Here is a 72,089-nt window from a genome sequence, read left to right as displayed (position 1 = left end):
CTGTTAAGAATCTTTTATTCAGCTTGAGATATAAAGAAGATGATGGATTTTGCCCAAAAAATTCCATTGAAGCAAATGGGAGAGAATTAACATCAAATATATAGTTCCCCATTGAAAAGGAAACATCAGGAACACTAGACTCAATTGAATGGGAAATAGAGAGGAACAAGTATCTAAAGGAATGGATTTTCCCAAAGGAAAGGACTGGAACTATTGCCTGCACATTTACTCATTCCACTGTATAGGATTCCTGTTAAGAATCCTTTGATCAGCTTTAGATATAAAGAAGATGATGGATTTTGCCCAAAAAGTTCCATTGAGGCAAATGGGAGAGAATTAACATCAATTATATACTTACCTATTGAAAAGGAACCATCAGGAACACTAGACTAAATTGAAAGGGAAATAGAGAGGAACAAGTATCTAAAGGAATGGATTTTCCCAAAGGAAAGGACTGGAACTATAGCTTGCACATTTACTCATTCCATTGTATAGGATTCCTGTTAAGAATCCTTTGATCAGCTTTAGATATAAAGAAGATGATGGATTTTGCCCAAAAAGTTCCATTGAAGTAAAGGGGAGAGAATTAACATCAATTATATAGTTCCCTAATGAAAAGGAACCATCAGGAACACTAGACTAAATTGAATGGGAAATAGAGAGGAACAATATTCTAAAGGAATGGATTTTCCCAAAGGAAAGGACTGGAACTATTGCCTGCACATTTACTCATTCCACTGTACAGGGTTCCAGTTAAGAATCCTTTGATCAGCTTTAGATATAAAGAAGATGATGGATTTTGCCCAAAAAGTTCCATTGAGGCAAATGGGAGAGAATTAACATCAATTATATAGTTCCCTATTGAAAAGGAACCATCAGGAACACTAGACTAAATTGAAAGGGAAATAGAGAGGAACAAGTATCTAAAGGAATGGATTTTCCCAAAGGAAAGGACTGGAACTATAGCTTGCACATTTACTCATTCCACTGTATAGGATTCCTGTTAAGAATCCTTTGATCAGCTTTAGATATAAAGAAGATGATGGATTTTGCCCAAAAAGTTCCATTGAAGCAAAGGGGAGAGAATTAACATCAATTATATACTTACCTATTGAAAAGGAACCATCAGGAACACTAGACTAAATTGAAAGGGAAATAGAGAGGAACAAGTATCTAAAGGAATGGATTTTCCCAAAGGAAAGGACTGGAACTATAGCTTGCACATTTACTCATTCCATTGTATAGGATTCCTGTTAAGAATCCTTTGATCAGCTTTAGATATAAAGAAGATGATGGATTTTGCCCAAAAAGTTCCATTGAAGTAAAGGGGAGAGAATTAACATCAATTATATAGTTCCCTAATGAAAAGGAACCATCAGGAACACTAGACTAAATTGAATGGGAAATAGAGAGGAACAATATTCTAAAGGAATGGATTTTCCCAAAGGAAAGGACTGGAACTATTGCCTGCACATTTACTCATTCCACTGTACAGGGTTCCAGTTAAGAATCCTTTGATCAGCTTTAGATATAAAGAAGATGATGGATTTTGCCCAAAAAGTTCCATTGAGGCAAATGGGAGAGAATTAACATCAATTATATAGTTCCCTATTGAAAAGGAACCATCAGGAACACTAGACTAAATTGAAAGGGAAATAGAGAGGAACAAGTATCTAAAGGAATGGATTTTCCCAAAGGAAAGGACTGGAACTATTGCTTGGACATTTACTCATTCCACTGTATAGGATTCCTGTTAAGAATCCTTTGATCAGCTTTAGATATAAAGAAGATGATGAATTTTGCCGAAAAATTCCATTGAGGCAAATGGGAGAGAATTAACATCAATTATATAGTTACCTATTGAAAAGGAACCATCAGGAACACTAGACTAAATTGAATGGGAAATAGAGAGGAACAAGTATCTAAAGGAATGGATTTTCCCAAAGGAAAGGACTGGAACTATTGCCTGCACATTTACTCATTCCATTGTATAAGATTCCTGTTAAGAATCCTTGGATCAGCTTTATATATACAGAAGATGATGGATTTTGCCCAAAAATTTCCATTGAAGCAAATGGGAGAGAATTAACATCAATTATATAGTTCCCTATTGAAAAGGAACCATCAGGAACACTAGACTCAATTGAATGGGAAATAGAGAGGAAGAAGTATCTAAAGGAATGGATTTTCACAAAGGAAAGGACTGGAACTATTGCCTGCATATTTACTCATTCCACTGTATAGGATTCCTGTTAAGAATCCTTTGACCAGCTTTAGATATAAAGAAGAAGATATATTTTGCCCAAAATGTTCCATTGTTGCAAATAAGTGAGAATTATCATCAACTATAATGTTCTTAAATGCAAAGGAAACATCAGGAACACAGACTCAATAGAATGGGAAATAGAGAGGAACAAGTATCCAAAAGAATGGATTTTCCTCAAAGAAAGAACTGGAAATATTGCCTGCACATTGATTCATTCCACTGTATAGGATTCCTGTTAAGAATCTTTTATTCAGCTTGAGATATAAAGAAGATGATGGATTTTGCCCAAAAAATTCCATTGAAGCAAATGGGAGAGAATTAACATCAAATATATAGTTCCCCATTGAAAAGGAAACATCAGGAACACTAGACTCAATTGAATGGGAAATAGAGAGGAACAAGTATCTAAAGGAATGGATTTTCCCAAAGGAAAGGACTGGAACTATTGCCTGCACATTTACTCATTCCACTGTATAGGATTCCTGTTAAGAATCCTTTGATCAGCTTTAGATATAAAGAAGATGATGGATTTAGCCCAAAAAGTTCCATTGAGGCAAATGGGAGAGAATTAACATCAATTATATACTTACCTATTGAAAAGGAACCATCAGGAACACTAGACTAAATTGAAAGGGAAATAGAGAGGAACAAGTATCTAAAGGAATGGATTTTCTCAAAGGAAAGGACTGGAACTATAGCTTGCACATTTACTCATTCCATTGTATAGGATTCCTGTTAAGAATCCTTTGATCAGCTTTAGATATAAAGAAGATGATGGATTTTGCCCAAAAAGTTCCATTGAAGTAAAGGGGAGAGAATTAACATCAATTATATAGTTCCCTAATGAAAAGGAACCATCAGGAACACTAGACTAAATTGAATGGGAAATAGAGAGGAACAATATTCTAAAGGAATGGATTTTCCCAAAGGAATGGACTGGAACTATTGCCTGCACATTTACTCATTCCACTGTACAGGGTTCCAGTTAAGAATCCTTTGATCAGCTTTAGATATAAAGAAGATGATGGATTTTGCCCAAAAAGTTCCATTGAGGCAAATGGGAGAGAATTAACATCAATTATATAGTTCCCTATTGAAAAGGAACCATCAGGAACACTAGACTAAATTGAAAGGGAAATAGAGAGGAACAAGTATCTAAAGGAATGGATTTTCCCAAAGGAAAGGACTGGAACTATAGCTTGCACATTTACTCATTCCATTGTATAGGATTCCTGTTAAGAATCCTTTGATCAGCTTTAGATATAAAGAAGATGATGGATTTTGCCCAAAAAGTTCCATTGAAGCAAAGGGGAGAGAATTAACATCAATTATAGAGTTCCCTATTGAAAAGGAACCATCAGGAACACTAGACTCAATTGAATGGGAAATAGAGAGGAACAAGTATCTAAAGGAATGGATTTTCCCAAAGGAAAGAACTGGAAATATTGCCTGCACATTGATTCATTCCACTGTATAGGATTCCTGTTAAGAATCCTTTCATCAGCTTTAGATATAAAGAAGATGATGGATTTTGCCCAGAAAGTTCCATTGAAGCAAAGGGGAGAGAATTAACATCAATTATATAGTTCCCTATTGAAAAGGAACCATCAGGAACACTAGACTAAATTGAATGGGAAATAGAGAGGAACAAGTATCTAAAGGAATGGATTTTCCCAAAGGAAAGGACTGGAACTATTGCTTGGACATTTACTCATTCCACTGTATAGGATTCCTGTTAAGAATCCTTTGATCAGCTTTAGATATAAAGAAGATGATGAATTTTGCCGAAAAATTCCATTGAGGCAAATGGGAGAGAATTAACATCAATTATATAGTTACCTATTGAAAAGGAACCATCAGGAACACTAGACTAAATTGAATGGGAAATAGAGAGGAACAAGTATCTAAAGGAATGGATTTTCCCAAAGGAAAGGACTGGAACTATTGCCTGCACATTTACTCATTCCATTCTATAAGATTCCTGTTAAGAATCCTTGGATCAGCTTTATATATACAGAAGATGATGGATTTTGCCCAAAAATTTCCATTGAAGCAAATGGGAGAGAATTAACATCAATTATATAGTTCCCTATTGAAAAGGAACCATCAGGAACACTAGACTCAATTGAATGGGAAATAGAGAGGAAGAAGTATCTAAAGGAATGGATTTTCACAAAGGAAAGGACTGGAACTATTGCCTGCATATTTACTCATTCCACTGTATAGGATTCCTGTTAAGAATCCTTTGACCAGCTTTAGATATAAAGAAGAAGATATATTTTGCCCAAAATGTTCCATTGTTGCAAATAAGTGAGAATTATCATCAACTATAATGTTCTTAAATGCAAAGGAAACATCAGGAACACAGACTCAATAGAATGGGAAATAGAGAGGAACAAGTATCCAAAGGAATGGATTTTCCTCAAAGAAAGAACTGGAAATATTGCCTGCACATTGATTCATTCCACTGTATAGGATTCCTGTTAAGAATCTTTTATTCAGCTTGAGATATAAAGAAGATGATGGATTTTGCCCAAAAAATTCCATTGAAGCAAATGGGAGAGAATTAACATCAAATATATAGTTCCCCATTGTAAAGGAAACATCAGGAACACTAGACTCAATTGAATGGGAAATAGAGAGGAACAAGTATCTAAAGGAATGGATTTTCCCAAAGGAAAGGACTGGAACTATTGCCTGCACATTTACTCATTCCACTGTATAGGATTCCTGTTAAGAATCCTTTGATCAGCTTTAGATATAAAGAAGATGATGGATTTTGCCCAAAAAGTTCCATTGAGGCAAATGGGAGAGAATTAACATCAATTATATACTTACCTATTGAAAAGGAACCATCAGGAACACTAGACTAAATTGAAAGGGAAATAGAGAGGAACAAGTATCTAAAGGAATGGATTTTCCCAAAGGAAAGGACTGGAACTATAGCTTGCACATTTACTCATTCCATTGTATAGGATTCCTGTTAAGAATCCTTTGATCAGCTTTAGATATAAAGAAGATGATGGATTTTGCCCAAAAAGTTCCATTGAAGTAAAGGGGAGAGAATTAACATCAATTATATAGTTCCCTAATGAAAAGGAACCATCAGGAACACTAGACTAAATTGAATGGGAAATAGAGAGGAACAATATTCTAAAGGAATGGATTTTCCCAAAGGAAAGGACTGGAACTATTGCCTGCACATTTACTCATTCCACTGTACAGGGTTCCAGTTAAGAATCCTTTGTTCAGCTTTAGATATAAAGAAGATGATGGATTTTGCCCAAAAAGTTCCATTGAGGCAAATGGGAGAGAATTAACATCAATTATATAGTTCCCTATTGAAAAGGAACCATCAGGAACACTAGACTAAATTGAAAGGGAAATAGAGAGGAACAAGTATCTAAAGGAATGGATTTTCCCAAAGGAAAGGACTGGAACTATAGCTTGCACATTTACTCATTCCATTGTATAGGATTCCTGTTAAGAATCCTTTGATCAGCTTTAGATATAAAGAAGATGATGGATTTTGCCCAAAAAGTTCCATTGAAGCAAAGGGGAGAGAATTAACATCAATTATAGAGTTCCCTATTGAAAAGGAACCATCAGGAACACTAGACTCAATTGAATGGGAAATAGAGAGTAACAAGTATCTAAAGGAATGGATTTTCCCAAAGGAAAGGACTGGAACTATTGCCTGCACATTTACTCATTCCACTGTACAGGGTTCCAGTTAAGAATCCTTTCATCAGCTTTAGATATAAAGAAGATGATGGATTTTACCCAGAAAGTTCCATTGAAGCAAACGGGAGAGAATTAACATCAATTATATAGTTCCCAATTGAAAAGGAACCTCAGGAACACTAGAATCAATTGAAAGGCTAATAGAGAGGAACCAGTATCCAAAGGAATGGATTTTCCTCAAAGAAAGAACTGGAAATATTGCCTGCACATTGATTCATTCCACTGTATAGGATTCCTGTTAAGAATCCTTTGATCAGCTTTAGATATAAAGAAGATGATGGATTTTGCCCAGAAAGTTCCATTGAAGCAAAGGGGAGAGAATTAACATCAATTATATAGTTCCCTATTGAAAAGGAACCATCAGGAACACTAGACTAAATTGAATGGGAAATAGAGAGGAACAAGTATCTAAAGGAATGGATTTTCCCAAAGGAAAGGACTGGAACTATTGCTTGGACATTTACTCATTCCACTGTATAGGATTCCTGTTAAGAATCCTTTGATCAGCTTTAGATATAAAGAAGATGATGAATTTTGCCGAAAAATTCCATTGAGGCAAATGGGAGAGAATTAACATCAATTATATAGTTACCTATTGAAAAGGAACCATCAGGAACACTAGACTAAATTGAATGGGAAATAGAGAGGAACAAGTATCTAAAGGAATGGATTTTCCCAAAGGAAAGGACTGGAACTATTGCCTGCACATTTACTCATTCCATTGTATAAGATTCCTGTTAAGAATCCTTGGATCAGCTTTATATATACAGAAGATGATGGATTTTGCCCAAAAATTTCCATTGAAGCAAATGGGAGAGAATTAACATCAATTATATAGTTCCCTATTGAAAAGGAACCATCAGGAACACTAGACTCAATTGAAAGGGAAATAGAGAGGAACAAGAATCTAAAGGAATGGATTTTCACAAAGGAAAGGACTGGAACTATTGCCTGCATATTTACTCATTCCACTGTATAGGATTCCTGTTAAGAATCCTTTGACCAGCTTTAGATATAAAGAAGAAGATATATTTTGCCCAAAATGTTCCATTGTTGCAAATAAGTGAGAATTATCATCAACTATAATGTTCTTAAATGCAAAGGAAACATCAGGAACACAGACTCAATAGAATGGGAAATAGAGAGGAACAAGTATCCAAAGGAATGGATTTTCCTCAAAGAAAGTACTGGAAATATTGCCTGCACATTGATTCATTCCACTGTATAGGATTCCTGTTAAGAATCTTTTATTCAGCTTGAGATATAAAGAAGATGATGGATTTTGCCCAAAAAATTCCATTGAAGCAAATGGGAGAGAATTAACATCAAATATATAGTTCCCCATTGTAAAGGAAACATCAGGAACACTAGACTCAATTGAATGGGAAATAGAGAGGAACAAGTATCTAAAGGAATGGATTTTCCCAAAGGAAAGGACTGGAACTATTGCCTGCACATTTACTCATTCCACTGTATAGGATTCCTGTTAAGAATCCTTTGATCAGCTTTAGATATAAAGAAGATGATGGATTTTGCCCAAAAAGTTCCATTGAGGCAAATGGGAGAGAATTAACATCAATTATATACTTACCTATTGAAAAGGAACCATCAGGAACACTAGACTAAATTGAAAGGGAAATAGAGAGGAACAAGTATCTAAAGGAATGGATTTTCCCAAAGGAAAGGACTGGAACTATAGCTTGCACATTTACTCATTCCATTGTATAGGATTCCTGTTAAGAATCCTTTGATCAGCTTTAGATATAAAGAAGATGATGGATTTTTCCGAGAAAGTTCCATTGAAGCAAAGGGGAGAGAATTAACATCAATTATATAGTTCCCTATTGAAAAGGAACCATCAGGAACACTAGACTAAATTGAATGGGAAATAGAGAGGAACAATATTCTAAAGGAATGGATTTTCCCAAAGGAAAGGACTGGAACTATTGCCTGCACATTTACTCATTCCACTGTACAGGGTTCCAGTTAAGAATCCTTTGATCAGCTTTAGATATAAAGAAGAAGATATATTTTGCCCAAAATGTTCCATTGAAGCAAATAAGTGAGAATTATCATCAACTATAATGTTCTTAAATGCAAAGGAAACATCAGGAACACAGACTCAATAGAATGGGAAATAGAGAGGAACAAGTATCCAAAGGAATGGATTTTCCCAAAGGAAATAACTGGAACTATAGCCTGCACGTTCACTTATGCCACTGTATAGGATTCTTGTTAAGAAACCTTTGATCAGCTTTAGATATAAAGAAGATGATGGATTTTGCCCAGAAAGTTCCATTGAAGCAAAGGGGAGAGAATTAACCTCAATTATATAGTTACCTATTGAAAAGGAAACATCAGGGACACTAGACTCAATTGAATGGGAAATAGAGAGGAACAAGTATCTAAAGGAATGGATTTTCCCAAAGGAAAGGACTGGAACTATAGCTTGCACATTTACTCATTCCACTGTATAGGATTCCTGTTAAGAATCCTTTGATCAGCTTTATATATACAGAAGATGATGGATTTTGCCCAAAAAATTCCATTGAAGCAAATGGGAGAGAATTAACATCAAATATATAGTTCCCCATTGAAAAGGAAACATCAGGAACACTAGACTCAATTGAATGGGAAATAGAGAGGAACAAGTATCTAAAGGAATGGATTTTCCCAAAGGAAAGGACTGGAACTATTGCCTGCACATTTACTCATTCCACTGTATAGGATTCCTGTTAAGAATCCTTTGATCAGCTTTAGATATAAAGAAGATGATGGATTTTGCCCAAAAAGTTCCATTGAGGCAAATGGAAGAGAATTAACATCAATTATATACTTACCTATTGAAAAGGAACCATCAGGAACACTAGACTAAATTGAAAGGGAAATAGAGAGGAACAAGTATCTAAAGGAATGGATTTTCCCAAAGGAACGGACTGGAACTATAGCTTGCACATTTACTCATTCCATTGTATAAGATTCCTGTTAAGAATCCTTTGATCAGCTTTAGATATAAAGAAGATGATGGATTTTGCCCAAAAAGTTCCATTGAAGTAAAGAGGAGAGAATTAACATCAATTATATAGTTCCCTAATGAAAAGGAAACATCAGGAACACTAGACTCAATTGAATGCCTAATAGAGAGGAACCAGTATCTAAAGGAATGGATTTTCCCAAAGGAAAGGACTGGAACTATTGCCTGCACATTTACTCATTCCACTGTACAGGGTTCCAGTTAAGAATCCTTTGATCAGCTTTAGATATAAAGAAGAAGATATATTTTGCCCAAAATGTTCCATTGAAGCAAATAAGTGAGAATTATCATCAACTATAATGTTCTTAAATGCAAAGGAAACATCAGGAACACAGACTCAATAGAATGGGAAATAGAGAGGAACAAGTATCCAAAGGAATGGATTTTCCCAAAGGAAATAACTGGAACTATAGCCTGCACGTTCACTTATGCCACTGTATAGGATTCTTGTTAAGAAACCTTTGATCAGCTTTAGATATAAAGAAGATGATGGATTTTGCCCAGAAAGTTCCATTGAAGCAAAGGGGAGAGAATTAACCTCAATTATATAGTTACCTATTGAAAAGGAAACATCAGGGACACTAGACTCAATTGAATGGGAAATAGAGAGGAACAAGTATCTAAAGGAATGGATTTTCCCAAAGGAAAGGACTGGAACTATAGCTTGCACATTTACTCATTCCACTGTATAGGATTCCTGTTAAGAATCCTTTGATCAGCTTTATATATACAGAAGATGATGGATTTTGCCCAAAAAATTCCATTGAAGCAAATGGGAGAGAATTAACATCAAATATATAGTTCCCCATTGAAAAGGAAACATCAGGAACACTAGACTCAATTGAATGGGAAATAGAGAGGAACAAGTATCTAAAGGAATGGATTTTCCCAAAGGAAAGGACTGGAACTATTGCCTGCACATTTACTCATTCCACTGTATAGGATTCCTGTTAAGAATCCTTTGATCAGCTTTAGATATAAAGAAGATGATGGATTTTGCCCAAAAAGTTCCATTGAGGCAAATGGAAGAGAATTAACATCAATTATATACTTACCTATTGAAAAGGAACCATCAGGAACACTAGACTAAATTGAAAGGGAAATAGAGAGGAACAAGTATCTAAAGGAATGGATTTTCCCAAAGGAACGGACTGGAACTATAGCTTGCACATTTACTCATTCCATTGTATAGGATTCCTGTTAAGAATCCTTTGATCAGCTTTAGATATAAAGAAGATGATGGATTTTGCCCAAAAAGTTCCATTGAAGTAAAGAGGAGAGAATTAACATCAATTATATAGTTCCCTAATGAAAAGGAAACATCAGGAACACTAGACTCAATTGAATGCCTAATAGAGAGGAACCAGTATCTAAAGGAATGGATTTTCCCAAAGGAAAGGACTGGAACTATAGCTTGCACATTTACTCATTCCACTGTATAGGATTCCTGTTAAGAATCCTTTGATCAGCTTTATATATACAGAAGATGATGGATTTTGCCCAAAAAATTCCATTGAAGCAAATGGGAGAGAATTAACATCAAATATATAGTTCCCCATTGAAAAGGAAACATCAGGAACACTAGACTCAATTGAATGGGAAATAGAGAGGAACAAGTATCTAAAGGAATGGATTTTCCCAAAGGAAAGGACTGGAACTATAGCTTGCACATTTACTCATTCCACTGTATAGGATTCCTGTTAAGAATCCTTTGATCAGCTTTATATATACAGAAGATGATGGATTTTGCCCAAAAAATTCCATTGAAGCAAATGGGAGAGAATTAACATCAAATATATAGTTCCCCATTGAAAAGGAAACATCAGGAACACTAGACTCAATTGAATGGGAAATAGAGAGGAACAAGTATCTAAAGGAATGGATTTTCCCAAAGGAAAGGACTGGAACTATTGCCTGCACATTTACTCATTCCACTGTATAGGATTCCTGTTAAGAATCCTTTGATCAGCTTTAGATATAAAGAAGATGATGGATTTTGCCCAAAAAGTTCCATTGAGGCAAATGGAAGAGAATTAACATCAATTATATACTTACCTATTGAAAAGGAACCATCAGGAACACTAGACTAAATTGAAAGGGAAATAGAGAGGAACAAGTATCTAAAGGAATGGATTTTCCCAAAGGAACGGACTGGAACTATAGCTTGCACATTTACTCATTCCATTGTATAGGATTCCTGTTAAGAATCCTTTGATCAGCTTTAGATAAAAAGGAGATGATGGATTTTGCCCAAAAAGTTCCATTGAAGTAAAGAGGAGAGAATTAACATCAATTATATAGTTCCCTAATGAAAAGGAAACATCAGGAACACTAGACTCAATTGAATGCCTAATAGAGAGGAACCAGTATCTAAAGGAATGGATTTTCCCAAAGGAAAGGACTGGAACTATTGCCTGCACATTTACTCATTCCACTGTACAGGGTTCCAGTTAAGAATCCTTTCATCAGCTTTAGATATAAAGAAGATGATGGATTTTACCCAGAAATTTCCATTGAAGCAAACGGGAGAGAATTAACATCAATTATATAGTTCCCAATTGAAAAGGAACCTCAGGAACAATAGAATCAATTGAAAGGCTAATAGAGAGGAACCAGTATCCAAAGGAATGGATTTTCCTCAAAGAAAGAACTGGAAATATTGCCTGCACATTGATTCATTCCACTGTATAGGATTCCTGTTAAGAATCCTTTGATCAGCTTTAGATATAAAGAAGATGATGGATTTTTCCCAGAAAGTTCCATTGAAGCAAAGGGGAGAGAATTAACATCAATTATATAGTTCCCTATTGAAAAGGAACCATCAGGAACACTAGACTAAATTGAATGGGAAATAGAGAGGAACAAGAATCTAAAGGAATGGATTTTCACAAAGGAAAGGACTGGAACTATTGCCTGCATATTTACTCATTCCACTGTATAGGATTCCTGTTAAGAATCCTTTGACCAGCTTTAGATATAAAGAAGAAGATATATTTTGCCCAAAATGTTCCATTGAAGCAAATAAGTGAGAATTATCATCAACTATAATGTTCTTAAATGCAAAGGAAACATCAGGAACACAGACTCAATAGAATGGGAAATAGAGAGGAACAAGTATCCAAAGGAATGGATTTTCCCAAAGGAAATAACTGGAACTATAGCCTGCACGTTCACTTATGCCACTGTATAGGATTCTTGTTAAGAAACCTTTGATCAGCTTTAGATATAAAGAAGATGATGGATTTTGCCCAGAAAGTTCCATTGAAGCAAAGGGGATAGAATTAACCTCAATTATATAGTTCCCTATTGAAAAGGAAACATCAGGGACACTAGACTCAATTGAATGGGAAATAGAGAGGAACAAGTATCTAAAGGAATGGATTTTCCCAAAGGAAAGGACTGGAACTATTTCCTGCACATTTACTCATTCCACTGTATAGGATTCCTGTTAAGAATCCTTTGATCAGCTTTAGATATAAAGAAGATGATGGATTTTGCCCAAAAAGTTCCATAGAGGCAAATGGGAGAGAATTAACATCAATTATATAGTTCCCTATTGAAAAGGAACCATCAGCAACACTAGACTCAATAGAATGGCAAATAGAGAGGAACAAGTATCTAAAGGAATGGATTTTCCCAAAGGAAAGGACTGGAACTATTGCGTGCACATTTACTCATTCCACTGTATAGGATTCCTGGTAAGAATCCTTTGATCAGCTTTATATATACAGAAGATGATGGATTTTGCCCAAAAAGTTCCATTGAAGCAAATGGGAGAGAATTAACATCAATTATATAGTTCCCCATTGAAAAGGAAACATCAGGAACACTAGACTCAATTGAATGGGAAATAGAGAGGAACAAGTATCTAAAGGAATGGATTTTCCCAAAGGAACGGACTGGAACTATAGCTTGCACATTTACTCATTCCATTGTATAGGATTCCTGTTAAGAATCCTTTGATCAGCTTTAGATATAAAGAAGATGATGGATTTTGCCCAAAAAGTTCCATTGAAGTAAAGGGGAGAGAATTAACATCAATTATATAGTTCCCTAATGAAAAGGAAACATCAGGAACACTAGACTCAATTGAATGCCTAATAGAGAGGAACCAGTATCTAAAGGAATGGATTTTCCCAAAGGAAAGGACTGGAACTATTGCCTGCACATTTACTCATTCCACTGTACAGGGTTCCAGTTAAGAATCCTTTCATCAGCTTTAGATATAAAGAAGATGATGGATTTTACCCAGAAAGTTCCATTGAAGCAAACGGGAGAGAATTAACATCAATTATATAGTTCCCAATTGAAAAGGAACCTCAGGAACACTAGAATCAATTGAAAGGCTAATAGAGAGGAACCAGTATCCAAAGGAATGGATTTTCCTCAAAGAAAGAACTCGAAATATTGCCTGCACATTGATTCATTCCACTGTATAGGATTCCTGTTAAGAATCCTTTGATCAGCTTTAGATATAAAGAAGATGATGGATTTTTCCCAGAAAGTTCCATTGAAGCAAAGGGGAGAGAATTAACATCAATTATATAGTTCCCTATTGAAAAGGAACCATCAGGAACACTAGACTAAATTGAATGGGAAATAGAGAGGAACAAGAATCTAAAGGAATGGATTTTCACAAAGGAAAGGACTGGAACTATTGCCTGCATATTTACTCATTCCACTGTATAGGATTCCTGTTAAGAATCCTTTGACCAGCTTTAGATATAAAGAAGAAGATATATTTTGCCCAAAATGTTCCATTGAAGCAAATAAGTGAGAATTATCATCAACTATAATGTTCTTAAATGCAAAGGAAACATCAGGAACACAGACTCAATAGAATGGGAAATAGAGAGGAACAAGTATCCAAAGGAATGGATTTTCCCAAAGGAAATAACTGGAACTATAGCCTGCACGTTCACTTATGCCACTGTATAGGATTCTTGTTAAGAAACCTTTGATCAGCTTTAGATATAAAGAAGATGATGGATTTTGCCCAGAAAGTTCCATTGAAGCAAAGGGGAGAGAATTAACCTCAATTATATAGTTCCCTATTGAAAAGGAAACATCAGGGACACTAGACTCAATTGAATGGGAAATAGAGAGGAACAAGTATCTAAAGGAATGGATTTTCCCAAAGGAAAGGACTGGAACTATTGCCTGCACATTTACTCATTCCACTGTATAGGATTCCTGTTAAGAATCCTTTGATCAGCTTTATATATACAGAAGATGATGGATTTTGCCCAAAAAGTTCCATTGAAGCAAAGGGGAGAGAATTAACATCAATTATATAGTTCCCTATTGAAAAGGAAACATCAGGAACACTAGACTCAATTGAATGGGAAATAGAGAGGAACAAGTATCTAAAGGAATGGATTTTCACAAAGGAAAGGACTGGAACTATTGCCTGCACATTTACTCATTCCACTGTATAGGATTCCTGTTAAGAATCCTTTGATCAGCTTTAGATATAAAGAAGATGATGGATTTTGCCCAAAAAGTTCCATTGAGGCAAATGGGAGAGAATTAACATCAATTATATACTTACCTATTGAAAAGGAACCATCAGGAACACTAGACTAAATTGAAAGGGAAATAGAGAGGAACAAGTATCTAAAGGAATGGATTTTCCCAAAGGAAAGGACTGGAACTATAGCTTGCACATTTACTCATTCCACTGTATAGGATTCCTGTTAAGAATCCTTTGATCAGCTTTAGATATAAAGAAGATGATGGATTTTGCCCAAAAAGTTCCATTGAAGCAAATGGGAGAGAATTAACATCAATTATATAGTTCCCTATTGAAAAGGAACCATCAGCAACACTAGACTCAATAGAATGGGAAATAGAGAGGAACAAGTATCTAAAGGAATGGATTTTCCCAAAGGAAAGGACTGGAACTATTGCGTGCACATTTACTCATTCCACTGTATAGGATTCCTGGTAAGAATCCTTTGATCAGCTTTATATATACAGAAGATGATGGATTTTGCCCAAAAAGTTCCATTGAAGCAAATGGGAGAGAATTAACATCAATTATATAGTTCCCCATTGAAAAGGAAACATCAGGAACACTAGACTCAATTGAATGGGAAATAGAGAGGAACAAGTATCTAAAGGAATGGATTTTCCCAAAGCAAAGGACTGGAACTATTGCTTGCACATTTACTCATTCCACTGTATAGGATTCCTGTTAAGAATCCTTTGACCACCTTTAGATATAAAGAAGAAGATATATTTTGCACAAAAAGTTCCATTGAGGCAAATGGGAGAAAATTAACATCAATTATTAGTTACCTATTGAGAAGGAACCATCAGGAAAACTAGACTAAATTGAATGGGAAATAGAGAGGAACAAGTATCTAAAGGAATGGATTTTCCCAAAGGAAATAACAGAACTATTGCCAGCACTTTCACTCATTCCACTGTGTAGGATTCCTGTTAAGAAACCTTTGATCAGCTTTAGATATAAAGAAGATGATGGATTTTGCCCAGAAAGTTCCATTGAAGCAAAGGGGAGAGAATTAACATCAATTACATAGTTCCCTATTGAAAAGGAACCATCAGGAACACTAGACTAAATTGAATGGGAAATAGAGAGGAACGAGTATCTAAAGGAATGGATTTTCCCAAAGGAAAGGACTGGAACTATTGCCTGCACATTTACTCATTCCTCTGTATAGGATTCCTGTTAAGAATCCTTTGATCAGCTTTAGATATAAAGAATAAGATATATTTTGCCCAAAATGTTCCATTGAAGGAAATAAGTGAGAATTATCATCAACTATAATGTTCTTAAATGCAAAGGAAACATCAGGAACACAGACTCAATAGAATGGGAAATAGAGAGGAACAAGTATCCAAAGGAATGGATTTTACTCAAAGAAAGAACTGGAAATATTGCCTGCACATTGATTCATTCCACTGTATAGGATTCCTGTTAAGAATCTTTTTTTTATTCAGCTTGAGATATAAAGAAGATGATGGATTTTGCCCAGAAAGTTCCATTAAGCAAACAGGAGAGAATTAACATCAACTATATAGTTCCCAATTGAAAAGGAAACATCAGGAACACTAGACTCAATTGAATGGCTAATAGAGAGGAGCAAGTATCTAAAGGAATGGATTTTCCCAAAGGAAATAACTGGAACTATAGCCTGCACGTTCACTCATGCCACTGTATAGGATTCCTGTTAAGAATCCTTTGATCAGCTTTAGATATAAAGAAGATGATGGATTTTGCCCAAAAAGTTCCATTGAAGCAAATGGGAGAGAATTAACATCAATTATATAGCTCCCTATTGAAAAGAAACCATCAGGAACACTAGACTCAATAGAATGGGAAATAGAGATGAACAAGTATCTAAAGGAATGGATTTTCCCAAAGGAAAGGACTGGAACTATTGCCTGCACATTTACTCATTCCACTGTATAGGATTCCTATTAAGAATTCTTTGATCAGCTTTAGATATAAAGAAGATGATGGATTTTGCCCAAAAAGTTCCATTGAGGCAAATGGGAGAGAATTAACATCAATTATATACTTACCTATTGAAAAGGAACCATCAGGAACACTAGACTAAATTGAAAGGGAAATAGAGAGGAACAAGTATCTAAAGGAATGGATTTTCCCAAAGGAAAGGACTGGAACTATTGCCTGCATATTTACTCATTCCACTGTATAGGATTCCTGTTAAAAATCCTTTGATCAGCTTTAGATATAAAGAAGAAGATATATTTTGCCCAAAATATTCCATTGAAGCAAATAAGTGAGAATTATCATCATCTATAATGTTCTTAAATGCAAAGGAAACATCAGGAACACAGACTCAATAGAATGGGAAATAGAGAGGAACAAGTATCCAAAGGAATGGATTTTCCCAAAGGAAATAACTGGAACTATAGCCTGCACGTTCACTTATGCCACTGTATAGGATTCTTGTTAAGAAACCTTTGATCAGCTTTAGATATAAAGAAGATGATGGATTTTGCCCAGAAAGTTCCATTGAAGCAAAGGGGAGAGAATTAACATCAATTATATAGTTCCCTATTGAAAAGGAACCATCAGGAACACTAGACTGAATTGAATGGGAAATAGAGAGGAACAAGAATCTAAAGGAATGGATTTTCACAAAGGAAAGGACTGGAACTATTGCCTGCATATTTACTCATTCCACTGTATAGGATTCCTGTTAAGAATCCTTTGACCAGCTTTAGATATAAAGAAGAAGATATATTTTGCCCAAAATGTTCCAATGAAGCAAATAAGTGAGAATTATCATCAACTATAATGTTCTTAAATGCAAAGGAAACATCAGGAACACAGACTCAATAGAATGGGAAATAGAGAGGAACAAGTATCCAAAGGAATGGATTTTCCTCAAAGAAAGAACTGGAAATATTGCCTGCACATTGATTCATTCCACTGTATAGGATTCCTGTTAAGAATCTTTTATTCAGCTTGAGATATAAAGAAGATGATGGATTTTGCCCAAAAAATTCCATTGAAGCAAATGGGAGAGAATTAACATCAAATATATAGTTCCCCATTGAAAAGGAAACATCAGGAACACTAGACTCAATTGAATGGGAAATAGAGAGGAACAAGTATCTAAAGGAATGGATTTTCCCAAAGGAAAGGACTGGAACTATTGCCTGCACATTTACTCATTCCACTGTATAGGATTCCTGTTAAGAATCCTTTGATCAGCTTTAGATATAAAGAAGATGATGGATTTTGCCCAAAAAGTTCCATTGAGGCAAATGGGAGAGAATTAACATCAATTATATAGTTCCCTAATGAAAAGGAACCATCAGGAACACTAGACTAAATTGAATGGGAAATAGAGAGGAACATATATCCAAAGAAATGGATTTTCCCAAGGGAATAACTGGTACTATTGCCTGCACATTCACTCATTCCACTGTATAGATTCCTGTTAAGAATCCTTTGACCAGCTTTAGATATAAAGAAGATGATGGATTTTACCCAGAAAGTTCCATTGAAGCAAACGGGAGAGAATTAACATCAATTATATAGTTCCCAATTGAAAAGGAACCATCAGGAACACTAGACTCAATTGAAAGGCTAATAGAGAGGAACCAGTATCTAAAGGAATGGATTTTCACAAAGGAAAGGACTGGAACTATTGCCTGCATATTTACTCATTCCACTGTATAGGATTCCTGTTAAGAATCCTTTGACCAGCTTTAGATATAAAGAAGAAGATATATTTTGCCCAAAATGTTCCATTGTTGCAAATAAGTGATAATTATCATCAACTATAATGTTCTTAAATGCAAAGGAAACATCAGGAACACAGACTCAATAGAATGGGAAATAGAGAGGAACAAGTATCCAAAGGAATGGATTTTCCTCAAAGAAAGAACTGGAAATATTGCCTGCACATTGATTCATTCCACTGTATAGGATTCCTGTTAAGAATCCTTTAGATATAAAGAAGATGATGGATTTTGCCCAGAAAGTTCCATTAAGCAAACAGGAGAGAATTAACATCAACTATATAGTTCCCAATTGAAAAGGAAACATCAGGAACACTAGACTCAATTGAATGGCTAATAGAGAGGAACCAGTATCCAAAGGAATGGATTTTCCCAAAGGAAATAACAGAACTATTGCCAGCACTTTCACTCATTCCACTGTGTAGGATTCCTGTTAAGAAACCTTTGATCAGCTTTAGATATAAAGAAGATGATGGATTTTGCCCAGAAAGTTCCATTGAAGCAAAGGGGAGAGAATTAACATCAATTATATAGTTCCCTATTGAAAAGGAACCATCATGAACACTAGAGTAAATTGAATGGGAAATAGAGAGGAACAAGTATCTAAAGGAATGGATTTTCCCAAAGGAAAGGACTGGAACTATTGCCAGCACATTTACTCATTCCTCTGTATAGCATTCCTGTTAAGAATCCTTTGATCAGCTTTAGATATAAAGAATAAGATATATTTTGCCCAAAATGTTCCATTGAAGGAAATAAGTGAGAATTATCATCAACTATAATGTTCTTAAATGCAAAGGAAACATCAGGAACACAGACTCAATAGAATGGGAAATTGAGAGGGACAAGTATCCAAAGGAATGGATTTTCCTCAAAGAAAGAACTGGAAATATTGCCTGCACATTGATTCACTCCACTGTATAGGATTCCTGTTAAGAATCTTTTGTTCAGCTTTAGATATAAAGAAGATGATGGATTTTGCCCAGAAAGTTACATTAAGCAAACAGGAGAGAAATAACATCAACTATATAGTTCCCAATTGAAAAGGAAACATCAGGAACACTAGACTCAATTGAATGGCTAATAGAGAGGAACAAGTATCCAAAGGAATGGATTTTCCCAAAGGAAATAACTGGAACTATAGCCTGCACGTTCACTCATGCCACTGTATAGGATTCCTGTTAAGAATCCTTTGATCAGCTTTAGATATAAAGAAGATGATGGATTTTGCCCAAAAAGTTCCATTGAAGCAAATGGGAGAGAATTAACATCAATTATATAGTTCCCTATTGAAAAGGAACCATCAGGAACATTAGACTCAATAGAATGGGAAATAGAGAGGAACAAGTATCTAAAGGAATGGATTTTCCCAAAGGAAAGGACTGGAACTATTGCTTGGACATTTACTCATTCCACTGTATAGGATTCCTGTTAAGAATCCTTTGATCAGCTTTAGATATAAAGAAGATGATGAATTTTGCCGAAAAATTCCATTGAGGCAAATGGGAGAGAATTAACATCAATTATATAGTTACCTATTGAAAAGGAACCATCAGGAACACTAGACTAAATTGAATGGGAAATAGAGAGGAACAAGTATCTAAAGGAATGGATTTTCCCAAAGGAAAGGACTGGAACTATTGCCTGCACATTTACTCATTCCATTGTATAAGATTCCTGTTAAGAATCCTTGGATCAGCTTTATATATACAGAAGATGATGGATTTTGCCCAAAAATTTCCATTGAAGCAAATGGGAGAGAATTAACATCAATTATGTAGTTCCCGATTGAAAAGGAACCATCAGGAACACTAGACGCAATTGAATGGGAAATAGAGAGGAAGAAGTATCTAAAGGAATGGATTTTCACAAAGGAAAGGACTGGAACTATTGCCTGCATATTTACTCATTCCACTGTATAGGATTCCTGTTAAGAATCCTTTGACCAGCTTTAGATATAAAGAAGAAGATATATTTTGCCCAAAATGTTCCATTGTTGCAAATAAGTGAGAATTATCATCAACTATAATGTTCTTAAATGCAAAGGAAACATCAGGAACACAGACTCAATAGAATGGGAAATAGAGAGGAACAAGTATCCAAAGGAATGGATTTTCCTCAAAGAAAGAACTGGAAATATTGCCTGCACATTGATTCATTCCACTGTATAGGATTCCTGTTAAGAATCTTTTATTCAGCTTGAGATATAAAGAAGATGATGGATTTTGCCCAAAAAATTCCATTGAAGCAAATGGGAGAGAATTAACATCAAATATATAGTTCCCCATTGAAAAGGAAACATCAGGAACACTAGACTCAATTGAATGGGAAATAGAGAGGAACAAGTATCTAAAGGAATGGATTTTCCCAAAGGAAAGGACTGGAACTATTGCCTGCACATTTACTCATTCCACAGTATAGGATTCCTGTTAAGAATCCTTTGATCAGCTTTAGATATAAAGAAGATGATGGATTTTGCCCAAAAAGTTCCATTGAGGCAAATGGGAGAGAATTAACATCAATTATATACTTACCTATTGAAAAGGAACCATCAGGAACACTAGACTAAATTGAAAGGGAAATAGAGAGGAACAAGTATCTAAAGGAATGGATTTTCCCAAAGGAAAGGACTGGAAGTATAGCTTGCACATTTACTCATTCCATTGTATAGGATTCCTGTTAAGAATCCTTTGATCAGCTTTAGATATAAAGAAGATGATGGATTTTGCCCAAAAAGTTCCATTGAAGTAAAGGGGAGAGAATTAACATCAATTATATAGTTCCCTAATGAAAAGGAACCATCAGGAACACTAGACTAAATTGAATGGGAAATAGAGAGGAACAATATTCTAAAGGAATGGATTTTCCCAAAGGAAAGGACTGGAACTATTGCCTGCACATTTACTCATTCCACTGTACAGGGTTCCAGTTAAGAATCCTTTGATCAGCTTTAGATATAAAGAAGATGATGGATTTTGCCCAAAAAGTTCCATTGAGGCAAATGGGAGAGAATTAACATCAATTATAGAGTTCCCTATTGAAAAGGAACCATCAGGAACACTAGACTCAATAGAATGGGAAATAGAGAGGAACAAGTATCTAAAGGAATGGATTTTCCCAAAGGAAAGGACTGGAACTATTGCTTGGACATTTACTCATTCCACTGTATAGGATTCCTGTTAAGAATCCTTTGATCAGCTTTAGATATAAAGAAGATGATGAATTTTGCCGAAAAATTCCATTGAGGCAAATGGGAGAGAATTAACATCAATTATATAGTTACCTATTGAAAAGGAACCATCAGGAACACTAGACTAAATTGAATGGGAAATAGAGAGGAACAAGTATCTAAAGGAATGGATTTTCCCAAAGGAAAGGACTGGAACTATAGCTTGCACATTTACTCATTCCATTGTATAGGATTACTGTTAAGAATCCTTTGATCAGCTTTAGATATAAAGAAGATGATGGATTTATCCCAAAAAGTTCCATTGAAGTAAAGGGGAGAGAATTAACATCAATTATATAGTTCCCTAATGAAAAGGAACCATCAGGAACACTAGACTAAATTGAATGGGAAATAGAGAGGAACAATATTCTAAAGGAATGGATTTTCCCAAAGGAAAGGACTGGAACTATTGCCTGCACATTTACTCATTCCACTGTACAGGGTTCCAGTTAAGAATCCTTTGATCAGCTTTAGATATAAAGAAGATGATGGATTTTGCCCAAAAAGTTCCATTGAGGCAAATGGGAGAGAATTAAGATCAATTATATAGTTCCCTATTGAAAAGGAACCATCAGGAACACTAGACTAAATTGAAAGGGAAATAGAGAGGAACAAGTATCTAAAGGAATGGATTTTCCCAAAGGAAAGGACTGGAACTATAGCTTGCACATTTACTCATTCCATTGTATAGGAATCCTGTTAAGAATCCTTTGATCAGCTTTAGATATAAAGAAGATGATGGATTTTGCCCAAAAAGTTCCATTGAAGCAAAGGGGAGAGAATTAACATCAATTATAGAGTTCCCTATTGAAAAGGAACCATCAGGAACACTAGACTCAATTGAATGGGAAATAGAGAGGAACAAGTATCTAAAGGAATGGATTTTCCCAAAGGAAAGGACTGGAACTATTGCCTGCACATTTACTCATTCCACTGTACAGGGTTCCAGTTAAGAATCCTTTCATCAGCTTTAGATATAAAGAAGATGATGGATTTTACCCAGAAAGTTCCATTGAAGCAAACGGGAGAGAATTAACATCAATTATATAGTTCCCAATTGAAAAGGAACCTCAGGAACACTAGAATCAATTGAAAGGCTAATAGAGAGGAACCAGTATCCAAAGGAATGGATTTTCCTCAAAGAAAGAACTGGAAATATTGCCTGCACATTGATTCATTCCACTGTATAGGATTCCTGTTAAGAATCCTTTGATCATCTTTAGATATAAAGAAGTTGATGGATTTTGCCCAGAAAGTTCCATTGAAGCAAAGGGGAGAGAATTAACATCAATTATATAGTTCCCTATTGAAAAGGAACCATCAGGAACACTAGACTAAATTGAATGGGAAATAGAGAGGAACAAGTATCTAAAGGAATGGATTTTCCCAAAGGAAAGGACTGGAACTATTGCTTGGACATTTACTCATTCCACTGTATAGGATTCCTGTTAAGAATCCTTTGATCAGCTTTAGATATAAAGAAGATGATGAATTTTGCCGAAAAATTCCATTGAGGCAAATGGGAGAGAATTAACATCAATTATATAGTTACCTATTGAAAAGGAACCATCAGGAACACTAGACTCAATTGAATGGGAAATAGAGAGGAACAAGTATCTAAAGGAATGGATTTTCCCAAAGGAAAGGACTGGAACTATTGCCTGCACATTTACTCATTCCATTGTATAAGATTCCTGTTAAGAATCCTTGGATCAGCTTTATATATACAGAAGATGATGGATTTTGCCCAAAAATTTCCATTGAAGCAAATGGGAGAGAATTAACATCAATTATATAGTTCCCTATTGAAAAGGAACCATCAGGAACACTAGACTCAATTGAATGGGAAATAGAGAGGAAGAAGTATCTAAAGGAATGGATTTTCACAAAGGAAAGGACTGGAACTATTGCCTGCATATTTACTCATTCCACTGTATAGGATTCCTGTTAAGAATCCTTTGACCAGCTTTAGATATAAAGAAGAAGATATATTTTGCCCAAAATGTTCCATTGTTGCAAATAAGTGAGAATTATCATCAACTATAATGTTCTTAAATGCAAAGGAAACATCAGGAACACAGACTCAATAGAATGGGAAATAGAGAGGAACAAGTATCCAAAGGAATGGATTTTCCCAAAGGAAATAACTGGAACTATAGCCTGCACGTTCACTTATGCCACTGTATAGGATTCTTGTTAAGAAACCTTTGATCAGCTTTAGATATAAAGAAGATGATGGATTTTGCCCAGAAAGTTCCATTGAAGCAAAGGGGATAGAATTAACCTCAATTATATAGTTCCCTATTGAAAAGGAAACATCAGGGACACTAGACTCAATTGAATGGGAAATAGAGAGGAACAAGTATCTAAAGGAATGGATTTTCCCAAAGGAAAGGACTGGAACTATTTCCTGCACATTTACTCATTCCACTGTATAGGATTCCTGTTAAGAATCCTTTGATCAGCTTTAGATATAAAGAAGATGATGGATTTTGCCCAAAAAGTTCCATAGAGGCAAATGGGAGAGAATTAACATCAATTATATACTTACCTATTGAAAAGGAACCATCAGGAACACTAGACTAAATTGAAAGGGAAATAGAGAGGAACAAGTATCTAAAGGAATGGATTTTCCCAAAGGAAAGGACTGGAACTATAGCTTGCACATTTACTCATTCCACTGTATAGGATTCCTGTTAAGAATCCTTTGATCAGCTTTAGATATAAAGAAGATGATGGATTTTGCCCAAAAAGTTCCATTGAAGCAAATGGGAGAGAATTAACATCAATTATATAGTTCCCTATTGAAAAGGAAACATCAGGAACACTAGACTCAATTGAATGGGAAATAGAGAGGAACAAGTATCTAAAGGAATGGATTTTCCCAAAGGAACGGACTGGAACTATAGCTTGCACATTTACTCATTCCATTGTATAGGATTCCTGTTAAGAATCCTTTGATCAGCTTTAGATATAAAGAAGATGATGGATTTTGCCCAAAAAGTTCCATTGAAGCAAATGGGAGAGAATTAACATCAATTATATAGTTCCCTATTGAAAAGGAACCATCAGGAACACTAGACTCAATTGAATGGGAAATAGAGAGGAAGAAGTATCTAAAGGAATGGATTTTCACAAAGGAAAGGACTGGAACTATTGCCTGCATATTTACTCATTCCACTGTATAGGATTCCTGTTAAGAATCCTTTGACCAGCTTTAGATATAAAGAAGAAGATATATTTTGCCCAAAATGTTCCATTGTTGCAAATAAGTGAGAATTATCATCAACTATAATGTTCTTAAATGCAAAGGAAACATCAGGAACACAGACTCAATAGAATGGGAAATAGAGAGGAACAAGTATCCAAAGGAATGGATTTTCCCAAAGGAAATAACTGGAACTATAGCCTGCACGTTCACTTATGCCACTGTATAGGATTCTTGTTAAGAAACCTTTGATCAGCTTTAGATATAAAGAAGATGATGGATTTTGCCCAGAAAGTTCCATTGAAGCAAAGGGGATAGAATTAACCTCAATTATATAGTTCCCTATTGAAAAGGAAACATCAGGGACACTAGACTCAATTGAATGGGAAATAGAGAGGAACAAGTATCTAAAGGAATGGATTTTCCCAAAGGAAAGGACTGGAACTATTTCCTGCACATTTACTCATTCCACTGTATAGGATTCCTGTTAAGAATCCTTTGATCAGCTTTAGATATAAAGAAGATGATGGATTTTGCCCAAAAAGTTCCATAGAGGCAAATGGGAGAGAATTAACATCAATTATATACTTACCTATTGAAAAGGAACCATCAGGAACACTAGACTAAATTGAAAGGGAAATAGAGAGGAACAAGTATCTAAAGGAATGGATTTTCCCAAAGGAAAGGACTGGAACTATAGCTTGCACATTTACTCATTCCACTGTATAGGATTCCTGTTAAGAATCCTTTGATCAGCTTTAGATATAAAGAAGATGATGGATTTTGCCCAAAAAGTTCCATTGAAGCAAATGGGAGAGAATTAACATCAATTATATAGTTCCCTATTGAAAAGGAACCATCAGCAACACTAGACTCAATAGAATGGCAAATAGAGAGGAACAAGTATCTAAAGGAATGGATTTTCCCAAAGGAAAGGACTGGAACTATTGCGTGCACATTTACTCATTCCACTGTATAGGATTCCTGGTAAGAATCCTTTGATCAGCTTTATATATACAGAAGATGATGGATTTTGCCCAAAAAGTTCCATTGAAGCAAATGGGAGAGAATTAACATCAATTATATAGTTCCCCATTGAAAAGGAAACATCAGGAACACTAGACTCAATTGAATGGGAAATAGAGAGGAACAAGTATCTAAAGGAATGGATTTTCCCAAAGGAACGGATTGGAACTATAGCTTGCACATTTACTCATTCCATTGTATAGGATTCCTGTTAAGAATCCTTTGATCAGCTTTAGATATAAAGAAGATGATGGATTTTGCCCAAAAAGTTCCATTGAAGTAAAGGGGAGAGAATTAACATCAATTATATAGTTCCCTAATGAAAAGGAAACATCAGGAACACTAGACTCAATTGAATGCCTAATAGAGAGGAACCAGTATCTAAAGGAATGGATTTTCCCAAAGGAAAGGACTGGAACTATAGCTTGCACATTTACTCATTCCACTGTATAGGATTCCTGTTAAGAATCCTTTGATCAGCTTTATATATACAGAAGATGATGGATTTTGCCCAAAAAATTCCATTGAAGCAAATGGGAGAGAATTAACATCAAATATATAGTTCCCCATTGAAAAGGAAACATCAGGAACACTAGACTCAATTGAATGGGAAATAGAGAGGAACAAGTATCTAAAGGAATGGATTTTCCCAAAGGAAAGGACTGGAACTATAGCTTGCACATTTACTCATTCCACTGTATAGGATTCCTGTTAAGAATCCTTTGATCAGCTTTATATATACAGAAGATGATGGATTTTGCCCAAAAAATTCCATTGAAGCAAATGGGAGAGAATTAACATCAAATATATAGTTCCCCATTGAAAAGGAAACATCAGGAACACTAGACTCAATTGAATGGGAAATAGAGAGGAACAAGTATCTAAAGGAATGGATTTTCCCAAAGGAAAGGACTGGAACTATTGCCTGCACATTTACTCATTCCACTGTATAGGATTCCTGTTAAGAATCCTTTGATCAGCTTTAGATATAAAGAAGATGATGGATTTTGCCCAAAAAGTTCCATTGAGGCAAATGGAAGAGAATTAACATCAATTATATACTTACCTATTGAAAAGGAACCATCAGGAACACTAGACTAAATTGAAAGGGAAATAGAGAGGAACAAGTATCTAAAGGAATGGATTTTCCCAAAGGAACGGACTGGAACTATAGCTTGCACATTTACTCATTCCATTGTATAGGATTCCTGTTAAGAATCCTTTGATCAGCTTTAGATATAAAGAAGATGATGGATTTTGCCCAAAAAGTTCCATTGAAGCAAATGGGAGAGAATTAACATCAATTATATAGTTCCCTATTGAAAAGGAACCATCAGGAACATTAGACTCAATAGAATGGGAAATAGAGAGGAACAAGTATCTAAAGGAATGGATTTTCCCAAAGGAAAGGACTGGAACTATTGCTTGGACATTTACTCATTCCACTGTATAGGATTCCTGTTAAGAATCCTTTGATCAGCTTTAGATATAAAGAAGATGATGAATTTTGCCGAAAAATTCCATTGAGGCAAATGGGAGAGAATTAACATCAATTATATAGTTACCTATTGAAAAGGAACCATCAGGAACACTAGACTAAATTGAATGGGAAATAGAGAGGAACAAGTATCTAAAGGAATGGATTTTCCCAAAGGAAAGGACTGGAACTATTGCCTGCACATTTACTCATTCCATTGTATAAGATTCCTGTTAAGAATCCTTGGATCAGCTTTATATATACAGAAGATGATGGATTTTGCCCAAAAATTTCCATTGAAGCAAATGGGAGAGAATTAACATCAATTATGTAGTTCCCGATTGAAAAGGAACCATCAGGAACACTAGACGCAATTGAATGGGAAATAGAGAGGAAGAAGTATCTAAAGGAATGGATTTTCACAAAGGAAAGGACTGGAACTATTGCCTGCATATTTACTCATTCCACTGTATAGGATTCCTGTTAAGAATCCTTTGACCAGCTTTAGATATAAAGAAGAAGATATATTTTGCCCAAAATGTTCCATTGTTGCAAATAAGTGAGAATTATCATCAACTATAATGTTCTTAAATGCAAAGGAAACATCAGGAACACAGACTCAATAGAATGGGAAATAGAGAGGAACAAGTATCCAAAGGAATGGATTTTCCTCAAAGAAAGAACTGGAAATATTGCCTGCACATTGATTCATTCCACTGTATAGGATTCCTGTTAAGAATCTTTTATTCAGCTTGAGATATAAAGAAGATGATGGATTTTGCCCAAAAAATTCCATTGAAGCAAATGGGAGAGAATTAACATCAAATATATAGTTCCCCATTGAAAAGGAAACATCAGGAACACTAGACTCAATTGAATGGGAAATAGAGAGGAACAAGTATCTAAAGGAATGGATTTTCCCAAAGGAAAGGACTGGAACTATTGCCTGCACATTTACTCATTCCACAGTATAGGATTCCTGATAAGAATCCTTTGATCAGCTTTAGATATAAAGAAGATGATGGATTTTGCCCAAAAAGTTCCATTGAGGCAAATGGGAGAGAATTAACATCAATTATATACTTACCTATTGAAAAGGAACCATCAGGAACACTAGACTAAATTGAAAGGGAAATAGAGAGGAACAAGTATCTAAAGGAATGGATTTTCCCAAAGGAAAGGACTGGAAGTATAGCTTGCACATTTACTCATTCCATTGTATAGGATTACTGTTAAGAATCCTTTGATCAGCTTTAGATATAAAGAAGATGATGGATTTATCCCAAAAAGTTCCATTGAAGTAAAGGGGAGAGAATTAACATCAATTATATAGTTCCCTAATGAAAAGGAACCATCAGGAACACTAGACTAAATTGAATGGGAAATAGAGAGGAACAATATTCTAAAGGAATGGATTTTCCCAAAGGAAAGGACTGGAACTATTGCCTGCACATTTACTCATTCCACTGTACAGGGTTCCAGTTAAGAATCCTTTGATCAGCTTTAGATATAAAGAAGATGATGGATTTTGCCCAAAAAGTTCCATTGAGGCAAATGGGAGAGAATTAAGATCAATTATAGAGTTCCCTATTGAAAAGGAACCATCAGGAACACTAGACTAAATTGAAAGGGAAATAGAGAGGAACAAGTATCTAAAGGAATGGATTTTCCCAAAGGAAAGGACTGGAACTATAGCTTGCACATTTACTCATTCCATTGTATAGGAATCCTGTTAAGAATCCTTTGATCAGCTTTAGATATAAAGAAGATGATGGATTTTGCCCAAAAAGTTCCATTGAAGCAAAGGGGAGAGAATTAACATCAATTATAGAGTTCCCTATTGAAAAGGAACCATCAGGAACACTAGACTCAATTGAATGGGAAATAGAGAGGAACAAGTATCTAAAGGAATGGATTTTCCCAAAGGAAAGGACTGGAACTATTGCCTGCACATTTACTCATTCCACTGTACAGGGTTCCAGTTAAGAATCCTTTCATCAGCTTTAGATATAAAGAAGATGATGGATTTTACCCAGAAAGTTCCATTGAAGCAAACGGGAGAGAATTAACATCAATTATATAGTTCCCAATTGAAAAGGAACCTCAGGAACACTAGAATCAATTGAAAGGCTAATAGAGAGGAACCAGTATCCAAAGGAATGGATTTTCCTCAAAGAAAGAACTGGAAATATTGCCTGCACATTGATTCATTCCACTGTATAGGATTCCTGTTAAGAATCCTTTGATCATCTTTAGATATAAAGAAGTTGATGGATTTTGCCCAGAAAGTTCCATTGAAGCAAAGGGGAGAGAATTAACATCAATTATATAGTTCCCTATTGAAAAGGAACCATCAGGAACACTAGACTAAATTGAATGGGAAATAGAGAGGAACAAGTATCTAAAGGAATGGATTTTCCCAAAGGAAAGGACTGGAACTATTGCTTGGACATTTACTCATTCCACTGTATAGGATTCCTGTTAAGAATCCTTTGATCAGCTTTAGATATAAAGAAGATGATGAATTTTGCCGAAAAATTCCATTGAGGCAAATGGGAGAGAATTAACATCAATTATATAGTTACCTATTGAAAAGGAACCATCAGGAACACTAGACTCAATTGAATGGGAAATAGAGAGGAACAAGTATCTAAAGGAATGGATTTTCCCAAAGGAAAGGACTGGAACTATTGCCTGCACATTTACTCATTCCATTGTATAAGATTCCTGTTAAGAATCCTTGGATCAGCTTTATATATACAGAAGATGATGGATTTTGCCCAAAAATTTCCATTGAAGCAAATGGGAGAGAATTAACATCAATTATATAGTTCCCTATTGAAAAGGAACCATCAGGAACACTAGACTCAATTGAATGGGAAATAGAGAGGAAGAAGTATCTAAAGGAATGGATTTTCACAAAGGAAAGGACTGGAACTATTGCCTGCATATTTACTCATTCCACTGTATAGGATTCCTGTTAAGAATCCTTTGACCAGCTTTAGATATAAAGAAGAAGATATATTTTGCCCAAAATGTTCCATTGTTGCAAATAAGTGAGAATTATCATCAACTATAATGTTCTTAAATGCAAAGGAAACATCAGGAACACAGACTCAATAGAATGGGAAATAGAGAGGAACAAGTATCCAAAGGAATGGATTTTCCCAAAGGAAATAACTGGAACTATAGCCTGCACGTTCACTTATGCCACTGTATAGGATTCTTGTTAAGAAACCTTTGATCAGCTTTAGATATAAAGAAGATGATGGATTTTGCCCAGAAAGTTCCATTGAAGCAAAGGGGATAGAATTAACCTCAATTATATAGTTCCCTATTGAAAAGGAAACATCAGGGACACTAGACTCAATTGAATGGGAAATAGAGAGGAACAAGTATCTAAAGGAATGGATTTTCCCAAAGGAAAGGACTGGAACTATTTCCTGCACATTTACTCATTCCACTGTATAGGATTCCTGTTAAGAATCCTTTGATCAGCTTTAGATATAAAGAAGATGATGGATTTTGCCCAAAAAGTTCCATAGAGGCAAATGGGAGAGAATTAACATCAATTATATACTTACCTATTGAAAAGGAACCATCAGGAACACTAGACTAAATTGAAAGGGAAATAGAGAGGAACAAGTATCTAAAGGAATGGATTTTCCCAAAGGAAAGGACTGGAACTATAGCTTGCACATTTACTCATTCCACTGTATAGGATTCCTGTTAAGAATCCTTTGATCAGCTTTAGATATAAAGAAGATGATGGATTTTGCCCAAAAAGTTCCATTGAAGCAAATGGGAGAGAATTAACATCAATTATATAGTTCCCTATTGAAAAGGAAACATCAGGAACACTAGACTCAATTGAATGGGAAATAGAGAGGAACAAGTATCTAAAGGAATGGATTTTCCCAAAGGAACGGACTGGAACTATAGCTTGCACATTTACTCATTCCATTGTATAGGATTCCTGTTAAGAATCCTTTGATCAGCTTTAGATATAAAGAAGATGATGGATTTTGCCCAAAAAGTTCCATTGAAGCAAATGGGAGAGAATTAACATCAATTATATAGTTCCCTATTGAAAAGGAACCATCAGGAACACTAGACTCAATTGAATGGGAAATAGAGAGGAAGAAGTATCTAAAGGAATGGATTTTCACAAAGGAAAGGACTGGAACTATTGCCTGCATATTTACTCATTCCACTGTATAGGATTCCTGTTAAGAATCCTTTGACCAGCTTTAGATATAAAGAAGAAGATATATTTTGCCCAAAATGTTCCATTGTTGCAAATAAGTGAGAATTATCATCAACTATAATGTTCTTAAATGCAAAGGAAACATCAGGAACACAGACTCAATAGAATGGGAAATAGAGAGGAACAAGTATCCAAAGGAATGGATTTTCCCAAAGGAAATAACTGGAACTATAGCCTGCACGTTCACTTATGCCACTGTATAGGATTCTTGTTAAGAAACCTTTGATCAGCTTTAGATATAAAGAAGATGATGGATTTTGCCCAGAAAGTTCCATTGAAGCAAAGGGGATAGAATTAACCTCAATTATATAGTTCCCTATTGAAAAGGAAACATCAGGGACACTAGACTCAATTGAATGGGAAATAGAGAGGAACAAGTATCTAAAGGAATGGATTTTCCCAAAGGAAAGGACTGGAACTATTTCCTGCACATTTACTCATTCCACTGTATAGGATTCCTGTTAAGAATCCTTTGATCAGCTTTAGATATAAAGAAGATGATGGATTTTGCCCAAAAAGTTCCATAGAGGCAAATGGGAGAGAATTAACATCAATTATATACTTACCTATTGAAAAGGAACCATCAGGAACACTAGATTAAATTGAAAGGGAAATAGAGAGGAACAAGTATCTAAAGGAATGGATTTTCCCAAAGGAAAGGACTGGAACTATAGCTTGCACATTTACTCATTCCACTGTATAGGATTCCTGTTAAGAATCCTTTGATCAGCTTTAGATATAAAGAAGATGATGGATTTTGCCCAAAAAGTTCCATTGAAGCAAATGGGAGAGAATTAACATCAATTATATAGTTCCCTATTGAAAAGGAACCATCAGCAACACTAGACTCAATAGAATGGCAAATAGAGAGGAACAAGTATCTAAAGGAATGGATTTTCCCAAAGGAAAGGACTGGAACTATTGCGTGCACATTTACTCATTCCACTGTATAGGATTCCTGGTAAGAATCCTTTGATCAGCTTTATATATACAGAAGATGATGGATTTTGCCCAAAAAGTTCCATTGAAGCAAATGGGAGAGAATTAACATCAATTATATAGTTCCCCATTGAAAAGGAAACATCAGGAACACTAGACTCAATTGAATGGGAAATAGAGAGGAACAAGTATCTAAAGGAATGGATTTTCCCAAAGGAACGGATTGGAACTATAGCTTGCACATTTACTCATTCCATTGTATAGGATTCCTGTTAAGAATCCTTTGATCAGCTTTAGATATAAAGAAGATGATGGATTTTGCCCAAAAAGTTCCATTGAAGTAAAGGGGAGAGAATTAACATCAATTATATAGTTCCCTAATGAAAAGGAAACATCAGGAACACTAGACTCAATTGAATGCCTAATAGAGAGGAACCAGTATCTAAAGGAATGGATTTTCCCAAAGGAAAGGACTGGAACTATAGCTTGCACATTTACTCATTCCACTGTATAGGATTCCTGTTAAGAATCCTTTGATCAGCTTTATATATACAGAAGATGATGGATTTTGCCCAAAAAATTCCATTGAAGCAAATGGGAGAGAATTAACATCAAATATATAGTTCCCCATTGAAAAGGAAACATCAGGAACACTAGACTCAATTGAATGGGAAATAGAGAGGAACAAGTATCTAAAGGAATGGATTTTCCCAAAGGAAAGGACTGGAACTATAGCTTGCACATTTACTCATTCCACTGTATAGGATTCCTGTTAAGAATCCTTTGATCAGCTTTATATATACAGAAGATGATGGATTTTGCCCAAAAAATTCCATTGAAGCAAATGGGAGAGAATTAACATCAAATATATAGTTCCCCATTGAAAAGGAAACATCAGGAACACTAGACTCAATTGAATGGGAAATAGAGAGGAACAAGTATCTAAAGGAATGGATTTTCCCAAAGGAAAGGACTGGAACTATTGCCTGCACATTTACTCATTCCACTGTATAGGATTCCTGTTAAGAATCCTTTGATCAGCTTTAGATATAAAGAAGATGATGGATTTTGCCCAAAAAGTTCCATTGAGGCAAATGGAAGAGAATTAACATCAATTATATACTTACCTATTGAAAAGGAACCATCAGGAACACTAGACTAAATTGAAAGGGAAATAGAGAGGAACAAGTATCTAAAGGAATGGATTTTCCCAAAGGAACGGACTGGAACTATAGCTTGCACATTTACTCATTCCATTGTATAGGATTCCTGTTAAGAATCCTTTGATCAGCTTTAGATATAAAGAAGATGATGGATTTTGCCCAAAAAGTTCCATTGAAGTAAAGAGGAGAGAATTAACATCAATTATATAGTTCCCTAATGAAAAGGAAACATCAGGAACACTAGACTCAATTGAATGCCTAATAGAGAGGAACCAGTATCTAAAGGAATGGATTTTCCCAAAGGAAAGGACTGGAACTATTGCCTGCACATTTACTCATTCCACTGTATAGGATTCCTGTTAAGAATCCTTTGATCAGCTTTAGATATAAAGAAGATGATGGATTTTGCCCAAAAAGTTCCATTGAAGCAAATGGGAGAGAATTAACATCAATTATATAGTTCCCTATTGAAAAGGAAACATCAGGAACACTAGACTCAATTGAATGGGAAATAGAGAGGAACAAGTATCTAAAGGAATGGATTTTCCCAAAGGAACGGACTGGAACTATAGCTTGCACATTTACTCATTCCATTGTATAGGATTCCTGTTAAGAATCCTTTGATCAGCTTTAGATATAAAGAAGATGATGGATTTTGCCCAAAAAGTTCGATTGAAGCAAATGGGAGAGAATTAACATCAATTATATAGTTCCCTATTGAAAAGGAACCATCAGGAACACTAGACTCAATTGAATGGGAAATAGAGAGGAAGAAGTATCTAAAGGAATGGATTTTCACAAAGGAAAGGACTGGAACTATTGCCTGCATATTTACTCATTCCACTGTATAGGATTCCTGTTAAGAATCCTTTGACCAGCTTTAGATATAAAGAAGAAGATATATTTTGCCCAAAATGTTCCATTGTTGCAAATAAGTGAGAATTATCATCAACTATAATGTTCTTAAATGCAAAGGAAACATCAGGAACACAGACTCAATAGAATGGGAAATAGAGAGGAACAAGTATCCAAAGGAATGGATTTTCCCAAAGGAAATAACTGGAACTATAGCCTGCACGTTCACTTATGCCACTGTATAGGATTCTTGTTAAGAAACCTTTGATCAGCTTTAGATATAAAGAAGATGATGGATTTTGCCCAGAAAGTTCCATTGAAGCAAAGGGGATAGAATTAACCTCAATTATATAGTTCCCTATTGAAAAGGAAACATCAGGGACACTAGACTCAATTGAATGGGAAATAGAGAGGAACAAGTATCTAAAGGAATGGATTTTCCCAAAGGAAAGGACTGGAACTATTTCCTGCACATTTACTCATTCCACTGTATAGGATTCCTGTTAAGAATCCTTTGATCAGCTTTAGATATAAAGAAGATGATGGATTTTGCCCAAAAAGTTCCATAGAGGCAAATGGGAGAGAATTAACATCAATTATATACTTACCTATTGAAAAGGAACCATCAGGAACACTAGACTAAATTGAAAGGGAAATAGAGAGGAACAAGTATCTAAAGGAATGGATTTTCCCAAAGGAAAGGACTGGAACTATAGCTTGCACATTTACTCATTCCACTGTATAGGATTCCTGTTAAGAATCCTTTGATCAGCTTTAGATATAAAGAAGATGATGGATTTTGCCCAAAAAGTTCCATTGAAGCAAATGGGAGAGAATTAACATCAATTATATAGTTCCCTATTGAAAAGGAACCATCAGCAACACTAGACTCAATAGAATGGCAAATAGAGAGGAACAAGTATCTAAAGGAATGGATTTTCCCAAAGGAAAGGACTGGAACTATTGCGTGCACATTTACTCATTCCACTGTATAGGATTCCTGGTAAGAATCCTTTGATCAGCTTTATATATACAGAAGATGATGGATTTTGCCCAAAAAGTTCCATTGAAGCAAATGGGAGAGAATTAACATCAATTATATAGTTCCCCATTGAAAAGGAAACATCAGGAACACTAGACTCAATTGAATGGGAAATAGAGAGGAACAAGTATCTAAAGGAATGGATTTTCCCAAAGGAACGGACTGGAACTATAGCTTGCACATTTACTCATTCCATTGTATAGGATTCCTGTTAAGAATCCTTTGATCAGCTTTAGATATAAAGAAGATGATGGATTTTGCCCAAAAAGTTCCATTGAAGTAAAGGGGAGAGAATTAACATCAATTATATAGTTCCCTAATGAAAAGGAAACATCAGGAACACTAGACGCAATTGAATGCCTAATAGAGAGGAACCAGTATCTAAAGGAATGGATTTTCCCAAAGGAAAGGACTGGAACTATAGCTTGCACATTTACTCATTCCACTGTATAGGATTCCTGTTAAGAATCCTTTGATCAGCTTTATATATACAGAAGATGATGGATTTTGCCCAAAAAATTCCATTGAAGCAAATGGGAGAGAATTAACATCAAATATATAGTTCCCCATTGAAAAGGAAACATCAGGAACACTAGACTCAATTGAATGGGAAATAGAGAGGAACAAGTATCTAAAGGAATGGATTTTCCCAAAGGAAAGGACTGGAACTATAGCTTGCACATTTACTCATTCCACTGTATAGGATTCCTGTTAAGAATCCTTTGATCAGCTTTATATATACAGAAGATGATGGATTTTGCCCAAAAAATTCCATTGAAGCAAATGGGAGAGAATTAACATCAAATATATAGTTCCCCATTGAAAAGGAAACATCAGGAACACTAGACTCAATTGAATGGGAAATAGAGAGGAACAAGTATCTAAAGGAATGGATTTTCCCAAAGGAAAGGACTGGAACTATTGCCTGCACATTTACTCATTCCACTGTATAGGATTCCTGTTAAGAATCCTTTGATCAGCTTTAGATATAAAGAAGATGATGGATTTTGCCCAAAAAGTTCCATTGAGGCAAATGGAAGAGAATTAACATCAATTATATACTTACCTATTGAAAAGGAACCATCAGGAACACTAGACTAAATTGAAAGGGAAATAGAGAGGAACAAGTATCTAAAGGAATGGATTTTCCCAAAGGAACGGACTGGAACTATAGCTTGCACATTTACTCATTCCATTGTATAGGATTCCTGTTAAGAATCCTTTGATCAGCTTTAGATATAAAGAAGATGATGGATTTTGCCCAAAAAGTTCCATTGAAGTAAAGAGGAGAGAATTAACATCAATTATATAGTTCCCTAATGAAAAGGAAACATCAGGAACACTAGACTCAATTGAATGCCTAATAGAGAGGAACCAGTATCTAAAGGAATGGATTTTCCCAAAGGAAATAACTGGAACTATAGCCTGCACGTTCACTTATGCCACTGTATAGGATTCTTGTTAAGAAACCTTTGATCAGCTTTAGATATAAAGAAGATGATGGATTTTGCCCAGAAAGTTCCATTGAAGCAAAGGGGAGAGAATTAACATCAATTATATAGTTCCCTATTGACAAGGAACCATCAGGAACACTAGACTAAATTGAGTGGGAAATAGAGAGGAACAAGAATCTAAAGGAATGGATTTTCACAAAGGAAAGGACTGGAACTATTGCCTGCATATTTACTCATTCCACTGTATAGGATTCCTGTTAAGAATCCTTTGACCAGCTTTAGATATAAAGAAGAAGATATATTTTGCCCAAAATGTTCCATTGAAGCAAATAAGTGAGAATTATCATCAACTATAATGTTCTTAAATGCAAAGGAAACATCAGGAACACAGACTCAATAGAATGGGAAATAGAGAGGAACAAGTATCCAAAGGAATGGATTTTCCCAAAGGAAATAACTGGAACTATAGCCTGCACGTTCACTTATGCCACTGTATAGGATTCTTGTTAAGAAACCTTTGATCAGCTTTAGATATAAAGAAGATGATGGATTTTGCCCAGAAAGTTCCATTGAAGCAAAGGGGAGAGAATTAACCTCAATTATATAGTTCCCTATTGAAAAGGAAACATCAGGGACACTAGACTCAATTGAATAGGAAATAGAGAGGAACAAGTATCTAAAGGAATGGATTTTCCCAAAGGAAAGGACTGGAACTATTGCCTGCACATTTACTCATTCCACTGTACAGGGTTCCAGTTAAGAATCCTTTGATCAGCTTTAGATATAAAGAAGATGATGGATTTTACCCAGAAAGTTCCATTGAAGCAAACGGGAGAGAATTAACATCAATTATATAGTTCCCAATTGAAAAGGAACCATCAGGAACACTAGACTCAATTGAAAGGCTAATAGAGAGGAACCAGTATCCAAAGGAATGGATTTTCCTCAAAGAAAGAACTGGAAATATTGCCTGCACATTGATTCATTCCACTGTATAGGATTCCTGTTAAGAATCCTTTGATCAGCTTTAGATATAAAGAAGATGATGGATTTTGCCCAGAAAGTTCCATTGAAGCAAAGGGGAGAGAATTTACATCAATTATATAGTTCCCCATTGAAAAGGAAACATCAGGAACACTAGACTCAATTGAATGGGATATAGAGAGGAACAAGTATCTAAAGGAATGGATTTTCCCAAAGGAAAGGACTGGAACTATTGCCTGCATATTTACTCATTCCACTGTATAGGATTCCTGTTAAGAATCCTTTGATCAGCTTTAGATATAAAGAAGAAGATATATTTTGCCCAAAATGTTCCATTGAAGCAAATAAGTGAGAATTATCATCAACTATAATGTTCTTAAATGCAAAGGAAACATCAGGAACACAGACTCAATAGAATGGGAAATAGAGAGGAACAAGTATCCAAAGGAATGGATTTTCCTCAAAGAAAGAACTGGAAATATTGCCTGCACATTGATTCATTCCACTGTATAGGATTCCTGTTAAGAATCTTTTGTTCAGCTTTAGATATAAAGAAGATGATGGATTTTGCCCATTAAGTTCCATTAAGCAAACAGGAGAGAATTAACAACAACTATATAGTTCCCAATTGAAAAGGAAACATCAGGAACACTAGACTCAATTGAATGGCTAATAGAGAGGAACAAGTATCCAAAGGAATGGATTTTCCCAAAGGAAATAACTGGAACTACGGCCTGCACGTTCCTTCATGCCACTGTATAGGATTCCTGTTAAGAATCCTTTGATCAGCTTTAGATATAAAGAAGATGATGGATTTTGCCCAAAAAGTTCCATTGAAGCAAATGGGAGAGAATTAACATCAATTATATAGATCCCTATTGAAAAGGAAACATCAGGAACACTAGACTCAATTGAATGGGAAATAGAGAGGAACAAGTATCTAAAGGAATGGATTTTCCCAAAGGAAAGGACTGGAACTATTGCCTGCACATTTACTCATTCCACTGTATAGGATTCCTGTTAAGAATCCTTGGATCAGCTTTATATATACAGAAGATGATGGATTTTGCCCAAAAAGTTCCATTGAAGCAAATGGGAGGGAATTAACATCAATTATATAGTTCCCTATTGAAAAGGAAACATCAGGAACACTAGACTCAATTAAATGGGAAATAGAGAGGAACAAGTATCTAAAGGAATGGATTTTCCCAAAGGAAAGGACTGGAACTATTGCCTGCACATTTACTCATTCCACTGTATAGGATTCCTGTTAAGAATCCTTTGATCAGCTTTAGATATAAAGAAGATGATGGATTTTGCCCAAAAAGTTCCATTGAAGCAAATGGGAGAGAATTAACATCAATTATATAGTTCCCTATTGAAAAGGAACCATCAGGAACACTAGACTCAATAGAATAGGAAATAGAGAGGAACAAGTATCTAAAGGAATGGATTTTCCCAAAGGAAAGGACTGGAACTATTGCCTGCACATTTACTCATTCCACTGTATAGGATTCCTGTTAAGAATCCTTTGATCAGCTTTAGATATAAAGAAGATGATGGATTTTGCCCAAAAAGTTCCATTGAGGCAAATGGGAGAGAATTAACATCAATTATATAGTTCCCTATTTAAAAGGAACCATCAGGAACACTAGACTAAATTGAAAGGGAAATAGAGAGGAACAAGTATCTAAAGGAATGGATTTTCCCAAAGGAAAGGACTGGAACTATAGCTTGCACATTTACTCATTCCATTGTATAGGATTCCTGTTAAGAATCCTTTGATCAGCTTTAGATATAAAGAAGATGATGGATTTTGCCCAAAAAGTTCCATTGAAGCAAAGGGGAGAGAATTAACATCAATTATAGAGTTCCCTATTGATAAGGAAACATCAGGAACACTAGACTCAATTGAATGGGAAATAGAGAGGAACAAGTATCTAAAGGAATGGATTTTCCCAAAGGAAAGGACTGGAACTATTGCCTGCACATTTACTCATTCCACTGTACAGGGTTCCAGTTAAGAATCCTTTGATCAGCTTTAGATATAAAGAAGATGATGGATTTTGCCCAAAAAGTTCCATTGAGGCAAATGGGAGAGAATTAACATCAATTATATAGTTACCTATTGAAAAGGAACCATCAGGAACACTAGACTAAATTGAAAGGGAAATAGAGAGGAACAAGTATCTAAAGGAATGGATTTTCACAAAGGAAAGGACTGGAACTATTGCCTGCATATTTACTCATTCCACTGTATAGGATTCCTGTTAAGAATCCTTTGACCAGCTTTAGATATAAAGAAGAAGATATATTTTGCCCAAAATGTTCCATTGTTGCAAATAAGTGAGAATTATCATCAACTATAATGTTCTTAAATGCAAAGGAAACATCAGGAACACAGACTCAATAGAATGGGAAATAGAGAGGAACAAGTATCCAAAGGAATGGATTTTCCCAAAGGAAATAACTGGAACTATAGCCTGCACGTTCACTTATGCCACTGTATAGGATTCTTGTTAAGAAACCTTTGATCAGCTTTAGATATAAAGAAGATGATGGATTTTGCCCAGAAAGTTCCATTGAAGCAAAGGGGATAGAATTAACCTCAATTATATAGTTCCCTATTGAAAAGGAAACATCAGGGACACTAGACTCAATTGAATGGGAAATAGAGAGGAACAAGTATCAAAAGGAATGGATTTTCCCAAAGGAAAGGACTGGAACTATTTCCTGCACATTTACTCATTCCACTGTATAGGATTCCTGTTAAGAATCCTTTGATCAGCTTTAGATATAAAGAAGATGATGGATTTTGCCCAAAAAGTTCCATAGAGGCAAATGGGAGAGAATTAACATCAATTATATACTTACCTATTGAAAAGGAACCATCAGGAACACTAGACTAAATTGAAAGGGAAATAGAGAGGAACAAGTATCTAAAGGAATGGATTTTCCCAAAGGAAAGGACTGGAACTATAGCTTGCACATTTACTCATTCCACTGTATAGGATTCCTGTTAAGAATCCTTTGATCAGCTTTAGATATAAAGAAGATGATGGATTTTGCCCAAAAAGTTCCATTGAAGCAAATGGGAGAGAATTAACATCAATTATATAGTTCCCTATTGAAAAGGAAACATCAGGAACACTAGACTCAATTGAATGGGAAATAGAGAGGAACAAGTATCTAAAGGAATGGATTTTCCCAAAGGAACGGACTGGAACTATAGCTTGCACATTTACTCATTCCATTGTATAGGATTCCTGTTAAGAATCCTTTGATCAGCTTTAGATATAAAGAAGATGATGGATTTTGCCCAAAAAGTTCCATTGAAGCAAATGGGAGAGAATTAACATCAATTATATAGTTCCCTATTGAAAAGGAACCATCAGGAACACTAGACTCAATTGAATGGGAAATAGAGAGGAAGAAGTATCTAAAGGAATGGATTTTCACAACGGAAAGGACTGGAACTATTGCCTGCATATTTACTCATTCCACTGTATAGGATTCCTGTTAAGAATCCTTTGACCAGCTTTAGATATAAAGAAGAAGATATATTTTGCCCAAAATGTTCCATTGTTGCAAATAAGTGAGAATTATCATCAACTATAATGTTCTTAAATGCAAAGGAAACATCAGGAACACAGACTCAATAGAATGGGAAATAGAGAGGAACAAGTATCCAAAGGAATGGATTTTCCCAAAGGAAATAACTGGAACTATAGCCTGCACGTTCACTTATGCCACTGTATAGGATTCTTGTTAAGAAACCTTTGATCAGCTTTAGATATAAAGAAGATGATGGATTTTGCCCAGAAAGTTCCATTGAAGCAAAGGGGATAGAATTAACCTCAATTATATAGTTCCCTATTGAAAAGGAAACATCAGGGACACTAGACTCAATTGAATGGGAAATAGAGAGGAACAAGTATCTAAAGGAATGGATTTTCCCAAAGGAAAGGACTGGAACTATTTCCTGCACATTTACTCATTCCACTGTATAGGATTCCTGTTAAGAATCCTTTGATCAGCTTTAGATATAAAGAAGATGATGGATTTTGCCCAAAAAGTTCCATAGAGGCAAATGGGAGAGAATTAACATCAATTATATACTTACCTATTGAAAAGGAACCATCAGGAACACTAGACTAAATTGAAAGGGAAATAGAGAGGAACAAGTATCTAAAGGAATGGATTTTCCCAAAGGAAAGGACTGGAACTATAGCTTGCACATTTACTCATTCCACTGTATAGGATTCCTGTTAAGAATCCTTTGATCAGCTTTAGATATAAAGAAGATGATGGATTTTGCCCAAAAAGTTCCATTGAAGCAAATGGGAGAGAATTAACATCAATTATATAGTTCCCTATTGAAAAGGAACCATCAGCAACACTAGACTCAATAGAATGGCAAATAGAGAGGAACAAGTATCTAAAGGAATGGATTTTCCCAAAGGAAAGGACTGGAACTATTGCGTGCACATTTACTCATTCCACTGTATAGGATTCCTGGTAAGAATCCTTTGATCAGCTTTATATATACAGAAGATGATGGATTTTGCCCAAAAAGTTCCATTGAAGCAAATGGGAGAGAATTAACATCAATTATATAGTTCCCCATTGAAAAGGAAACATCAGGAACACTAGACTCAATTGAATGGGAAATAGAGAGGAACAAGTATCTAAAGGAATGGATTTTCCCAAAGGAACGGATTGGAACTATAGCTTGCACATTTACTCATTCCATTGTATAGGATTCCTGTTAAGAATCCTTTGATCAGCTTTAGATATAAAGAAGATGATGGATTTTGCCCAAAAAGTTCCATTGAAGTAAAGGGGAGAGAATTAACATCAATTATATAGTTCCCTAATGAAAAGGAAACATCAGGAACACTAGACTCAATTGAATGCCTAATAGAGAGGAACCAGTATCTAAAGGAATGGATTTTCCCAAAGGAAAGGACTGGAACTATAGCTTGCACATTTACTCATTCCACTGTATAGGATTCCTGTTAAGAATCCTTTGATCAGCTTTATATATACAGAAGATGATGGATTTTGCCCAAAAAATTCCATTGAAGCAAATGGGAGAGAATTAACATCAAATATATAGTTCCCCATTGAAAAGGAAACATCAGGAACACTAGACTCAATTGAATGGGAAATAGAGAGGAACAAGTATCTAAAGGAATGGATTTTCCCAAAGGAAAGGACTGGAACTATAGCTTGCACATTTACTCATTCCACTGTATAGGATTCCTGTTAAGAATCCTTTGATCAGCTTTATATATACAGAAGATGATGGATTTTGCCCAAAAAATTCCATTGAAGCAAATGGGAGAGAATTAACATCAAATATATAGTTCCCCATTGAAAAGGAAACATCAGGAACACTAGACTCAATTGAATGGGAAATAGAGAGGAACAAGTATCTAAAGGAATGGATTTTCCCAAAGGAAAGGACTGGAACTATTGCCTGCACATTTACTCATTCCACTGTATAGGATTCCTGTTAAGAATCCTTTGATCAGCTTTAGATATAAAGAAGATGATGGATTTTGCCCAAAAAGTTCCATTGAGGCAAATGGAAGAGAATTAACATCAATTATATACTTACCTATTGAAAAGGAACCATCAGGAACACTAGACTAAATTGAAAGGGAAATAGAGAGGAACAAGTATCTAAAGGAATGGATTTTCCCAAAGGAACGGACTGGAACTATAGCTTGCACATTTACTCATTCCATTGTATAGGATTCCTGTTAAGAATCCTTTGATCAGCTTTAGATATAAAGAAGATGATGGATTTTGCCCAAAAAGTTCCATTGAAGTAAAGAGGAGAGAATTAACATCAATTATATAGTTCCCTAATGAAAAGGAAACATCAGGAACACTAGACTCAATTGAATGCCTAATAGAGAGGAACCAGTATCTAAAGGAATGGATTTTCCCAAAGGAAAGGACTGGAACTATTGCCTGCACATTTACTCATTCCACTGTATAGGATTCCTGTTAAGAATCCTTTGACCAGCTTTAGATATAAAGAAGAAGATATATTTTGCCCAAAATGTTCCATTGTTGCAAATAAGTGAGAATTATCATCAACTATAATGTTCTTAAATGCAAAGGAAACATCAGGAACACAGACTCAATAGAATGGGAAATAGAGAGGAACAAGTATCCAAAGGAATGGATTTTCCCAAAGGAAATAACTGGAACTATAGCCTGCACGTTCACTTATGCCACTGTATAGGATTCTTGTTAAGAAACCTTTGATCAGCTTTAGATATAAAGAAGATGATGGATTTTGCCCAGAAAGTTCCATTGAAGCAAAGGGGATAGAATTAACCTCAATTATATAGTTCCCTATTGAAAAGGAAACATCAGGGACACTAGACTCAATTGAATGGGAAATAGAGAGGAACAAGTATCTAAAGGAATGGATTTTCCCAAAGGAAAGGACTGGAACTATTTCCTGCACATTTACTCATTCCACTGTATAGGATTCCTGTTAAGAATCCTTTGATCAGCTTTAGATATAAAGAAGATGATGGATTTTGCCCAAAAAGTTCCATAGAGGCAAATGGGAGAGAATTAACATCAATTATATACTTACCTATTGAAAAGGAACCATCAGGAACACTAGACTAAATTGAAAGGGAAATAGAGAGGAACAAGTATCTAAAGGAATGGATTTTCCCAAAGGAAAGGACTGGAACTATAGCTTGCACATTTACTCATTCCACTGTATAGGATTCCTGTTAAGAATCCTTTGATCAGCTTTAGATATAAAGAAGATGATGGATTTTGCCCAAAAAGTTCCATTGAAGCAAATGGGAGAGAATTAACATCAATTATATAGTTCCCTATTGAAAAGGAACCATCAGCAACACTAGACTCAATAGAATGGCAAATAGAGAGGAACAAGTATCTAAAGGAATGGATTTTCCCAAAGGAAAGGACTGGAACTATTGCGTGCACATTTACTCATTCCACTGTATAGGATTCCTGGTAAGAATCCTTTGATCAGCTTTATATATACAGAAGATGATGGATTTTGCCCAAAAAGTTCCATTGAAGCAAATGGGAGAGAATTAACATCAATTATATAGTTCCCCATTGAAAAGGAAACATCAGGAACACTAGACTCAATTGAATGGGAAATAGAGAGGAACAAGTATCTAAAGGAATGGATTTTCCCAAAGGAACGGACTGGAACTATAGCTTGCACATTTACTCATTCCATTGTATAGGATTCCTGTTAAGAATCCTTTGATCAGCTTTAGATATAAAGAAGATGATGGATTTTGCCCAAAAAGTTCCATTGAAGTAAAGGGGAGAGAATTAACATCAATTATATAGTTCCCTAATGAAAAGGAAACATCAGGAACACTAGACTCAATTGAATGCCTAATAGAGAGGAACCAGTATCTAAAGGAATGGATTTTCCCAAAGGAAAGGACTGGAACTATAGCTTGCACATTTACTCATTCCACTGTATAGGATTCCTGTTAAGAATCCTTTGATCAGCTTTATATATACAGAAGATGATGGATTTTGCCCAAAAAATTCCATTGAAGCAAATGGGAGAGAATTAACATCAAATATATAGTTCCCCATTGAAAAGGAAACATCAGGAACACTAGACTCAATTGAATGGGAAATAGAGAGGAACAAGTATCTAAAGGAATGGATTTTCCCAAAGGAAAGGACTGGAACTATTGCCTGCACATTTACTCATTCCACTGTATAGGATTCCTGTTAAGAATCCTTTGATCAGCTTTAGATATAAAGAAGATGATGGATTTTGCCCAAAAAGTTCCATTGAGGCAAATGGAAGAGAATTAACATCAATTATATACTTACCTATTGAAAAGGAACCATCAGGAACACTAGACTAAATTGAAAGGGAAATAGAGAGGAACAAGTATCTAAAGGAATGGATTTTCCCAAAGGAACGGACTGGAACTATAGCTTGCACATTTACTCATTCCATTGTATAGGATTCCTGTTAAGAATCCTTTGATCAGCTTTAGATATAAAGAAGATGATGGATTTTGCCCAAAAAGTTCCATTGAAGTAAAGAGGAGAGAATTAACATCAATTATATAGTTCCCTAATGAAAAGGAAACATCAGGAACACTAGACTCAATTGAATGCCTAATAGAGAGGAACCAGTATCTAAAGGAATGGATTTTCCCAAAGGAAAGGACTGGAACTATTGCCTGCACATTTACTCATTCCACTGTACAGGGTTCCAGTTAAGAATCCTTTCATCAGCTTTAGATATAAAGAAGATGATGGATTTTACCCAGAAATTTCCATTGAAGCAAACGGGAGAGAATTAACATCAATTATATAGTTCCCAATTGAAAAGGAACCTCAGGAACAATAGAATCAATTGAAAGGCTAATAGAGAGGAACCAGTATCCAAAGGAATGGATTTTCCTCAAAGAAAGAACTGGAAATATTGCCTGCACATTGATTCATTCCACTGTATAGGATTCCTGTTAAGAATCCTTTGATCAGCTTTAGATATAAAGAAGATGATGGATTTTTCCCAGAAAGTTCCATTGAAGCAAAGGGGAGAGAATTAACATCAATTATATAGTTCCCTATTGAAAAGGAACCATCAGGAACACTAGACTAAATTGAATGGGAAATAGAGAGGAACAAGAATCTAAAGGAATGGATTTTCACAAAGGAAAGGACTGGAACTATTGCCTGCATATTTACTCATTCCACTGTATAGGATTCCTGTTAAGAATCCTTTGACCAGCTTTAGATATAAAGAAGAAGATATATTTTGCCCAAAATGTTCCATTGAAGCAAATAAGTGAGAATTATCATCAACTATAATGTTCTTAAATGCAAAGGAAACATCAGGAACACAGACTCAATAGAATGGGAAATAGAGAGGAACAAGTATCCAAAGGAATGGATTTTCCCAAAGGAAATAACTGGAACTATAGCCTGCACGTTCACTTATGCCACTGTATAGGATTCTTGTTAAGAAACCTTTGATCAGCTTTAGATATAAAGAAGATGATGGATTTTGCCCAGAAAGTTCCATTGAAGCAAAGGGGATAGAATTAACCTCAATTATATAGTTCCCTATTGAAAAGGAAACATCAGGGACACTAGACAAAATTGAATGGGAAATAGAGAGGAACAAGTATCTAAAGGAATGGATTTTCCCAAAGGAAAGGACTGGAACTATTTCCTGCACATTTACTCATTCCACTGTATAGGATTCCTGTTAAGAATCCTTTGATCAGCTTTAGATATAAAGAAGATGATGGATTTTGCCCAAAAAGTTCCATAGAGGCAAATGGGAGAGAATTAACATCAATTATAAAGTTCCCTATTGAAAAGGAACCATCAGCAACACTAGACTCAATAGAATGGCAAATAGAGAGGAACAAGTATCTAAAGGAATGGATTTTCCCAAAGGAAAGGACTGGAACTATTGCGTGCACATTTACTCATTCCACTGTATAGGATTCCTGGTAAGAATCCTTTGATCAGCTTTATATATACAGAAGATGATGGATTTTGCCCAAAAAGTTCCATTGAAGCAAATGGGAGAGAATTAACATCAATTATATAGTTCCCCATTGAAAAGGAAACATCAGGAACACTAGACTCAATTGAATGGGAAATAGAGAGGAACAAGTATCTAAAGGAATGGATTTTCCCAAAGGAACGGACTGGAACTATAGCTTGCACATTTACTCATTCCATTGTATAGGATTCCTGTTAAGAATCCTTTGATCAGCTTTAGATATAAAGAAGATGATGGATTTTGCCCAAAAAGTTCCATTGAAGTAAAGGGGAGAGAATTAACATCAATTATATAGTTCCCTAATGAAAAGGAAACATCAGGAACACTAGACTCAATTGAATGCCTAATAGAGAGGAACCAGTATCTAAAGGAATGGATTTTCCCAAAGGAAAGGACTGGAACTATTGCCTGCACATTTACTCATTCCACTGTACAGGGTTCCAGTTAAGAATCCTTTCATCAGCTTTAGATATAAAGAAGATGATGGATTTTACCCAGAAAGTTCCATTGAAGCAAACGGGAGAGAATTAACATCAATTATATAGTTCCCAATTGAAAAGGAACCTCAGGAACACTAGAATCAATTGAAAGGCTAATAGAGAGGAACCAGTATCCAAAGGAATGGATTTTCCTCAAAGAAAGAACTGGAAATATTGCCTGCACATTGATTCATTCCACTGTATAGGATTCCTGTTAAGAATCCTTTGATCAGCTTTAGATATAAAGAAGATGATGGATTTTTCCCAGAAAGTTCCATTGAAGCAAAGGGGAGAGAATTAACATCAATTATATAGTTCCCTATTGAAAAGGAACCATCAGGAACACTAGACTAAATTGAATGGGAAATAGAGAGGAACAAGAATCTAAAGGAATGGATTTTCACAAAGGAAAGGACTGGAACTATTGCCTGCATATTTACTCATTCCACTGTATAGGATTCCTGTTAAGAATCCTTTGACCAGCTTTAGATATAAAGAAGAAGATATATTTTGCCCAAAATGTTCCATTGAAGCAAATAAGTGAGAATTATCATCAACTATAATGTTCTTAAATGCAAAGGAAACATCAGGAACACAGACTCAATAGAATGGGAAATAGAGAGGAACAAGTATCCAAAGGAATGGATTTTCCCAAAGGAAATAACTGGAACTATAGCCTGCACGTTCACTTATGCCACTGTATAGGATTCTTGTTAAGAAACCTTTGATCAGCTTTAGATATAAAGAAGATGATGGATTTTGCCCAGAAAGTTCCATTGAAGCAAAGGGGAGAGAATTAACCTCAATTATATAGTTCCCTATTGAAAAGGAAACATCAGGGACACTAGACTCAATTGAATAGGAAATAGAGAGGAACCAGTATCTAAAGGAATGGATTTTCCCAAAGGAAAGGACTGGAACTATTGCCTGCACATTTACTCATTCCACTGTACAGGGTTCCAGTTAAGAATCCTTTCATCAGCTTTAGATATAAAGAAGATGATGGATTTTACCCAGAAAGTTCCATTGAAGCAAACGGGAGAGAATTAACATCAATTATATAGTTCCCAATTGAAAAGGAACCATCAGGAACACTAGACTCAATTGAAAGGCTAATAGAGAGGAACCAGTATCCAAAGGAATGGATTTTCCTCAAAGAAAGAACTGGAAATATTGCCTGCACATTGATTCATTCCACTGTATAGGATTCCTGTTAAGAATCCTTTGATCAGCTTTAGATATAAAGAAGATGATGGATTTTGCCCAGAAAGTTCCATTGAAGCAAAGGGGAGAGAATTTACATCAATTATATAGTTCCCCATTGAAAAGGAAACATCAGGAACACTAGACTCAATTGAATGGGATATAGAGAGGAACAAGTATCTAAAGGAATGGATTTTCCCAAAGGAAAGGACTGGAACTATTGCCTGCATATTTACTCATTCCACTGTATAGGATTCCTGTTAAGAATCCTTTGATCAGCTTTAGATATAAAGAAGAAGATATATTTTGCCCAAAATGTTCCATTGAAGCAAATAAGTGAGAATTATCATCAACTATAATGTTCTTAAATGCAAAGGAAACATCAGGAACACAGACTCAATAGAATGGGAAATAGAGAGGAACAAGTATCCAAAGGAATGGATTTTCCTCAAAGAAAGAACTGGAAATATTGCCTGCACATTGATTCATTCCACTGTATAGGATTCCTGTTAAGAATCTTTTGTTCAGCTTTAGATATAAAGAAGATGATGGATTTTGCCCATTAAGTTCCATTAAGCAAACAGGAGAGAATTAACAACAACTATATAGTTCCCAATTGAAAAGGAAACATCAGGAACACTAGACTCAATTGAATGGCTAATAGAGAGGAACAAGTATCCAAAGGAATGGATTTTCCCAAAGGAAATAACTGGAACTACGGCCTGCACGTTCCTTCATGCCACTGTATAGGATTCCTGTTAAGAATCCTTTGATCAGCTTTAGATATAAAGAAGATGATGGATTTTGCCCAAAAAGTTCCATTGAAGCAAATGGGAGAGAATTAACATCAATTATATAGATCCCTATTGAAAAGGAAACATCAGGAACACTAGACTCAATTGAATGGGAAATAGAGAGGAACAAGTATCTAAAGGAATGGATTTTCCCAAAGGAAAGGACTGGAACTATTGCCTGCACATTTACTCATTCCACTGTATAGGATTCCTGTTAAGAATCCTTGGATCAGCTTTATATATACAGAAGATGATGGATTTTGCCCAAAAAGTTCCATTGAAGCAAATGGGAGGGAATTAACATCAATTATATAGTTCCCTATTGAAAAGGAAACATCAGGAACACTAGACTCAATTAAATGGGAAATAGAGAGGAACAAGTATCTAAAGGAATGGATTTTCCCAAAGGAAAGGACTGGAACTATTGCCTGCACATTTACTCATTCCACTGTATAGGATTCCTGTTAAGAATCCTTTGATCAGCTTTAGATATAAAGAAGATGATGGATTTTGCCCAAAAAGTTCCATTGAAGCAAATGGGAGAGAATTAACATCAATTATATAGTTCCCTATTGAAAAGGAACCATCAGGAACACTAGACTCAATAGAATAGGAAATAGAGAGGAACAAGTATCTAAAGGAATGGATTTTCCCAAAGGAAAGGACTGGAACTATTGCCTGCACATTTACTCATTCCACTGTATAGGATTCCTGTTAAGAATCCTTTGATCAGCTTTAGATATAAAGAAGATGATGGATTTTGCCCAAAAAGTTCCATTGAGGCAAATGGGAGAGAATTAACATCAATTATATAGTTCCCTATTTAAAAGGAACCATCAGGAACACTAGACTAAATTGAAAGGGAAATAGAGAGGAACAAGTATCTAAAGGAATGGATTTTCCCAAAGGAAAGGACTGGAACTATAGCTTGCACATTTACTCATTCCATTGTATAGGATTCCTGTTAAGAATCCTTTGATCAGCTTTAGATATAAAGAAGATGATGGATTTTGCCCAAAAAGTTCCATTGAAGCAAAGGGGAGAGAATTAACATCAATTATAGAGTTCCCTATTGATAAGGAAACATCAGGAACACTAGACTCAATTGAATGGGAAATAGAGAGGAACAAGTATCTAAAGGAATGGATTTTCCCAAAGGAAAGGACTGGAACTATTGCCTGCACATTTACTCATTCCACTGTACAGGGTTCCAGTTAAGAATCCTTTGATCAGCTTTAGATATAAAGAAGATGATGGATTTTTCCCAGAAAGTTCCATTGAAGCAAAGGGGAGAGAATTTACATCAATTATATAGTTCCCCATTGAAAAGGAACCATCAGGAACACTAGACTAAATTGAATGGGAAATAGAGAGGAAAAAGAATCTAAAGGAATGGATTTTCACAAAGGAAAGGACTGGAACTATTGCCTGCATATTTACTCATTCCACTGTATAGGATTCCTGTTAAGAATCCTTTGATCAGCTTTAGATATAAAGAAGAAGATATATTTTGCCCAAAATGTTCCATTGAAGCAAATAAGTGAGAATTATCATCAACTATAATGTTCTTAAATGCAAAGGAAACATCAGGAACACAGACTCAATAGAATGGGAAATAGAGAGGAACAAGTATCCAAAGGAATGGATTTTCCCAAAGGAAATAACTGGAACTATAGCCTGCACGTTCACTTATGCCACTGTATAGGATTCTTGTTAAGAAACCTTTGATCAGCTTTAGATATAAAGAAGATGATGGATTTTGCCCAGAAAGTTCCATTGAAGCAAAGGGGAGAGAATTAACCTCAATTATATAGTTCCGTATTGAAAAGGAAACATCAGGGACACTAGACTCAATTGAATGGGAAATAGAGAGGAACAAGTATCTAAAGGAATGGATTTTCCCAAAGGAAAGGACTGGAACTATTGCCTGCACATTTACTCATTCCACTGTATAGGATTCCTGTTAAGAATCCTTTGATCAGCTTTATATATACAGAAGATGATGGATTTTGCCCAAAAAGTTCCATTGAAGCAAAGGGGAGAGAATTAACATCAATTATAGAGTTCCCTATTGAAAAGGAAACATCAGGAACACTAGACTCAATTGAATGGGAAATAGAGAGGAACAAGTATCTAAAGGAATGGATTTTCCCAAAGGAAAGGACTGGAACTATTGCCTGCACATTTACTCATTCCACTGTATAGGATTCCTGTTAAGAATCCTTTGATCAGCTTTAGATATAAAGAAGATGATGGATTTTGCCCAAAAAGTTCCATTGAGGCAAATGGGAGAGAATTAACATCAATTATATAGTTACCTATTGAAAAGGAACCATCAGGAACACTAGACTAAATTGAAAGGGAAATAGAGAGGAACAAGTATCTAAAGGAATGGATTTTCCCAAAGGAAAGGACTGGAACTATAGCTTGCACATTTACTCATTCCACTGTATAGGATTCCTGTTAAGAATCCTTTGATCAGCTTTAGATATAAAGAAGATGATGGATTTTGCCCAAAAAGTTCCATTGAAGCAAATGGGAGAGAATTAACATCAATTATATAGTTCCCTATTGAAAAGGAACCATCAGCAACACTAGACTCAATAGAATGGGAAATAGAGAGGAACAAGTATCTAAACGAATGGATTTTCCCAAAGGAAAGGACTGGAACTATTGCGTGCACATTTACTCATTCCACTGTATAGAATTCCTGGTAAGAATCCTTTGATCAGCTTTATATATACAGGAGATGATGGATTTTGCCCAAAAAGTTCCATTGAAGCAAATGGGAGAGAATTAACATCAATTATATAGTTCCCCATTGAAAAGGAAACATCAGGAACACTAGACTCAATTGAATGGGAAATAGAGAGGAACAAGTATCTAAAGGAATGGATTTTCCCAAAGCAAAGGACTGGAACTATTGCTTGCACATTTACTCATTCCACTGTATAGGATTCCTGTTAAGAATCCTTTGACCAGCTTTAGATATAAAGAAGAAGATATATTTTGCACAAAAAGTTCCATTGAGGCAAATGGGAGAAAATTAACATCAATTATATAGTTACCTATTGAAAAGGAACCATCAGGAAAACTAGACTAAATTGAATGGGAAATAGAGAGGAACAAGTATCTAAAGGAATGGATTTGCAGAAAGGAAATAACAGAACTATTGCCAGCACTTTCACTATATCGACTGTGTAGGATTCCTGTTAAGAAACCTTTGATCAGCTTTAGATATAAAGAAGATGATGGATTTTGCCCAGAAAGTTCCATTGAAGCAAATGGGAGAGAATTAACATCAATTATATAGTTCCCTATTGAAAAGGAACCATCAGGAACACTAGACTAAATTGAATGGGAAATAGAGAGGAACAAGTATCTAAAGGAATGGATTTTCCCAAAGGAAAGGACTGGAACTATTGCCAGCACATTTACTCATTCCTCTGTATAGGATTCCTGTTAAGAATCCTTTGATCAGCTTTAGATATAAAGAATAAGATATATTTTGCCCAAATTGTTCCATTGAAGGAAATAAGTGAGAATTATCATCAACTATAATGTTCTTAAATGCAAAGGAAACATCAGGAACACAGACTCAATAGAATGGGAAATAGAGAGGAACAAGTATCCAAAGGAATGGATTTTCCTCAAAGAAAGAACTGGAAATATTGCCTGCACATTGATTCATTCCACTGTATTGGATTCCTGTTAAGAATCTTTTATTCAGCTTGAGATATAAAGAAGATGATGGATTTTGCCCAGAAAGTTCCATTAAGCAAACAGGAGAGAATTAACATCAACTATATAGTTCCCAATTGAAAAGGAAACATCAGGAACACTAGACTCAATTGAATGGCTAATAGAGAGGAGCAAGTATCCAAAGGAATGGATTTTCCCAAAGGAAATAACTGGAACTATTGCCTGCACATTTACTCATTCCACTGTATAGGATTCCTGTTAAGAATCCTTTGATCAGCTTTAGATATAAAGAAGATGATGGATTTTGCCCAAAAAGTTCCATTGAGGCAAATGGGAGAGAATTAACATCAATTATATACTTACCTATTGAAAAGGAACCATCAGGAACACTAGACTAAATTGAAAGGGAAATAGAGAGGAACAAGTATCTAAAGGAATGGATTTTCCCAAAGGAAAGGACTGGAACTATTGCCTGCATATTTACTCATTCCACTGTATAGGATTCCTGTTAAGAATCCTTTGATCAGCTTTAGATATAAAGAAGAAGATATATTTTGCCCAAAATGTTCCATTGAAGCAAATAAGTGAGAATTATCATCAACTATAATGTTCTTAAATGCAAAGGAAACATCAGGAACACAGACTCAATAGAATGGGAAATAGAGAGGAACAAGTATCCAAAGGAATGGATTTTCCCAAAGGAAATAACTGGAACTATAGCCTGCACGTTCACTTATGCCACTGTATAGGATTCTTGTTAAGAAACCTTTGATCAGCTTTAGATATAAAGAAGATGATGGATTTTGCCCAGAAAGTTCCATTGAAGCAAAGGGGAGAGAATTAACATCAATTATATAGTTCCCTATTGACAAGGAGCCATCAGGAACACTAGACTAAATTGAGTGGGAAATAGAGAGGAACAAGAATCTAAAGGAATGGATTTTCACAAAGGAAAGGACTGGAACTATTGCCTGCATATTTACTCATTCCACTGTATAGGATTCCTGTTAAGAATCCTTTGACCAGCTTTAGATATAAAGAAGAAGATATATTTTGCCCAAAATGTTCCATTGAAGCAAATAAGTGAGAATTATCATCAACTATAATGTTCTTAAATGCAAAGGAAACATCAGGAACACAGACTCAATAGAATGGGAAATAGAGAGGAACAAGTATCCAAAGGAATGGATTTTCCCAAAGGAAATAACTGGAACTATAGCCTGCACGTTCACTTATGCCACTGTATAGGATTCTTGTTAAGAAACCTTTGATCAGCTTTAGATATAAAGAAGATGATGGATTTTGCCCAGAAAGTTCCATTGAAGCAAAGGGGAGAGAATTAACCTCAATTATATAGTTCCCTATTGAAAAGGAAACATCAGGGACACTAGACTCAATTGAATGGGAAATAGAGAGGAACAAGTATCTAAAGGAATGGATTTTCCCAAAGGAAAGGACTGGAACTATTGCCTGCACATTTACTCATTCCACTGTACAGGGTTCCAGTTAAGAATCCTTTGATCAGCTTTAGATATAAAGAAGATGATGGATTTTACCCAGAAAGTTCCATTGAAGCAAACGGGAGAGAATTAACATCAACTATATAGTTCCCAATTGAAAAGGAAACATCAGGAACACTAGACTCAATTGAATGGGAAATAGAGAGGAGCAAGTATCCAAAGGAATGGATTTTCCCAAAGGAAATAACTGGAACTATTGCCTGCATATTTACTCATTCCACTGTATAGGATTCCTGTTAAGAATCCTTTGACCAGCTTTAGATATAAAGAAGAAGATATATTTTGCCCAAAATGTTCCATTGTTGCAAATAAGTGAGAATTATCATCAACTATAATGTTCTTAAATGCAAAGGAAACATCAGGAACACAGACTCAATAGAATGGGAAATAGAGAGGAACAAGTATCCAAAGGAATGGATTTTCCCAAAGGAAATAACTGGAACTATAGCCTGCACGTTCACTTATGCCACTGTATAGGATTCTTGTTAAGAAACCTTTGATCAGCTTTAGATATAAAGAAGATGATGGATTTTGCCCAGAAAGTTCCATTGAAGCAAAGGGGATAGAATTAACCTCAATTATATAGTTCCCTATTGAAAAGGAAACATCAGGGACACTAGACTCAATTGAATGGGAAATAGAGAGGAACAAGTATCTAAAGGAATGGATTTTCCCAAAGGAAAGGACTGGAACTATTTCCTGCACATTTACTCATTCCACTGTATAGGATTCCTGTTAAGAATCCTTTGATCAGCTTTAGATATAAAGAAGATGATGGATTTTGCCCAAAAAGTTCCATAGAGGCAAATGGGAGAGAATTAACATCAATTATATACTTACCTATTGAAAAGGAACCATCAGGAACACTAGACTAAATTGAAAGGGAAATAGAGAGGAACAAGTATCTAAAGGAATGGATTTTCCCAAAGGAAAGGACTGGAACTATAGCTTGCACATTTACTCATTCCACTGTATAGGATTCCTGTTAAGAATCCTTTGATCAGCTTTAGATATAAAGAAGATGATGGATTTTGCCCAAAAAGTTCCATTGAAGCAAATGGGAGAGAATTAACATCAATTATATAGTTCCCTATTGAAAAGGAACCATCAGCAACACTAGACTCAATAGAATGGCAAATAGAGAGGAACAAGTATCTAAAGGAATGGATTTTCCCAAAGGAAAGGACTGGAACTATTGCGTGCACATTTACTCATTCCACTGTATAGGATTCCTGGTAAGAATCCTTTGATCAGCTTTATATATACAGAAGATGATGGATTTTGCCCAAAAAGTTCCATTGAAGCAAATGGGAGAGAATTAACATCAATTATATAGTTCCCCATTGAAAAGGAAACATCAGGAACACTAGACTCAATTGAATGGGAAATAGAGAGGAACAAGTATCTAAAGGAATGGATTTTCCCAAAGGAACGGATTGGAACTATAGCTTGCACATTTACTCATTCCATTGTATAGGATTCCTGTTAAGAATCCTTTGATCAGCTTTAGATATAAAGAAGATGATGGATTTTGCCCAAAAAGTTCCATTGAAGTAAAGGGGAGAGAATTAACATCAATTATATAGTTCCCTAATGAAAAGGAAACATCAGGAACACTAGACTCAATTGAATGCCTAATAGAGAGGAACCAGTATCTAAAGGAATGGATTTTCCCAAAGGAAAGGACTGGAACTATAGCTTGCACATTTACTCATTCCACTGTATAGGATTCCTGTTAAGAATCCTTTGATCAGCTTTATATATACAGAAGATGATGGATTTTGCCCAAAAAATTCCATTGAAGCAAATGGGAGAGAATTAACATCAAATATATAGTTCCCCATTGAAAAGGAAACATCAGGAACACTAGACTCAATTGAATGGGAAATAGAGAGGAACAAGTATCTAAAGGAATGGATTTTCCCAAAGGAAAGGACTGGAACTATAGCTTGCACATTTACTCATTCCACTGTATAGGATTCCTGTTAAGAATCCTTTGATCAGCTTTATATATACAGAAGATGATGGATTTTGCCCAAAAAATTCCATTGAAGCAAATGGGAGAGAATTAACATCAAATATATAGTTCCCCATTGAAAAGGAAACATCAGGAACACTAGACTCAATTGAATGGGAAATAGAGAGGAACAAGTATCTAAAGGAATGGATTTTCCCAAAGGAAAGGACTGGAACTATTGCCTGCACATTTACTCATTCCACTGTATAGGATTCCTGTTAAGAATCCTTTGATCAGCTTTAGATATAAAGAAGATGATGGATTTTGCCCAAAAAGTTCCATTGAGGCAAATGGAAGAGAATTAACATCAATTATATACTTACCTATTGAAAAGGAACCATCAGGAACACTAGACTAAATTGAAAGGGAAATAGAGAGGAACAAGTATCTAAAGGAATGGATTTTCCCAAAGGAACGGACTGGAACTATAGCTTGCACATTTACTCATTCCATTGTATAGGATTCCTGTTAAGAATCCTTTGATCAGCTTTAGATATAAAGAAGATGATGGATTTTGCCCAAAAAGTTCCATTGAAGTAAAGAGGAGAGAATTAACATCAATTATATAGTTCCCTAATGAAAAGGAAACATCAGGAACACTAGACTCAATTGAATGCCTAATAGAGAGGAACCAGTATCTAAAGGAATGGATTTTCCCAAAGGAAAGGACTGGAACTATTGCCTGCACATTTACTCATTCCACTGTATAGGATTCCTGTTAAGAATCCTTTGATCAGCTTTAGATATAAAGAAGATGATGGATTTTGCCCAAAAAGTTCCATTGAAGCAAATGGGAGAGAATTAACATCAATTATATAGTTCCCTATTGAAAAGGAAACATCAGGAACACTAGACTCAATTGAATGGGAAATAGAGAGGAACAAGTATCTAAAGGAATGGATTTTCCCAAAGGAACGGACTGGAACTATAGCTTGCACATTTACTCATTCCATTGTATAGGATTCCTGTTAAGAATCCTTTGATCAGCTTTAGATATAAAGAAGATGATGGATTTTGCCCAAAAAGTTCCATTGAAGCAAATGGGAGAGAATTAACATCAATTATATAGTTCCCTATTGAAAAGGAACCATCAGGAACACTAGACTCAATTGAATGGGAAATAGAGAGGAAGAAGTATCTAAAGGAATGGATTTTCACAAAGGAAAGGACTGGAACTATTGCCTGCATATTTACTCATTCCACTGTATAGGATTCCTGTTAAGAATCCTTTGACCAGCTTTAGATATAAAGAAGAAGATATATTTTGCCCAAAATGTTCCATTGTTGCAAATAAGTGAGAATTATCATCAACTATAATGTTCTTAAATGCAAAGGAAACATCAGGAACACAGACTCAATAGAATGGGAAATAGAGAGGAACAAGTATCCAAAGGAATGGATTTTCCCAAAGGAAATAACTGGAACTATAGCCTGCACGTTCACTTATGCCACTGTATAGGATTCTTGTTAAGAAACCTTTGATCAGCTTTAGATATAAAGAAGATGATGGATTTTGCCCAGAAAGTTCCATTGAAGCAAAGGGGATAGAATTAACCTCAATTATATAGTTCCCTATTGAAAAGGAAACATCAGGGACACTAGACTCAATTGAATGGGAAATAGAGAGGAACAAGTATCTAAAGGAATGGATTTTCCCAAAGGAAAGGACTGGAACTATTTCCTGCACATTTACTCATTCCACTGTATAGGATTCCTGTTAAGAATCCTTTGATCAGCTTTAGATATAAAGAAGATGATGGATTTTGCCCAAAAAGTTCCATAGAGGCAAATGGGAGAGAATTAACATCAATTATATACTTACCTATTGAAAAGGAACCATCAGGAACACTAGACTAAATTGAAAGGGAAATAGAGAGGAACAAGTATCTAAAGGAATGGATTTTCCCAAAGGAAAGGACTGGAACTATAGCTTGCACATTTACTCATTCCACTGTATAGGATTCCTGTTAAGAATCCTTTGATCAGCTTTAGATATAAAGAAGATGATGGATTTTGCCCAAAAAGTTCCATTGAAGCAAATGGGAGAGAATTAACATCAATTATATAGTTCCCTATTGAAAAGGAACCATCAGCAACACTAGACTCAATAGAATGGCAAATAGAGAGGAACAAGTATCTAAAGGAATGGATTTTCCCAAAGGAAAGGACTGGAACTATTGCGTGCACATTTACTCATTCCACTGTATAGGATTCCTGGTAAGAATCCTTTGATCAGCTTTATATATACAGAAGATGATGGATTTTGCCCAAAAAGTTCCATTGAAGCAAATGGGAGAGAATTAACATCAATTATATAGTTCCCCATTGAAAAGGAAACATCAGGAACACTAGACTCAATTGAATGGGAAATAGAGAGGAACAAGTATCTAAAGGAATGGATTTTCCCAAAGGAACGGACTGGAACTATAGCTTGCACATTTACTCATTCCATTGTATAGGATTCCTGTTAAGAATCCTTTGATCAGCTTTAGATATAAAGAAGATGATGGATTTTGCCCAAAAAGTTCCATTGAAGTAAAGGGGAGAGAATTAACATCAATTATATAGTTCCCTAATGAAAAGGAAACATCAGGAACACTAGACTCAATTGAATGCCTAATAGAGAGGAACCAGTATCTAAAGGAATGGATTTTCCCAAAGGAAAGGACTGGAACTATAGCTTGCACATTTACTCATTCCACTGTATAGGATTCCTGTTAAGAATCCTTTGATCAGCTTTATATATACAGAAGATGATGGATTTTGCCCAAAAAATTCCATTGAAGCAAATGGGAGAGAATTAACATCAAATATATAGTTCCCCATTGAAAAGGAAACATCAGGAACACTAGACTCAATTGAATGGGAAATAGAGAGGAACAAGTATCTAAAGGAATGGATTTTCCCAAAGGAAAGGACTGGAACTATAGCTTGCACATTTACTCATTCCACTGTATAGGATTCCTGTTAAGAATCCTTTGATCAGCTTTATATATACAGAAGATGATGGATTTTGCCCAAAAAATTCCATTGAAGCAAATGGGAGAGAATTAACATCAAATATATAGTTCCCCATTGAAAAGGAAACATCAGGAACACTAGACTCAATTGAATGGGAAATAGAGAGGAACAAGTATCTAAAGGAATGGATTTTCCCAAAGGAAAGGACTGGAACTATTGCCTGCACATTTACTCATTCCACTGTATAGGATTCCTGTTAAGAATCCTTTGATCAGCTTTAGATATAAAGAAGATGATGGATTTTGCCCAAAAAGTTCCATTGAGGCAAATGGAAGAGAATTAACATCAATTATATACTTACCTATTGAAAAGGAACCATCAGGAACACTAGACTAAATTGAAAGGGAAATAGAGAGGAACAAGTATCTAAAGGAATGGATTTTCCCAAAGGAACGGACTGGAACTATAGCTTGCACATTTACTCATTCCATTGTATAGGATTCCTGTTAAGAATCCTTTGATCAGCTTTAGATATAAAGAAGATGATGGATTTTGCCCAAAAAGTTCCATTGAAGTAAAGAGGAGAGAATTAACATCAATTATATAGTTCCCTAATGAAAAGGAAACATCAGGAACACTAGACTCAATTGAATGCCTAATAGAGAGGAACCAGTATCTAAAGGAATGGATTTTCCCAAAGGAAAGGACTGGAACTATTGCCTGCACATTTACTCATTCCACTGTACAGGGTTCCAGTTAAGAATCCTTTCATCAGCTTTAGATATAAAGAAGATGATGGATTTTACCCAGAAATTTCCATTGAAGCAAACGGGAGAGAATTAACATCAATTATATAGTTCCCAATTGAAAAGGAACCTCAGGAACAATAGAATCAATTGAAAGGCTAATAGAGAGGAACCAGTATCCAAAGGAATGGATTTTCCTCAAAGAAAGAACTGGAAATATTGCCTGCACATTGATTCATTCCACTGTATAGGATTCCTGTTAAGAATCCTTTGATCAGCTTTAGATATAAAGAAGATGATGGATTTTTCCCAGAAAGTTCCATTGAAGCAAAGGGGAGAGAATTAACATCAATTATATAGTTCCCTATTGAAAAGGAACCATCAGGAACACTAGACTAAATTGAATGGGAAATAGAGAGGAACAAGAATCTAAAGGAATGGATTTTCACAAAGGAAAGGACTGGAACTATTGCCTGCATATTTACTCATTCCACTGTATAGGATTCCTGTTAAGAATCCTTTGACCAGCTTTAGATATAAAGAAGAAGATATATTTTGCCCAAAATGTTCCATTGAAGCAAATAAGTGAGAATTATCATCAACTATAATGTTCTTAAATGCAAAGGAAACATCAGGAACACAGACTCAATAGAATGGGAAATAGAGAGGAACAAGTATCCAAAGGAATGGATTTTCCCAAAGGAAATAACTGGAACTATAGCCTGCACGTTCACTTATGCCACTGTATAGGATTCTTGTTAAGAAACCTTTGATCAGCTTTAGATATAAAGAAGATGATGGATTTTGCCCAGAAAGTTCCATTGAAGCAAAGGGGATAGAATTAACCTCAATTATATAGTTCCCTATTGAAAAGGAAACATCAGGGACACTAGACAAAATTGAATGGGAAATAGAGAGGAACAAGTATCTAAAGGAATGGATTTTCCCAAAGGAAAGGACTGGAACTATTTCCTGCACATTTACTCATTCCACTGTATAGGATTCCTGTTAAGAATCCTTTGATCAGCTTTAGATATAAAGAAGATGATGGATTTTGCCCAAAAAGTTCCATAGAGGCAAATGGGAGAGAATTAACATCAATTATAAAGTTCCCTATTGAAAAGGAACCATCAGCAACACTAGACTCAATAGAATGGCAAATAGAGAGGAACAAGTATCTAAAGGAATGGATTTTCCCAAAGGAAAGGACTGGAACTATTGCGTGCACATTTACTCATTCCACTGTATAGGATTCCTGGTAAGAATCCTTTGATCAGCTTTATATATACAGAAGATGATGGATTTTGCCCAAAAAGTTCCATTGAAGCAAATGGGAGAGAATTAACATCAATTATATAGTTCCCCATTGAAAAGGAAACATCAGGAACACTAGACTCAATTGAATGGGAAATAGAGAGGAACAAGTATCTAAAGGAATGGATTTTCCCAAAGGAACGGACTGGAACTATAGCTTGCACATTTACTCATTCCATTGTATAGGATTCCTGTTAAGAATCCTTTGATCAGCTTTAGATATAAAGAAGATGATGGATTTTGCCCAAAAAGTTCCATTGAAGTAAAGGGGAGAGAATTAACATCAATTATATAGTTCCCTAATGAAAAGGAAACATCAGGAACACTAGACTCAATTGAATGCCTAATAGAGAGGAACCAGTATCTAAAGGAATGGATTTTCCCAAAGGAAAGGACTGGAACTATTGCCTGCACATTTACTCATTCCACTGTACAGGGTTCCAGTTAAGAATCCTTTCATCAGCTTTAGATATAAAGAAGATGATGGATTTTACCCAGAAAGTTCCATTGAAGCAAACGGGAGAGAATTAACATCAATTATATAGTTCCCAATTGAAAAGGAACCTCAGGAACACTAGAATCAATTGAAAGGCTAATAGAGAGGAACCAGTATCCAAAGGAATGGATTTTCCTCAAAGAAAGAACTGGAAATATTGCCTGCACATTGATTCATTCCACTGTATAGGATTCCTGTTAAGAATCCTTTGATCAGCTTTAGATATAAAGAAGATGATGGATTTTTCCCAGAAAGTTCCATTGAAGCAAAGGGGAGAGAATTAACATCAATTATATAGTTCCCTATTGAAAAGGAACCATCAGGAACACTAGACTAAATTGAATGGGAAATAGAGAGGAACAAGAATCTAAAGGAATGGATTTTCACAAAGGAAAGGACTGGAACTATTGCCTGCATATTTACTCATTCCACTGTATAGGATTCCTGTTAAGAATCCTTTGACCAGCTTTAGATATAAAGAAGAAGATATATTTTGCCCAAAATGTTCCATTGAAGCAAATAAGTGAGAATTATCATCAACTATAATGTTCTTAAATGCAAAGGAAACATCAGGAACACAGACTCAATAGAATGGGAAATAGAGAGGAACAAGTATCCAAAGGAATGGATTTTCCCAAAGGAAATAACTGGAACTATAGCCTGCACGTTCACTTATGCCACTGTATAGGATTCTTGTTAAGAAACCTTTGATCAGCTTTAGATATAAAGAAGATGATGGATTTTGCCCAGAAAGTTCCATTGAAGCAAAGGGGAGAGAATTAACATCAATTATATAGTTCCCTATTGACAAGGAACCATCAGGAACACTAGACTAAATTGAGTGGGAAATAGAGAGGAACAAGAATCTAAAGGAATGGATTTTCACAAAGGAAAGGACTGGAACTATTGCCTGCATATTTACTCATTCCACTGTATAGGATTCCTGTTAAGAATCCTTTGACCAGCTTTAGATATAAAGAAGAAGATATATTTTGCCCAAAATGTTCCATTGAAGCAAATAAGTGAGAATTATCATCAACTATAATGTTCTTAAATGCAAAGGAAACATCAGGAACACAGACTCAATAGAATGGGAAATAGAGAGGAACAAGTATCCAAAGGAATGGATTTTCCCAAAGGAAATAACTGGAACTATAGCCTGCACGTTCACTTATGCCACTGTATAGGATTCTTGTTAAGAAACCTTTGATCAGCTTTAGATATAAAGAAGATGATGGATTTTGCCCAGAAAGTTCCATTGAAGCAAAGGGGAGAGAATTAACCTCAATTATATAGTTCCCTATTGAAAAGGAAACATCAGGGACACTAGACTCAATTGAATAGGAAATAGAGAGGAACCAGTATCTAAAGGAATGGATTTTCCCAAAGGAAAGGACTGGAACTATTGCCTGCACATTTACTCATTCCACTGTACAGGGTTCCAGTTAAGAATCCTTTCATCAGCTTTAGATATAAAGAAGATGATGGATTTTACCCAGAAAGTTCCATTGAAGCAAACGGGAGAGAATTAACATCAATTATATAGTTCCCAATTGAAAAGGAACCATCAGGAACACTAGACTCAATTGAAAGGCTAATAGAGAGGAACCAGTATCCAAAGGAATGGATTTTCCTCAAAGAAAGAACTGGAAATATTGCCTGCACATTGATTCATTCCACTGTATAGGATTCCTGTTAAGAATCCTTTGATCAGCTTTAGATATAAAGAAGATGATGGATTTTGCCCAGAAAGTTCCATTGAAGCAAAGGGGAGAGAATTTACATCAATTATATAGTTCCCCATTGAAAAGGAAACATCAGGAACACTAGACTCAATTGAATGGGATATAGAGAGGAACAAGTATCTAAAGGAATGGATTTTCCCAAAGGAAAGGACTGGAACTATTGCCTGCATATTTACTCATTCCACTGTATAGGATTCCTGTTAAGAATCCTTTGATCAGCTTTAGATATAAAGAAGAAGATATATTTTGCCCAAAATGTTCCATTGAAGCAAATAAGTGAGAATTATCATCAACTATAATGTTCTTAAATGCAAAGGAAACATCAGGAACACAGACTCAATAGAATGGGAAATAGAGAGGAACAAGTATCCAAAGGAATGGATTTTCCTCAAAGAAAGAACTGGAAATATTGCCTGCACATTGATTCATTCCACTGTATAGGATTCCTGTTAAGAATCTTTTGTTCAGCTTTAGATATAAAGAAGATGATGGATTTTGCCCATTAAGTTCCATTAAGCAAACAGGAGAGAATTAACAACAACTATATAGTTCCCAATTGAAAAGGAAACATCAGGAACACTAGACTCAATTGAATGGCTAATAGAGAGGAACAAGTATCCAAAGGAATGGATTTTCCCAAAGGAAATAACTGGAACTACGGCCTGCACGTTCCTTCATGCCACTGTATAGGATTCCTGTTAAGAATCCTTTGATCAGCTTTAGATATAAAGAAGATGATGGATTTTGCCCAAAAAGTTCCATTGAAGCAAATGGGAGAGAATTAACATCAATTATATAGATCCCTATTGAAAAGGAAACATCAGGAACACTAGACTCAATTGAATGGGAAATAGAGAGGAACAAGTATCTAAAGGAATGGATTTTCCCAAAGGAAAGGACTGGAACTATTGCCTGCACATTTACTCATTCCACTGTATAGGATTCCTGTTAAGAATCCTTGGATCAGCTTTATATATACAGAAGATGATGGATTTTGCCCAAAAAGTTCCATTGAAGCAAATGGGAGGGAATTAACATCAATTATATAGTTCCCTATTGAAAAGGAAACATCAGGAACACTAGACTCAATTAAATGGGAAATAGAGAGGAACAAGTATCTAAAGGAATGGATTTTCCCAAAGGAAAGGACTGGAACTATTGCCTGCACATTTACTCATTCCACTGTATAGGATTCCTGTTAAGAATCCTTTGATCAGCTTTAGATATAAAGAAGATGATGGATTTTGCCCAAAAAGTTCCATTGAAGCAAATGGGAGAGAATTAACATCAATTATATAGTTCCCTATTGAAAAGGAACCATCAGGAACACTAGACTCAATAGAATAGGAAATAGAGAGGAACAAGTATCTAAAGGAATGGATTTTCCCAAAGGAAAGGACTGGAACTATTGCCTGCACATTTACTCATTCCACTGTATAGGATTCCTGTTAAGAATCCTTTGATCAGCTTTAGATATAAAGAAGATGATGGATTTTGCCCAAAAAGTTCCATTGAGGCAAATGGGAGAGAATTAACATCAATTATATAGTTCCCTATTTAAAAGGAACCATCAGGAACACTAGACTAAATTGAAAGGGAAATAGAGAGGAACAAGTATCTAAAGGAATGGATTTTCCCAAAGGAAAGGACTGGAACTATAGCTTGCACATTTACTCATTCCATTGTATAGGATTCCTGTTAAGAATCCTTTGATCAGCTTTAGATATAAAGAAGATGATGGATTTTGCCCAAAAAGTTCCATTGAAGCAAAGGGGAGAGAATTAACATCAATTATAGAGTTCCCTATTGATAAGGAAACATCAGGAACACTAGACTCAATTGAATGGGAAATAGAGAGGAACAAGTATCTAAAGGAATGGATTTTCCCAAAGGAAAGGACTGGAACTATTGCCTGCACATTTACTCATTCCACTGTACAGGGTTCCAGTTAAGAATCCTTTGATCAGCTTTAGATATAAAGAAGATGATGGATTTTTCCCAGAAAGTTCCATTGAAGCAAAGGGGAGAGAATTTACATCAATTATATAGTTCCCCATTGAAAAGGAACCATCAGGAACACTAGACTAAATTGAATGGGAAATAGAGAGGAAAAAGAATCTAAAGGAATGGATTTTCACAAAGGAAAGGACTGGAACTATTGCCTGCATATTTACTCATTCCACTGTATAGGATTCCTGTTAAGAATCCTTTGATCAGCTTTAGATATAAAGAAGAAGATATATTTTGCCCAAAATGTTCCATTGAAGCAAATAAGTGAGAATTATCATCAACTATAATGTTCTTAAATGCAAAGGAAACATCAGGAACACAGACTCAATAGAATGGGAAATAGAGAGGAACAAGTATCCAAAGGAATGGATTTTCCCAAAGGAAATAACTGGAACTATAGCCTGCACGTTCACTTATGCCACTGTATAGGATTCTTGTTAAGAAACCTTTGATCAGCTTTAGATATAAAGAAGATGATGGATTTTGCCCAGAAAGTTCCATTGAAGCAAAGGGGAGAGAATTAACCTCAATTATATAGTTCCGTATTGAAAAGGAAACATCAGGGACACTAGACTCAATTGAATGGGAAATAGAGAGGAACAAGTATCTAAAGGAATGGATTTTCCCAAAGGAAAGGACTGGAACTATTGCCTGCACATTTACTCATTCCACTGTATAGGATTCCTGTTAAGAATCCTTTGATCAGCTTTATATATACAGAAGATGATGGATTTTGCCCAAAAAGTTCCATTGAAGCAAAGGGGAGAGAATTAACATCAATTATAGAGTTCCCTATTGAAAAGGAAACATCAGGAACACTAGACTCAATTGAATGGGAAATAGAGAGGAACAAGTATCTAAAGGAATGGATTTTCCCAAAGGAAAGGACTGGAACTATTGCCTGCACATTTACTCATTCCACTGTATAGGATTCCTGTTAAGAATCCTTTGATCAGCTTTAGATATAAAGAAGATGATGGATTTTGCCCAAAAAGTTCCATTGAGGCAAATGGGAGAGAATTAACATCAATTATATAGTTACCTATTGAAAAGGAACCATCAGGAACACTAGACTAAATTGAAAGGGAAATAGAGAGGAACAAGTATCTAAAGGAATGGATTTTCCCAAAGGAAAGGACTGGAACTATAGCTTGCACATTTACTCATTCCACTGTATAGGATTCCTGTTAAGAATCCTTTGATCAGCTTTAGATATAAAGAAGATGATGGATTTTGCCCAAAAAGTTCCATTGAAGCAAATGGGAGAGAATTAACATCAATTATATAGTTCCCTATTGAAAAGGAACCATCAGCAACACTAGACTCAATAGAATGGGAAATAGAGAGGAACAAGTATCTAAACGAATGGATTTTCCCAAAGGAAAGGACTGGAACTATTGCGTGCACATTTACTCATTCCACTGTATAGAATTCCTGGTAAGAATCCTTTGATCAGCTTTATATATACAGGAGATGATGGATTTTGCCCAAAAAGTTCCATTGAAGCAAATGGGAGAGAATTAACATCAATTATATAGTTCCCCATTGAAAAGGAAACATCAGGAACACTAGACTCAATTGAATGGGAAATAGAGAGGAACAAGTATCTAAAGGAATGGATTTTCCCAAAGCAAAGGACTGGAACTATTGCTTGCACATTTACTCATTCCACTGTATAGGATTCCTGTTAAGAATCCTTTGACCAGCTTTAGATATAAAGAAGAAGATATATTTTGCACAAAAAGTTCCATTGAGGCAAATGGGAGAAAATTAACATCAATTATATAGTTACCTATTGAAAAGGAACCATCAGGAAAACTAGACTAAATTGAATGGGAAATAGAGAGGAACAAGTATCTAAAGGAATGGATTTGCAGAAAGGAAATAACAGAACTATTGCCAGCACTTTCACTATATCGACTGTGTAGGATTCCTGTTAAGAAACCTTTGATCAGCTTTAGATATAAAGAAGATGATGGATTTTGCCCAGAAAGTTCCATTGAAGCAAATGGGAGAGAATTAACATCAATTATATAGTTCCCTATTGAAAAGGAACCATCAGGAACACTAGACTAAATTGAATGGGAAATAGAGAGGAACAAGTATCTAAAGGAATGGATTTTCCCAAAGGAAAGGACTGGAACTATTGCCAGCACATTTACTCATTCCTCTGTATAGGATTCCTGTTAAGAATCCTTTGATCAGCTTTAGATATAAAGAATAAGATATATTTTGCCCAAATTGTTCCATTGAAGGAAATAAGTGAGAATTATCATCAACTATAATGTTCTTAAATGCAAAGGAAACATCAGGAACACAGACTCAATAGAATGGGAAATAGAGAGGAACAAGTATCCAAAGGAATGGATTTTCCTCAAAGAAAGAACTGGAAATATTGCCTGCACATTGATTCATTCCACTGTATTGGATTCCTGTTAAGAATCTTTTATTCAGCTTGAGATATAAAGAAGATGATGGATTTTGCCCAGAAAGTTCCATTAAGCAAACAGGAGAGAATTAACATCAACTATATAGTTCCCAATTGAAAAGGAAACATCAGGAACACTAGACTCAATTGAATGGCTAATAGAGAGGAGCAAGTATCCAAAGGAATGGATTTTCCCAAAGGAAATAACTGGAACTATTGCCTGCACATTTACTCATTCCACTGTATAGGATTCCTGTTAAGAATCCTTTGATCAGCTTTAGATATAAAGAAGATGATGGATTTTGCCCAAAAAGTTCCATTGAGGCAAATGGGAGAGAATTAACATCAATTATATACTTACCTATTGAAAAGGAACCATCAGGAACACTAGACTAAATTGAAAGGGAAATAGAGAGGAACAAGTATCTAAAGGAATGGATTTTCCCAAAGGAAAGGACTGGAACTATTGCCTGCATATTTACTCATTCCACTGTATAGGATTCCTGTTAAGAATCCTTTGATCAGCTTTAGATATAAAGAAGAAGATATATTTTGCCCAAAATGTTCCATTGAAGCAAATAAGTGAGAATTATCATCAACTATAATGTTCTTAAATGCAAAGGAAACATCAGGAACACAGACTCAATAGAATGGGAAATAGAGAGGAACAAGTATCCAAAGGAATGGATTTTCCCAAAGGAAATAACTGGAACTATAGCCTGCACGTTCACTTATGCCACTGTATAGGATTCTTGTTAAGAAACCTTTGATCAGCTTTAGATATAAAGAAGATGATGGATTTTGCCCAGAAAGTTCCATTGAAGCAAAGGGGAGAGAATTAACATCAATTATATAGTTCCCTATTGACAAGGAGCCATCAGGAACACTAGACTAAATTGAGTGGGAAATAGAGAGGAACAAGAATCTAAAGGAATGGATTTTCACAAAGGAAAGGACTGGAACTATTGCCTGCATATTTACTCATTCCACTGTATAGGATTCCTGTTAAGAATCCTTTGACCAGCTTTAGATATAAAGAAGAAGATATATTTTGCCCAAAATGTTCCATTGAAGCAAATAAGTGAGAATTATCATCAACTATAATGTTCTTAAATGCAAAGGAAACATCAGGAACACAGACTCAATAGAATGGGAAATAGAGAGGAACAAGTATCCAAAGGAATGGATTTTCCCAAAGGAAATAACTGGAACTATAGCCTGCACGTTCACTTATGCCACTGTATAGGATTCTTGTTAAGAAACCTTTGATCAGCTTTAGATATAAAGAAGATGATGGATTTTGCCCAGAAAGTTCCATTGAAGCAAAGGGGAGAGAATTAACCTCAATTATATAGTTCCCTATTGAAAAGGAAACATCAGGGACACTAGACTCAATTGAATGGGAAATAGAGAGGAACAAGTATCTAAAGGAATGGATTTTCCCAAAGGAAAGGACTGGAACTATTGCCTGCACATTTACTCATTCCACTGTACAGGGTTCCAGTTAAGAATCCTTTGATCAGCTTTAGATATAAAGAAGATGATGGATTTTACCCAGAAAGTTCCATTGAAGCAAACGGGAGAGAATTAACATCAATTATATAGTTCCCAATTGAAAAGGAACCATCAGGAACACTAGACTCAATTGAAAGGCTAATAGAGAGGAACCAGTATCCAAAGGAATGGATTTTCCTCAAAGAAAGAACTGGAAATATTGCCTGCACATTGATTCATTCCACTGTATAGGATTCCTGTTAAGAATCCTTTGATCAGCTTTAGATATAAAGAAGATGATGGATTTTGCCCAGAAAGTTCCATTGAAGCAAAGGGGAGAGAATTTACATCAATTATATAGTTCCCCATTGAAAAGGAAACATCAGGAACACTAGACTCAATTGAATGGGATATAGAGAGGAACAAGTATCTAAAGGAATGGATTTTCCCAAAGGAAAGGACTGGAACTATTGCCTGCATATTTACTCATTCCACTGTATAGGATTCCTGTTAAGAATCCTTTGATCAGCTTTAGATATAAAGAAGAAGATATATTTTGCCCAAAATGTTCCATTGAAGCAAATAAGTGAGAATTATCATCAACTATAATGTTCTTAAATGCAAAGGAAACATCAGGAACACAGACTCAATAGAATGGGAAATAGAGAGGAACAAGTATCCAAAGGAATGGATTTTCCCAAAGGAAATAACTGGAACTATAGCCTGCACGTTCACTTATGCCACTGTATAGGATTCTTGTTAAGAAACCTTTGATCAGCTTTAGATATAAAGAAGATGATGGATTTTGCCCAGAAAGTTCCATTGAAGCAAAGGGGAGAGAATTAACATCAATTATATAGTTCCCTATTGACAAGGAACCATCAGGAACACTAGACTAAATTGAGTGGGAAATAGAGAGGAACAAGAATCTAAAGGAATGGATTTTCACAAAGGAAAGGACTGGAACTATTGCCTGCATATTTACTCATTCCACTGTATAGGATTCCTGTTAAGAATCCTTTGACCAGCTTTAGATATAAAGAAGAAGATATATTTTGCCCAAAATGTTCCATTGAAGCAAATAAGTGAGAATTATCATCAACTATAATGTTCTTAAATGCAAAGGAAACATCAGGAACACAGACTCAATAGAATGGGAAATAGAGAGGAACAAGTATCCAAAGGAATGGATTTTCCCAAAGGAAATAACTGGAACTATAGCCTGCACGTTCACTTATGCCACTGTATAGGATTCTTGTTAAGAAACCTTTGATCAGCTTTAGATATAAAGAAGATGATGGATTTTGCCCAGAAAGTTCCATTGAAGCAAAGGGGAGAGAATTAACCTCAATTATATAGTTCCCTATTGAAAAGGAAACATCAGGGACACTAGACTCAATTGAATGGGAAATAGAGAGGAACAAGTATCTAAAGGAATGGATTTTCCCAAAGGAAAGGACTGGAACTATTGCCTGCACATTTACTCATTCCACTGTACAGGGTTCCAGTTAAGAATCCTTTGATCAGCTTTAGATATAAAGAAGATGATGGATTTTACCCAGAAAGTTCCATTGAAGCAAACGGGAGAGAATTAACATCAATTATATAGTTCCCAATTGAAAAGGAACCATCAGGAACACTAGACTCAATTGAAAGGCTAATAGAGAGGAACCAG

Source organism: Sminthopsis crassicaudata, chromosome 6, assembly GCF_048593235.1.
Source record: "Sminthopsis crassicaudata isolate SCR6 chromosome 6, ASM4859323v1, whole genome shotgun sequence".
In the NCBI taxonomy this organism is placed as follows: domain Eukaryota; kingdom Metazoa; phylum Chordata; class Mammalia; order Dasyuromorphia; family Dasyuridae; genus Sminthopsis; species Sminthopsis crassicaudata.
Note: the sequence above shows the minus strand (reverse complement) of the source record.